The 64350-nt window shown below is 31.2% G+C and overlaps 4 protein-coding genes across 5 annotated transcripts; 3 read left to right on the forward strand and 1 right to left on the reverse strand.

The window, feature by feature from the left end:
* Positions 1 to 8242: 8242 nt before the first annotated feature.
* On the forward strand, positions 8243 to 14820 carry LOC107624759 (pectinesterase). Its single transcript, XM_016327216.3, has 3 exons — positions 8243 to 8912; positions 9481 to 10021; positions 13833 to 14820. Exons 1-3 carry the CDS (start codon positions 8343 to 8345, stop codon positions 14522 to 14524), a joined length of 1803 nt encoding a protein of 600 aa, XP_016182702.1. The 5' UTR covers positions 8243 to 8342; the 3' UTR covers positions 14525 to 14820.
* A 2873-nt stretch (positions 14821 to 17693) lies between these two features.
* Positions 17694 to 21918, forward strand: LOC107624760 (pectinesterase 3). The gene is made up of 2 exons (XM_016327217.3): positions 17694 to 18886; positions 21017 to 21918. Exons 1-2 carry the CDS (start codon positions 17812 to 17814, stop codon positions 21706 to 21708), a joined length of 1767 nt encoding a protein of 588 aa, XP_016182703.2. The 5' UTR covers positions 17694 to 17811; the 3' UTR covers positions 21709 to 21918.
* Positions 21919 to 42853: 20935 nt separating this feature from the next.
* On the forward strand, positions 42854 to 48035 carry LOC107624761 (alanine aminotransferase 2). The gene is made up of 15 exons (XM_016327218.2): positions 42854 to 43329; positions 43706 to 43756; positions 44160 to 44210; positions 44304 to 44369; positions 44461 to 44522; positions 44730 to 44808; positions 44892 to 44996; positions 45080 to 45190; positions 45626 to 45763; positions 45861 to 45935; positions 46058 to 46178; positions 46281 to 46435; positions 47035 to 47109; positions 47202 to 47405; positions 47609 to 48035. Exons 1-15 carry the CDS (start codon positions 43078 to 43080, stop codon positions 47723 to 47725), a joined length of 1662 nt encoding a protein of 553 aa, XP_016182704.1. The 5' UTR covers positions 42854 to 43077; the 3' UTR covers positions 47726 to 48035.
* A 2154-nt stretch (positions 48036 to 50189) lies between these two features.
* On the reverse strand, positions 50190 to 54391 carry LOC107624762 (Remorin family protein). 2 transcript variants are annotated; one of them, XR_002356989.2, is made up of 6 exons: positions 54170 to 54391; positions 53441 to 54026; positions 52391 to 52910; positions 52186 to 52267; positions 51349 to 51480; positions 50190 to 50582 (listed from the first exon to the last, which is right to left on the reverse strand). XR_002356989.2 is itself a non-coding variant. In XM_016327219.3 (5 exons), the coding sequence occupies exons 1-5, from the start codon at positions 54224 to 54226 to the stop codon at positions 50343 to 50345; spliced, it is 1485 nt and encodes a 494-aa protein (XP_016182705.1). In that variant the 5' UTR covers positions 54227 to 54391; the 3' UTR covers positions 50190 to 50342. The 2 variants fall into 2 exon arrangements, 1 of the variants encoding a protein (XP_016182705.1); XM_016327219.3 differs by lacking the exon at positions 51349 to 51480.
* Positions 54392 to 64350: the final 9959 nt, after the last annotated feature.

Genomic DNA, 64350 nt, shown 5'->3' on the forward strand with positions numbered 1-64350 from the left:
TGAAATTATGACAATTATGAGGTGAGAATCATACAAATATGGGACTAAGTGTATGAAAACAGAGAAACAATTGTGTGCATGAATAAAATTAGAAGTACCTACTCATCCATCAACACCATTTCAATAGAGCTAATGGATTTGGGGTCTTTGAATCTCGGTAAAGACCAAAGTCTGATTATTCTAACATGAATCTTTCAACATTTATTTGGCGGTGCAATCATCTCCAACAAATCATATCGCCTAATAATTTTTTATTTAGTGAAAAAATAAGAGAAAACGTAAATTCTAGCAAGTACGCATGGTAAGATTGTAGGATCACGCCTCTTAGGTTTTTATAGCAACTAAGAATAGGTATATTTTCGAGTAAACCATTTTAAAATCGGAGTGCATCCAAAATCACATATCCTCCATAATCCAAAAGAAGAAAAAATATGTCTTGATGATTTAAAAAACGAAAAAAGATTTGAATTAAAAATAAAACACTTATTCTACATCATAAATACTGGCAAATCAAAATGTACTGAGTGAAAAAGGGGTATGAAAATAAGATATGAATCCATGCCTTCCTTGCAATAGCTCACCTCCATCAGTTACAGATAGGGAGCATCCCGGTGCGACGGCAATCTAAACGACAACAATATCAGTGAAAGTCTCTTGCCGGTCCACTATCTAACCTCTCTGGTCATATTAGCATCTCTGATCGTCGTCGACCTCCTCGCCGGCACAACCCCGTCATCATTCCGTCGCTGTATGAGCAACCAGTCTTCTCATCTTTGCCGTTCTGAAGTTGTCAGTGCCAAGACGTCATTCTCCATTGCTGGCGTATATGCTTGCTCGCTGAGAGAGAGAAGACCCAAAAAGACTAAAAGAGGACTTTGGGTGCAGGTTGAAATAAATTGTATGAGATCCGAATAGGTTTTTTATCTGCCCAGATTGGAATCGGGATTAGTCTCCATAAGCCCATGTTTTGTTAAGATGCAATGGAGGCAAGCAAGCCAACATGGTGTGGGCCCTACTTTTTTATTCCCTTTTTATTACAATTCACAAGTTCTACTATTTGTTTGATTGTTGAATAAATCATGAATCTACATTGGGCCGCCTAGGAAATTAATTTATTTTGCTTACGTTTTAGAACGAGTTTAATTAATAATTTGTTATATAAAATTATTTTATATTTTTAATAAATCAAATCTAATGATATTAGTTAATAATATATAGAATAATTCCGTTTAGAATGAAGAAAGTTTTGCCTTATATTACTTTTATTTACGGAAATATAAAACTTAAAACTTAACAATCCACGGAATATAAAAGGCTAAGGAAATAAGGTGATTTATAAATTATCTTTAATTTATATATAGTATAATTAAATTTAATGAATTCAATTAGAATAAACAACAAATTATTTATTTTATTTCAGACTTTATAAATGAATAAACCAATTAACTAATATAATGAATTACAATTAATGTAGTAAAATTAATCAAGTATTATATACTATAATAAATTATATTGATATTTAAACATCTAATCAAATTAATTAGTTGATATAATTAAGTCATATCAAACACTTAAAAATGTACCATACTTAATTAAATACTATCTATACTATATAAACCACATTTAAATCCATTTTTCCGTGCGTATATAATTTAAAGTAATTTACAATTTATTTTATTGAATATTATAATATAAAATAATTTATAAATTAACATTAATTCATATATAATATATAATTAAATTTAATAAATTTAATTAGAATAAACAATAAATTATTTATTTTATTTTAGACTTCATAAATAAAAAAATCAATTTACTAATATAACGAATTACAATTAATGTAGTATAATTAATTAAGTAATATAAATTATATTAAATTATATTGATATTTAAATATTTAATCAAATCAAGTAGTTGAAATCATTAAGTCGTTGCAATAAATTGTATTGAATGAGTTAAAATAATTAAATCGAATAATACTTTTTGGAGCATGCACTACAGCAAATGCGGAGCCTAGCGGCGGAGAAACAACGGCCCTAGCTAAAAACGCCGCTAGTTTACAAGATCCTGGCAGAGATCCGCGGCGGTCTGGCAGGTACCGCTAAACCTCCCTGGATATCGGCCGTGCAATCTGAACCGCTTCGAATTTGTTGTATATATCTTCCAACAGCAATGTGGGGAGCTGCCTCCAGACATCGCTGCACGGATGAATTCTTTGGACAAACATGGAGGAACATAGATATTAGGATTTAGGTGATACTTAGATTTTCAGTACATGTTTTGATTATGTTAAATATGGGGCATTAAGTATTAGCCAAGTACTTTACCTTTTTGGATGACTATTGAAATACGTTATTGACATTATTAAAATAGACATTTTAGATTGCTTTGCAGTTAAATATAATTAGACTTTTTTTTCCATAGTGCATACTTTTATAAAAAAAAAAAGTTTAATATTCTTTAATTAAGAAAGATGGAAAAAAACATATAAAATATAAAAAATAACAAAATTTAAGTAACGTTAAGAATCTTTAAATTAAAATTAGTTTAAGAAAAAAGGACCAGGTATGTAAAATTACGGGAAAAAAAAAAGTTCAGAATAGCGGCGGTTTCAACCCGCCGGGAATAAAATATTAAAAAAACGAAGCCTCAAATAGCGTCGGTTCTAAAACTGCCGCAAATCAATTTTTATTAAATTCCAACTGTTAAAACTGCGGCGGTTATAAACCGCTACTAATGTGTTTGACGCGAAACCGCAGATTCGCGGCGGTTATGCCAGCGGTTGCTGGTAACCGCCGCAAAATGTAACTCCCGTGCCCTTATGCACTGCGGATGATGCTCCGCTGGCAATCTGTTTGGCGGCGGTTCAGAACCGCCGCAATTCGGCAGAAAAACCGCCGCCATTCAATGCTTGTCCTGTAGTGATGCCACATCAGCTTCATCATTAAGTACAGAAATTCGATTTTTATATAATAGAATAGATACGTATTTAAAACAATATATGACTTGGCCTAAATACGTACTCTTGGTCGTTCAAGGGAGAAGGGAAGTTTCTTTGAAATATGATAACCTAATCATCAATTAAATTATGGAGTTAATGGTGGCATGTATAGTTATTACCATAATAACTTAATAAGTGGATCAATATTTTTATAGATACCCCATTTTAAAAAAATTGTATGATACTTTTATTTATGAATAGTTGACTATAGAAGCAGAGGTTGGGTTGTCATGATCAATCAGATTTAATTTTCTTCCAACTGTTTTTGGGCACGATTATGAATGGGAGAAATAAAAAACAATAATTATTTTGTCTTGACAAAAACAGATATTGTGTTCCCATAAATGTATTATATCGGATATGTACTATATATAATTATTGATTTGGTATTAAAATTTTTTAAAAAATTTGAATTTGAATTTTTTAATTTTAAACTTGTTAACCATAAAATCACTTATTTCAAAGCCTTGAACTGTATATTAGACAAAAAAATTTATAAATAAATGTATGTATTATTATCTAAGAACACTTTAAATTTAAAAAAATTAACCAACATACATTAAAATCAGTTACTAATATAGAATACACATAAAAATATTAAATATATATTAAAAATGAATTAAACTATATATATATATATATATATATATATATATATATATATATATATATATATATATATGGTAATTGATTTTGGTATGCAAATAATATTTTTAAAAAAGTTATCATATACAATCAATTAGAAGATCTATTAAATATAACAATTACGATGACTATGCTAGACGTATACCAAAATCAGTCAGTATATAAAATATATATTAAAATACAAATACACATTAAAAATAAATTAAACAATATATATTTATACATAAATATATAATAACTAATTTTAATATTCATATGACATTTTTTAACAATTATTCACATGTTTTCTGTGACTAAGAACTTGATATTATGGAAGAGATGATCCTTGACACTATATATATATATATATATTAACCATTAAATATCCAAATGATTATTCAGAAAATTCCAAAAGCTAGAATACAAAACTTGAAGATCGGAGCTGTTTGGTGCGCATACATGTGCTCTATCTCGTGTGTGCCTTTCATGAGGGGCCGTAAGCAAAGATATTGTTGATTTTTATAGGCATACCTTTGTGTCTTGTTTTTCTGTTGGGATTGTTGACACAAACAAACACGTCATAAATGAGAAAGAAAGCTTCACCTTGAATCCCTTATTAAATGGGTTTAGCTAACATCTTTTTCAAAAATATATATTAAAAATACCACTTAAAAATTAATTTTAATTGACTAAATAATTAATTTACTCGTCTACTTAAATAAATATTATAATTTAATAGCTAATAATAATATAATTTTTTAAATAAAATTTAGATTTACGAAAAATTAATTTTTAACTTATTAGAATAAAAAATACTGTAATTAAAAATAATTATCAATTACTTTTTTTTATAAAAAGCATGAAAAAATTTAAGTTTCTGTAATGTAGTTATCGTACATTTATTTAAAATAAAATTTCAATTACTAATAATAACAACTAAACCCTAATTATATTGATATGTACTATATTTTATTGTACTATATAAATTATTAAATGAGTAAGCAGAAAGCTTTATTTTCCATAAATATTGTAATAACAAGACTAATAATTAAGGTCATGACTACTGATGGCACACGGTAAAATTCGTACTATCTTGATGAATTCACATGTTTTTCTTCTTGCCTCTTTTGGCACATAACTTTTTTTTTTTTTTTTTCCAAAGAAATTTTGACATGTTTGGTTATATATCCATCACTCTATGTCTCTATTTTTCGTAATTTCATATTCCTTAAAAACTTATTATTAAAATATTTACAAACTATTCACTAAAGCGATAATTCTATGTCAAGATATCGCATCCACGTATTATTTTTTTGAGATGCTTTTTTGGCAATGTATTTTTATTTTTTCAGAGATAACAAGCATCCCAAAATGTTTGGTAATAAAAAAAATTAGCCAAAAACAGCCATAATTTATCTTATTTAGTATTTATTAATTGTTGCGATAATTAATGAATGTTAAATAAGGCAAGTTTTGACTGTATTTTTTGTCTACCTAGTATTATCCATTTGATATCATATTATAAAATCAGATATTCAAAAATTTAAATTGTTAGATAAAGACACACAAATAATTATATATCTAATGTTCGTTTTAATTAATAGTTTCAGTTAATTATGGTTTTAAATAGTAAACAAACATATTACTTTAGCCATCAATTTCTAATATAAATAACTAGTTAAAATTTGTGCAATTTGATATTACTAAAACACGACATTCTATATATTCCATGCAACAATTTTTTTTTAAAAGCTATATCTTATCCAATTTTTTAAGGGAAAGTACAAATTAAAGGAGTTTTGGAATAATTGGGTTTACACCATCCATGAAGAAAGTAATTCGATTCCAACATGTGTTTTAATAGACGAATTTAATATAGATGTCTATGCAATTTGTAATATCAAAAGCTAGAAAAGCTGCAATCATATGTTAAAAAAAATAGAGAAAAGGACAAATAGGTACTTGACCTTTTAAGGACATTTAAGTTTTTGAAGATTTGAAAATATATTTAAGTTTCTGACCTTTTTAAAATTTGGACATATCGATTCCTCATGTTCACTTAGGTCTGTCAAACCCAACAAAAAAATTTAAACGTAACTCCTGTTGTATTGACCTGGTTAATATAAATGTACATGTAAGAGAGTTTTTAAAATTGGACAAATTAAACTCATAGATCGATGTGTCCAAATTTTAAAAAAGTTAGAGACTTAAATATATTTCTAAATTTTTAGAGACCTAAATGTCTGTAGGCCAAAAATTCAAGGATCGATTTGTTATTTTCTCAAAAAAATAATACATGCTATCAAACTAAATATTGCAAGTTTGCAACTTGTGTTGCTTTAAGACTTTACAGATCAATTTTGAGAAGTTTAAATATAAACCCATACAGTCATATGAAATTTCCAAAATATATTAGTAATATCTAACGTCAAATACACTTTTAAGGTTTTAATATCAAATATGCAATGTCCCTATTAAATATAAACACACGAAATTAAATAAGTGCATAAAGAATTCCATAAGATCTTAAAATTAAAAATCTCTCTAATAGGAGGAAATAATATGTCCTGTGGGCCAATGGTTCTTTGTAACATGGCATATAGATTTATCTAAGGAAAAAAAATTTAATAAATAGAAAGCTAGAGAGTGAGAGAGAAAAGTTGTGTTTAGTTTTTCTTTTGTTTAATATATAAAGAATTCAAAAGAAAAGGAAGAAAGCATGAAGTCAAATAACCACTCATGGTTACACACGAATAATAATACAAAGTGCAAACTCAAACACATTATTTATCCATCTATATGAATATTTACACAATAGAGTAAAAGCTTTTGGCGTGTGAGCTATATATGTATTTCTAAAAATTCTCAAAGAGCTAATTAAGAGCTTGATGGGGGTAATCCATAATCAATTCACTTGGACCAAAAATTAAATATAATGTTTTCATATTATTATGATGAAATCTGGATATTCTAAATTTTGAATTTTATTTTAAAGAGTAAAATATAATTTATTATTATTTATTTTATAGATAGAAAAAAAATATGAGAGAGAAAACATTAAATAATGAAAGATCTCATTTTATCTTCTAAAGTAAAAATCTAAAATTTAGAGGATTCAAATTTATTATGATGATACAAAATAAAAGTTGAATTAAATTCAATTATATTTTGTTTAGCGAAAATGTTTAGTAACAAAAATATTAGCAAAAAACAGTCCAAACTTATTTTATGTAAAATTTATTAATTGTTGTAACAATTAATAAATATTAAATATAGTAAGTTTTGACTTTTTTTTTTGTCTATTTGACATTATGCTTATTTAGATAATATACATAATATTTTAAGTTCAATTCAATAAAAGTTAAGTTGATTTAATTTTATTATTTTACTCATTTAATCTTCTTTTTTAACAACAATATTATTAACTAGGAGCACGCAAGAATCAGCTCTATTTTAAACTAGATTTGGACCAAATAATTCTGACTGTTTTTTTTATCTACCTAGCATTATTCGTATGATTTTTGTATCCGATTCATATTTAAGACAAATTCGACCTGATTAATGTCACATTTCATAACTAAAATATATATACTTTTAGTGAAATTAGGGTTTATATCCACAACATAATTAAACACGGCAAATAATTTTCCACTAGTACTAGCGTGTATGTATGTAATAAGCACATAGAATATATTAGAAGAAATCTGTGAGTTAAATTTTTTCACGGAATAACCATCCACGAGAAACTCTTACAAAATAAAGATAGTAAGATACACGTTCCCGTATCAAATAAAACAAAATAACAAAGAGACAAGTCTCTGCAACTTTTTTATAAAAAATAGAGTTATATATATATATATATATATATTATAATACTATGTGAATATCAAAATTAACTATCAAACTCAATTATTAATATATAAAATATATATATTAAAATATAATATATATTAAAAATAAATTAAACTATATATATATTTATAATTTTATATACAAATATATCAATAACTAATTATAATAATTAATTTTAGAATACAAATAATATATTTTAATATACATAGTAGGTTTTTCTTAAATCCCTTTAAATGAAACGAATAAGGAAATGGATAAAAGGGAAAACGAGTTTGGAAAACAATATTTTAAAATATAATAAATACTCTAAAATATAATTTATTTCTTTCTCAATTTATTTATAATTAAAAATGTGCTGTAAATACACCAGTTTCAAAACTTTCAACAACTAACAAACACCAAAAGCATTTAAAAAAATTTATTATTACATGTCATATTTTTTATGTATATTTTTACAAAAAATCTTTAAGATGAACAAATTTTATTAATTTATATGTGTAAATTATAATCAATATGAATGTAAAGTATATTAATTTATGTGTATAAAATTTATTAAATATATGTATAAATGATATATTTTATATGTGTAAATTTTTATAAATATGAGTGTAAAATTGCAAACTATTATTGGCTAATTTATGATAATATTTATTGAGTATGTGATGTTATTGTATTTTTTACTTTTATATTAAAATAATTATAAAAATAAAAAATAATATATATATATATATATATATATATATATATATATTAAAAAAGATGGCCATTGTCCACTATGCTACTACTATATATGACCATTCTTATCAGCCTCCTTCTTACACTCCTCTCTTAGCTTTGTTTAACCACTACACAACATCCACACCCAATGTCTAAGTTAAAACAAGCATTCACCCAACTCACTCATTCTTCCACTAACAACAAGAAGAAAAAGAAGCTCTTCTTGTCTCTCTTCGCCACCCTCCTCCTCGTCGCCTCCGTGGTTGCCATAGTCGCCGGCGTAAACTCCCACAAAAACAACAACTCCTCTTCCTCCTCTTCTCTCGCACTCTCTCACCACTCCCACACCATCATCAAAAACGCTTGCAGCTCCACATTCTACCAAGACCTCTGTTTCTCGGCCGTCTCCTCCGAGCCTGGCGTGACAAACAAGGTCACTTCTCACAAAGATGTCATTGAATTGTCCCTCAACGTTACTTGCAGGACCGTCGAGCACAACTTCTTTGTTATCAAGAAGATTCTCGAGGAGCGGGAGAAGATCCTCACCCACAGGGAGAGGATCGCCCTCCACGACTGCCTTGAGACCATTGACGAGTCCCTTGACGAGCTCCATCAGGCCTACGAGGACATCAAGCTCTATCCTAACTCTAACAAGAAGACTCTCTACCAGCACGCCGATGATCTCAACACTCTTATTAGTGCCGCCATAACCAACCAGGTCAGCGAATTAATGTCTTTATGAGATGACGATAGTATATGACTATATGTTAAGTAATTTAATCTAAGTGAAAATTTATATAGTTAAAAATCGTCACATAACATTTTAAATATAATTTTTCAAGTTGAAATTGAAATGTGAGGTAGTTGTTGGAATTTTAAGTTTGACTAAATCTTTTATTATTACAACAAAATTAACAAAATTGCTGCCCTAGACTTTTCCATTCCTTCAGAAAATGAAAGAAACAAAATGACGCCATTGACTAAATTTTTTTTACTGCATTTATCAATTTAAAACGCCTTAATATTTTGAGGTTTATTTTAATAAGTATCAATTTAAATTGAAATTTCGGTAGCTTTTGGGCTTATCCAAATTCCAAACCACCTCTTGAGCGCAGCTTAATGGTGGACGGTGGTTGAAGGAGCTTTAATTTTCAAGTTCTAACAGATTTAATTGAGTGAACAAACTAACTAACTGACTGTAACAAACTCTAACGGAATAATAATAAGCTAATTGAGTGAGTGAGTTAGTTATAACTAACCGTAATGCGACGATGAACCTGTATCAGGTGACTTGCTTGGACGGTTTCTCGCACGACGCGGCGGACAAGAATGTAAGGAAGGCTCTAGAAGAAGGTCAGGTACACGTGGAGCACATGTGCAGCAACGCATTGGCTATGACGAAGAACATGACCGACACCGACATCGCAAACTACGAACAGAAAATGATGACGACGGCGACGGCGAACGGAGGAAGGAAGTTGATGATGATGGAGGAAGAAGAAGACGAGAAGGGAGTAAAGTGGCCGCAGTGGATGTCGGTTGGTGACAGGAGGCTGTTGCAGGCGGCGACGGTGAAGGCGGACGTTGTGGTGGCGGCGGACGGGAGCGGGAACTTCAAGACAGTGTCGGAGGCGGTGAAGGCGGCGCCGGAGAAGAGTAGCAAGAGGTATGTGATTAAGATCAAAGCTGGTGTATACAGAGAGAATGTTGAAGTGCCGAAGAAGAAGACGAATATAATGTTCTTGGGAGATGGAAGAACCAACACCATTATCACCGGAAGTAGAAACGTTAAAGATGGCGACACCACCTTCAACTCCGCCACCGTCGGTAAGATCTTGTTCATTTTCTACTTTAGTTAGATTCCATTCATGACCCTAATTTATTAATTACTTGATTAATTAGTTTAATTTGCACTAGATAAGAAATAAAATTAATTAATTACGTAATTTTTTTTAATTTAAAAGAAAAGGATAAATAAATGGTTTGGCTAACGGTTATATACTTGTGAGTCGTGACTCACCAATTATTTGATGTCTTGTATTGGAATTGGATGCAAGTATAGGGTTGTCAGTTTTTTATTTTTGTTTGTTTTTTTTTTTAATGAGGGATGTTAGTTGTTAGGAGATTAATAAATAAACAATCATGGTAACTTTACATTAATAATCCGTCAGTATACTAAAATATAAAATATATATTACATGATAACTAATTTAATAATTAATTTTTAGTGTGTATATATTATTTTTTAAAAAATAAATAAAATTCTCTATAAATTCATTCTAAATATTTATCAAGTTGGAATCAAAATGCTAGATATTTTGTATATATTAAAGTTAAATATTCATTTGGACACCAATTAAGTTTAAATGAAGAGAAAAATAAATAAATGAATGAAGTTCATAATATAAATAATAGTAATGTAATGGCTAAATAATTATACAAACTTCTTTAAACATAAATAATTTTTTGTTTAGCACATTTATAACGTAATTAATTAATAATTAATAGATAAAGTGATAGTTGCACCATAAAGTGTATGTCATATGCAACTTGTTCTTTAATTTGCACCAATACATTATGTAGATCCTTCTACTCTTCTAGTATTGGATGTCTTAGGAATTTCCAACAAAATACCAAAAAGGACTCTAGATAAACAATAGCTTTAATTTGCAAAGAGTTCCTAATTCTTTTATATTTACCAATATTGGTATGTGTCTATCTTCCTCAAAGAGTGGAAAAGATTGAAAAGCTGACATGTTTTCCTTCACTCTAACTCCACCCAATAATTGAAAAAGGTTCAAGTGTATATAATCAATAGCTTAATTTAAGGGATCAGATACTTAACATGGATGGCCTATAAATATATGCATGGTTAGAGCAACACTCACCATCATATCATTGGTTAGTGCTTGCTATCATGTGTTATAAATAAATATATATCTATATATATACACATTAATGCCTTTAATTTCGGGGATGGAGGCTTAGCTGTAACACAACAAAAAAATTTTTGGGCCACAGCATATAATATGTTAAGTGTTAGTACAGTGTTATATGTCATAACCCTATTTTTCATCATAATTAGTATAATTATCCTTTTTTTTCAATAAAAGCTATCATTTTCAATAAAATAAGGGGGCGGGTTAGCATGCACATGGGTTCTTCAATTTTGACTTTTGATCATAGTTATATCTTTTTGTCAAATATATTAACTTTTCACACACTAGCTTTTCTGCTATGGATAAATTAAAGTTTAATAGTGTCCTTTTAGAAAGATAAAATTAATGTTGCATGTTCAGGACTTTTCTTCGAAATATTTCATACACGTTTTTATGTTTGAAATACAATAAAGAAGATCAAACATATATCTTATCATGCTAAAAAAAAGAAATATTATGTAAATTCAAAAATATTATTATTTATACATCACTATTTACTAGTCTTTTTTCTTCATCTCTTAATGAATTCATGCACATAAAGAAGAAATATATAAATAGTACTTTTGTTCTCTTTCTTAATTACGAAGTAAATAACTTTTAACCTAAAAGAATGTGCTATATATTAAAAATTTTTTTATTAATATTAACCAATATTTTTAAATTAATATTTTATTTTTTATATTATTAAGAATTAGAGTTAAAAAATTAAGATTTAAAAGTTAATACTTAGAATATAAAATATTAGTTAAGTATTATCCTATATTAAAATCATGCTGACGTCATAATTAAGAATAGCTAACTTGTGGTTGTGGAGTTATACTGTTATAGTCTTATGGGCAAAAGGACCCGGTCCCTCTTTTAATGGCCCAATGCATGTGGCACACAAGAAAAAAAATTTAGAATAATAAATTCACTTAGATTTTTTCTTACAGAATTAAAATATTTAAAAAAATTTCTTTTGTACTATTTAATATGCTTTAATATATTTTCACGTGAACTCTTTTTTAAAAAAATTCCTAACAATTTAATTTATCTTTCTTAGGAAAACGTTTTTTTTTAGTATATAGATATTCTTTCAAATGGAAAAAGGAATTGGGTTACAGCTAAAAGTGGTTGCTTTTTCCATTTAACATGACTTTATATATATACATATATTGTTCCATTAGGTTCCCTTGTCTTTTTCGGAATATTTCAGCTCCAAGTTTGAGTTTTTGAATTTCGCAGGCCTTAACTTTATTTTATTCAAGCCCGAACATTCCTTGATGCTTCCTTCCAACCTATTCCCTTCAATCATGCATGCCAATTTGTCATGGCTCTCTATCTGTATTTATTTATTTATTTTATAATAATAATAATAATAGTCTTATAACATAAACGACCCATCACCCATAGACTTGCATGCTACACACACTTTATATCTTTTGGCTGAACTGTCACTATCTTACGCCATATAAACATCTTAGAAATTAATCTCCCTAGATCTATAATCTATTAGTCATAATTAAAGATTACCCAACTTATGAGTTATGACATTGTCTTATATCATGTCCTATACTTCATACCACATATATATAGCTTATGACCTTTCCTCTAGTATTTATGTCTTTCCAACTTTTTCTCTGAATTAATTGTTGTTACCCCATTTGAAATCTAATATATTAAAATTATGAACTTCGAAGCATGCTTGTATTTGTATAGTTGTATGTATATATGTCCCATTATATATATATATGTTTTTTTTTAATTTTATTTTCACCCCACTTGCTGCTCGCTAGAGACTAGAGAAGCCTATTGATGACCCCATTTAGATGCATGAACATGTGCAAATGTTCAATTGTACAATCTAATTTGTCACCAAAATTTGTCCTTATGTATGAACAAAAGAAATAAGTAGTAGTAATAAGGACCACTCATCAAATGTATTCAAACCATTTAACCATGCCTAGATCGCTAGATAGTTTTATTTGTTTATGGTATCTGTAGTTCAAATTTATTTAATTTCTATGCTGAGAAGAACATGTGCATCTCGTGCTAGAGGAAAGGAAAATATGTACTATTGTGTATCACCTTTTTTTCCTAGCTATAGTAGTTGAAAAGTTTGCATCTTCCAATTTAAGGAACTTAGTTAAATTATTTGAAACTTAACCCACGTCACACACAACCTACTTATTACTCACAAAGTCCCAACCACTCTCAGAGTACGTATAAGTTCAGGAATGTTTCATTTTGGATAAAAAGACAAAGAGCCATAAATAATCTCATCCAAAATAAGGTGAAAAACATGCATGATTATTGATGTTAACTTTTACATAGAAGTCGATAAATCTATTAATTTTATATCATCCATTGATTTATTTACATATGAATTACCATTAGATTTACTATAATAATAATAATAATAATCTTGATTTGAAGAGAGACAAAATATACTCATGTATACGCTATTTTTAAGATTTGAGATATGTATTCATTTAAGAACAATGGGCTTAAAAAATGAACATCACTCATACAAGGGATAATAAATATCTCATGTCATGAAATCACTCTTGACCTTTCGAATCTAGAGTTATGATATTATGTCATGAAACTATTCATCTCAAAAACATTGTACAAATATTCCATTGGTTTCCTATATTTCCTCTTCATTTAATTATTTTGAATACATTTCATAAATAACAAATTTATGTATATGGTTGCAGCCGTTGTGGGACCAAACTTTCTTGCAAGAGACATAACCTTCCAAAACACAGCCGGAGCAGCAAAGCACCAAGCGGTGGCACTTCGAGTCGGTGGCGACCTCTCAGCTTTCTACAACTGCGATATCCTCGCCTACCAAGACACCCTCTATGTCCACAACAACCGTCAATTCTTTGTCAATTGCCTCGTCGTGGGCACCGTCGACTTTATCTTTGGTAATTCAGCCGCAGTTTTTCAAAACTGCGACATCCATGCCCGGCGCCCTGACCCTGGTCAGAAGAACATGGTCACGGCGCAGGGCAGGGTTGACCCTAACCAAAACACCGGAATTGTGATCCAAAAATGTAGGATTGGTGCCACCACGGATTTGGAGCCTGTGAAGAAGAGTTTCCCTACCTACCTTGGTAGGCCATGGAAGGAGTACTCTAGAACCGTGATCATGCAAAGCACCATAAGCGATGTAATTCAACCTGTTGGATGGCATGAGTGGAATGGAGACTTTGCACTAAATACTTTGGTTTATAGAGAGTACCAAAATACTGGGCCTGGTGCTGGTACTTCTGCTAGGGTTACCTGGAAGGGCTATAAGGTAATTACAAATGCTGCTGAGGCCCAGGCTTTTACAGCTGGGGCCTTCATTGGGGGTTCTAATTGGTTGGGCTCAACAGGCTTCCCTTTCTCTCTTGGGTTATAATTAGTTATATTTGGAACTTAACATTGAGTCTATTCATGGTCCAAAAAATTTATTAAAAAAAAGACACTTTGAGTCTATTCTTTTTCCCCCTTACACCTACTAGAATAGTAGAGGGAAATTGGGTTAAAAAGAGAAAGAGAAAATGAGGGAGGGTGTGATTATTATCATTATTGAGATTAAGATGTATTATTTGGATATCATGAAAAAAAAAGAAAAGAGGTATTATTTGGAGTGCCATATGTTACTCTGCAGATGAGGCTGATGTTACTTTAATTTATTTGTTGTAATGTTGCTCATATGGTTGGAATTAATAAATTTATTATATTCATATTATATGACAAGGCTTTGGCCGCCTTCATTGATTAAAAGTTATATTATGTTTTTAAATGATGATGAGAATTAAGAAGACGCAATTGCAAGTTTTTTTTTTCCCGATTTCAGAGCTTCGTTCCAACTAATTTAAACTCGATTTGGGTCACGTACATGACTTTGATGAGTGAGTCTCTCAATAGAAATAGTTGTATATACTAAGCTTCGAATTCAAGTCAATAAAAGTTAATTAATGGCATATCACAAGTTCTAGTGAGCAAAATATAACCTAATGCATTATCTAAGATTGCTACTCAATAAAAGTTCCCTTATTTGATAAGAGTTAAGACAATCACCTATCATCTATCAAAGAAAGATTATTGCTAATGAATGCAAGAACCTATCATAAGATTTTCTATTAAAGAGAGTTTAAAAACAACATAAAATAAATGAATCATCAATTAAAAAATAACAAAATATATTCTTGTCTATATACATATATCAAGTTATCAACCACCCTTTTCAGTTTTCATTTTGGTCTGAAAAGATACCAACAACGTTGGGTGGTTTGGATATTGCTTAAGGTAGCATAGTTCTCTGTATTAGCCCAGCCCACTTAGACAAAAGGAGGGAGGGGGAAGGAACATTTTGTGTAACTAGCTTACGTTACTAAAAAAATTGTTCTTTCTATCCATAAAGAATAAAATAAAATAAAATAATAATGGAATTGGCCTTTGAATGAAAAGAAAACGGATATGCAATATTCTTGTCCTACTTTGAAACCATATGTATGTGTAAAAACATAGGAATTGGTTTCAGTGTATTAACTATTATGTCAAGAATGTTACACATTCAACAAATATATTATTTTTAATTAGTAATAATTTATATTTATATTTATTAAAATTTTATACATATAAATCAATATAATTCATATTCATATTTTTAAATTTATATATATAAATTAAAAAAATTTATTTATTAAAAATAATTTAATATTTATACTAACTAAACAATTATAAAAAAATATTAAAAATCATTGCACCAAAAATTTTTCTCATATCTTTATATTCGTGAAGTAGAAAAGAAAGAACAGGGCCTGCATGTGTGTTGGCGCGATTACCGGATACTTTGCCATATGGCCCTCAATTCTCATCTCCAACATTAAAGTTCCTTTGATTTTTTCTTTCTTTTCTTTAAAGAAAAAAATATTTTCAAACTGGTAGAGAATATTATGATATCATCTCACGATCATTCCCATCACCATCGGTTGAGAAATTAATAAAGACAAAATTGTTTATAAAAAAATTAGTAATAGAAATAAAAAAAAATTATAATATATGTATATACTAAAAATTACACATCATTCAATCATTACATTTAACAATATGTATTAATATTTTTTAAAAACCATTATACTACTATATACAAAATTAATTATTTGTCTATTACAAATCTAATTATTTTATTATAATATGTTGATTATTCTGATAATTGGTTATTTAATTAAAAAAATTAAAATTAATAGATATATAAATATATAATAACTAGTTGATTTTTAAGGTACATAGAATATTTTTATATTTAAAATTAAATTAGTTGAAATTTTTAAAATAAAATATGGATATTAATAGTCCAAAAAAAAGAAGAAAAAAAATATCTAAAATATCGAATACACAAATATAAAATTTTGATGAGTTGACTAAAATTTATGTGGAATATTTTTTTAAAATAGAAGAAATCATGATCTCTTCATGACTCAATACATTGCGGTATTCATGGATGCATGATATTATTGTTAGAATATAAAACAGCTCAGCTTCAGAATGAAATGAATCATTATCTTAACGAAACCGCGGATCCTTATTCCATAAGCCATTCCCAAATTAAACCGTGTAAAATGAGAAAATCAGAAGCTTCATACATAACTTCAACACACACTTGACTAATTAGAGTGGCTAATTATATTTATTCAAAAAATTAAAGAATTCACTTGTACAACTAAAAACATTGAGATACATTATATAAAACTAATTAATAGGCCATTAATATAATGTAATTGGTTTAATTATACAAATCGAAATCAAATTATCCTAAACGCGTCTATGCCTGTAAAAGCTTTCTATTGGGAGATACATAATTATGCAGTCAATTCAAGAAACACCATGATGTTACTGTTTTACAAATTAAATAAAGATATTCATTACTCTTTTAATCTTCACAAAGAAGCATCACGGACATAAAGGAGAAACACGTCATATTCTTAATCCAAAAAGAATAATGCTAAATACAACAATTCCGATCCATACACATAGGACTTTGTATGTAATTACGTATTAATATTATTTTACTACTTTACATTAATTAGTTTAATTTATCATGTTTAATTGCTAATTTGCTATACACTCATTTCCTTATTATTTCACAATAATACAATATATAACAATATAATGCGATTAAATGTAAATTCAAGGAAGCCAATGATGAATTAGAAGATTAAAATTTGACAAGTGTAACAGTTTTAAATTTTATTTGTATTAGTGACTAATTTATTTAAAATTAAAAGCCACTTGAAAAGAAAAATTTGGTGCCGCAAAACCCTTTCCTAAATAGCAGAGATCAAAGTTTAAAATGAAATATATCTAATTAGTAAGTGATTACTCAAATAATGACGTAAAACTCAAATGACATATATTCTTTATATTCACTTAGAAGTTGGGGTTCGAGGCTCTCTATTTTCGATAACACAAAAAAAAGTGATTCAAGACTCAAGTCAACTGTTTTTAATAATGAAATATTAATAGATAATTAAATATTTAAATGAATCTTTATATTTATGTAATATTCTTTTAAATTCAGTAGCATTGTCTCCATTATATAAAGCACTGAGAGTTTCAAAGTCTCAAAACCCAAACCAAAACCTCACGCAGTCACAACTCTCACACACTTCTAAAATATAGAAAGCACACAGAAAAACAATGGACACAATCAAGTCCTTCAAGGGATACGGCAAAGTCGATGAGGCCGAGCAACAAGCCTATCAGAAGAAGACACGTAAGCGAATCATAATCCTAATCGTCTCATCACTAATCCTCTCAGCGGCGATTATTGCCGCAGTAGCAGGAATCGTCATACACAAGCGCAACACCAAATCATCATCATCATCTTCTAACTCGGTCCCAACACCCGAGTTAACTCCGGCCGCGTCACTCAAAGCGGTTTGCGATGTGACTCAGTACCCTAACTCGTGCTTCTCCGCCATCTCCGCCGTCGCAAACACCAACACTACTGATCCCAAGCTCCTCTTCCGCCTCTCCCTCGGCGTCGCCATTGACGAGCTCTCCAAGCTCGCGAAGCAGCTTCCCTCCAAGCTTCGCGAATCTACGAAGAACGATTCACGGCTCCAAAAGGCGATCGATGTGTGCGAAACCGTGCTCGACGACGCTCTAGATCGCCTAAACGAGTCGATCGGAGTCGCCGACGAAGGACGGAAGGTGCTGGCGGCGGGGAAGATAACCGATCTGGAAACATGGCTGAGCGCGGCGATAACGAACCAGGAAACGTGCATTGACGCGATCTCCGATGTGGATTCTACCGCTGAGCACGGCGTTGTCGGAGAAGTTCAAACGGCGATGAAGAACTCCACAGAGTACGCGAGCAACAGCTTGGCGATTGTGACGAGGATCTTAGGGCTGATTTCAAAGTTCGATTCGCCGGTGCACCGGCGGCGGTTACTCGGGTTTCCGGAGTGGGTGACGGCGGCGGATAGGAGGCTGCTGGCAGGGAATGTGAACGAAACGGAGACTCGTGTGGTGGTGGCGCAGGACGGAAGCGGTGACTACACCACCATCACGGCGGCGGTGAATGCCGTGAAGAAGAAGAGCTTGAAGAGGCACGTGATTTACGTGAAGACAGGAATTTACAGAGAGAACATCGATTTGGATAAGAACACTTGGAATGTGATGATCTACGGTGATGATAAGACGAAAACCATCGTCACAGGTAACCGGAACTTCATCGACGGCGTTCCTACATTTGAGACTGCCACTTTCGGTAAGTATTTTTTTTTCTTAAATTTAATTAATTTCCACAATTTTTATATGAATTATTTTTTAAAATATGTTTTTGGACATTTGATACTTGACTATTCTACTCAGTAGATTTTGTGCTGATTTAGAAAAGAGTAATACCCAGATAAGTAATTTTTTAGTGGTAGGATATTTTAGTTTTTGGTGACTGGTAGGATATTTTAGTTTAAACAAATTTTATTATAAATTAGTTTTTAGTCATTTATTTTATTAGACAAATTAATCTTTTATGTGAAACTTTAAAAAATAAAAGTTAAATAAATTAGTTCTCATAATTAATTAATAAAATTATATTAGTTTATAAAAAGTTGAGTGAATATCCCATCCGGTCTCCGACAATTATCTCGAAAGGACAACGAAGTCCCAAGAAAAAAAAAAAAAACACCCAATCCGGTACCTGATAATTTTTTTTTGGCACAGGGACCTCGTTGTCCTTTCAAAGTAATTGTCAGGAGTCAGGTTGGGTTTTTTTTTTAGGGACCGAGTTGGGATTTTTTTTTTGTCAGAGACCTCGTTGTCTTTTGAGGTAATTATCAGGGACTGATTTGGGTTTTTCTCTAAAAAAAATTTTAAAATTTTTAGTTCAATTTTTTATATAGATAAACAAGACTGATTTATTTAACGAAAATAAAAATCATTTGATGCTAAAATTTATTAATGGTCATGTTTGAGAATTGTTAAATTCTCTGAGAAATCTAATGATGAATCTATTGCAATTTGCAAGCTTTAGATTTGAATTTGATTATTAATATTCTTGTTAAACCTCCGCTGTGAATTTAGCCTCTTGGGCCATGTAAAAACAAAAAAATAAAAGTTTAATTATTCAGTTGGTCTGTTTAGTTTTATCAAATTTTTATTAGATTTATATATATATATTTTAATTGGGTTCTTATATTATTTTAATTTTTTAATTAAATCTTTTTTAATATAAAAAAAATATTAGAATTAATTAAATATTTTTTTTACAAATTAAAGATATTTATAATTAAAAATTTAATTAAATTTTTGACTGTATGTATTTTGGTAAAAATATTATATTAATTTTAATATTTTTAACATGTAAAGAACATAATTACAAAATTAAAATAATATAAAAATTTAATTAAAAAAATATATAAAATCTAATTAAAAATTTGATAAAACTACAGGAACAATAGAGTAATTTAATCAAAAGTAAATGAATATAAAAAGTTGCGCATTATGAATTGACGGAAATTATGTAATTCATGGAGAAAGAAAACATATTAAAGTTTTTATTTTTCCTTGAACACAAAATGTGGGTTTTTTTTTTCCCTAGTAAAATAGTTAAGAAAGAACAGATATTAAAAATTTTGGTTACATTGTGAAAGTGGGAGGCATTGGACGGACAAATTTGCTAACTTTCAACTTGCTTGGCTATTCTTGTAGAAGAGAAGGAAGAGATATGATATTTGTATACCAAAAAAATTATTACTATGTTAATTACGAGAGATTAGATTTTAATTCTTAAAAGGGGACAAAATTTTATGATAAGCATATTGCATATTTGCATCATTGCATGTGCTTTCGTGAGCATTACCGGATTATCCGATTATGTTGTGTATCCGGCATGTAACGTGGTTTTAGTTTCTCTTTTCACTTTTGTGTTTTGGTCGAACCACATGGTTTTAGTTTTAATATATTTCATAATTGAAATTTGCATGTGAACCTGAGTTGGCCCATTTCAGTTTCACTTTGGGGATTATTACTTTTACTTTTACTTTTTTACCCTCCAAAAACTAATTAAGGGTAGTTAGTAAACAAGGGTTTAAAACACATTGCAAATATTATAAACAACAATGCTTTATCTTACAAAGTGAGATCAGTTACATGAATTAAGCAATTCTATTATTAAGCAATTCTATTATGTTTTGTGGTGTATTGTGTCTATCTTCAGCCCATTTATAAAGAGTGATTGTAAATAATTAGATTGTAAGCTGATATTGATATAGACATAAATTAATTAGTGAACACAAAGCTACAACATTTTAAATTTTTACAAGATATTTGAATGCACATTGAATTGAATTCTGTGAAGTTGAAGCACTTACCATAAAAACATGTTTAAACTTTGCAGCCGTTAAAGGAAAGGGATTCATAGCTAAAGATATAGGTTTCATAAACACCGCAGGCGCATCGAAGCACCAAGCCGTGGCGCTCCGGTCCGGCTCAGACCGCTCCGTGTTCTACCGGTGCTCATTCATTGGCTACCAAGACACCCTATATGCCCACTCCAACCGCCAATTCTACCGTGAATGTGACATCACAGGCACCATAGACTTCATATTTGGCAATGCAGCAGTTGTGTTCCAAAGCTGCAAGATCATGCCAAGGCAGCCACTCCCAAACCAGTTCAATACCATTACAGCCCAAGGAAAGAAGGACCCTAACCAGAACACTGGCATTGTGATCCAGAAATCCACAATCACTACCCTTGATAAGGACAATCTTACTCTCACTGCCCCAACATACCTTGGTAGGCCATGGAAAGATTACTCCACCACTGTGATCATGCAATCTGAGATTGGCTCATTTTTGAAGCCAATTGGGTGGATAAGTTGGATACCCAATGTAGAACCTCCTAATACCATTTTCTATGCTGAGTACCAGAACAGTGGGCCTGGGTCAGATCTGACCCAGAGGGTTAAATGGGCTGGGTACAAGCCCACTCTCACTGATCTTGATGCAGGAAAGTACACGGTCCAGTCATTCATTCAAGGCCAAGAGTGGCTCAAAGATGCTTCTGTTCAGTTTGAGTCTACTTTATGATTCTAATACTGTATCATACAACATTATAGAGAGCATAGCATCAACTACTAATCTTATTTTTCTCATCCCCTTTTCTTTCACACAATTGTGATGTATAATAACTTGTATTGTAGTCCCAAGAAAGAATGTGACTTGTCTTGCGCGCATTGTTAATTGACTTAATTTTGAATGATTTTGTAAAATTGTTGGAATTAATTATTGAAGCATAAACAGCAATCGGTCCAAAATGGTAGTACAAACAAGACTGATCAGCCCAAGAAACTTGATTTTTTGTTTTTACTGTTTTTTTTTTTTTTTTGAGTACATTTCTAAACACAAAAGTTTTAAACGCTGACAACTCACAAAAAAAGAAAATTACCATTTGTACTTATAAAACATGAGTTTCATATAACAAAATTATCCAAATACTAAAAAATCATTTTAAAACCCCAAATTACCCTTCTCCTAATTCTAATCTCAACTCCCTTCTTCCAAATCTCATCCCTTCCTTTATTCTTTTCAGAAATTTCACCACCTCTTTTACCAACACTACCATCATCTCCACCTCCACCAACCTCAAACTCACGTTTCTCTTTATCCACAGCCATAAACAACAACGATAGTGATGATCTTTTACTTCTTGCAACCTTTACTTCCTGCAACTACTCATCTGCTCTACGCCTTGTGTTCTTCTCCTCTTCTATCACAAACACGCTGCCACTCATTCCTCTTCTCAACCACCTCCATTTCGATAACCACCACTCTTTCACTATCTCTTATCTCATCACTAAGTGCGGTTTCTTCCATGAAAACGCTCTCAGAGCACACAAGTGCGTTCTCTTTGACACTCCCATCAAGCCTGATTTCGTCATCTCTTCTTCAAAGTCTACGGTTTCTCACTCTCCCAAATTATCACTATCATGTGCAAGATTTCTGTGTTACTCATATGCGACCCTACCAAAGCGATCTTGTCAAAGTTTCAATTTTTAGCATCCAAAGGTGCTTTTCCTTCTGACATTGTATTGAAAGTGATGGAGGAAGTGTGATGATGGTAATGTCGGTAATAGAGTGTTTATAGGATTTGGGATTGGAGAAGTGATGATGAGAAGTAAAATTAAAAGTTAGAGTGAAGTTGTTGTAGTTTATGGCTGTGACAGTGGAGAAGGAGAAAGATGAGGCTGACGGTTGGTGACGGTGGCGGTGATGATGGTGTTGATGAAAGAGGTGGTAAAATTGATGAAAAGAATAAAGAGAGGGTTGAAATTTGTGAGGGGTATTGAGATTAGGGTTAGAAAAAAGGTAATTTGGGGTTTTTAGCTTATTTTCAACGTTTGGATAATTTTGTCATATAAAATTCATCTTTTATGGATACAAATAATAATTTCTTTTTTTTGCTAGATTTGTCAGCATTTAAAACTTTCGTGGGTAAAAATGATAGTTTACTTTTTTTTTTTTTATATTCTTATCTACACATTCTAAAAGTTGTTAGTTATGGACTTCTGGTGAATCATCATTCAGTTAGCATCAAATTTACAATAGATTCTTCATCAATTTTGGGGGGTTGTACATTTTACAGGAAACTTCTGTATATATATTTATTAATGTACAGACAATACAATAAGAAAATTTACCACAATTTCTCATCAATACTATCCATATTTCGTTTCTTGTTATTAATTAATCGTGATTGGAAAAGTAATCCAAACTTTAAATCCACACAATTAACATCGACCTATTCACCTTGAAGGGAAAGCACTTGTTTGAAATTTGAATATATGCGTTAATGATTAAATGACATTAATGAAAACTTTAATTAAATATATTGAATAACTTTTTGTTGAAGTAATTTATATCTTTACAAAATTGTTGAATTAAAACTTACACATTGTTAATCATGTTTACAAAATTTATTAATCTGAGACCGTTAACATATTTTTTTACATAGATTGATTGGTTGATGTAATATGAATGTTTATAACATACGTGAATAAAATAGAGTTGCGACCTTCTATTTTCCAAACCAATAAAGTTTTACATCTAAGTCATAACTTTAACCAAGTTCAACCCAATATTTTAAATTCATGCACGCATGTTCACTGTCGTCGCTTCATCTTCTTCTTTCGTTATCGTCATTGCCAACAATACTAACATTTTGCTAACATCTTTATTAGTTCTGATTTTCTTTGGTATCATTATTAAATAATTTTGGTTCATTTCTTAATTTATTTGAGGTTCATTTGGATCTAGAAATGAATTCAATGTGTTTTTGTTGATGATTGAGTTTTTTTACTGCTTGTTCAAATTTGAACTAATTTCGATTTATTTGTGAATTAATTGAGGTTTACTTGTTGCTGCTGTTAAATATTGACAAATTTTTTTATTTCTTAAGAAATTTTGGTTCATTTTTTTAGTTTATTTTAGGTTCATTTGGTTTCTTCTCGTTTGAATTTGCTGAACTTATTTATGTGTGATTATTTAGTTAGTTTTTGTTCAAATATGAACTCATTTCGGTTCATTTGTGAATTAACCGATGTTCACTTGATGTTGCTGTTAAGTATTGACCAAACTTTTTATTTCTTGAGAAATTTCGGTTCATTTTTTAGTTTAATTTAGGTTCATTTGGTTTCGTCTCGCTTGAATTTGTTGAACTTGTTCATGTGTAGTTGTTTAGTTGGTTTTTGTTCAAATCTGAACTAATTTCGGTTTATTTGTGAATTAACTGAGATTCACTTGATACTGCTATTCAGTATTGACTAAATTTTTATTCTTTAAAAAATTTTGGTTCATTTCTTAGTTTAATTTAAGTTCATTTGATTTTGTTTCACTTGAATTTCTCTTTCTCATCTTCCGCTTTGTCATTTTTTTCTTTTTCTTTTTCATCCTTTTTTTCTTTATCTTCTTATTCTTATTTCATTTTCTCAAAATTCTTCTTGATTTACTCTCTTGAGAGGAATAAAATAAAAAAGAAGGAACGCAAAGAAAAAGGAGGAGAAACACGAAAAAGAAGGAAAAGAAATGCGAAGAAGGAAAAGGAGAAATACAAAGAAGTAGAAGAGGAAGGAGGAGAAAGAGAAAAATGTAGGAACATTTACATAATTGGAGTGTATATTCACGTTCCACTAATAAAACTATTTTTTTTTTTAGTTTGGACTAATTTAGTTAGATTTAATTGCCAACAAAATTTGAATATATAGCAACTCTCTTTTTAAACAGAAATATTTTTTAAAATCGAGGTAGAGGAAGTTCCAAGTAGTATCGGCCACACTTTATGTGTCACATAGAGATTGTAGAGAAAGTAATTGCACTTTGGTGGAATCTTTGAGCTCCATAATGTGCTCAAAGGCTTGTGAAGCACTTCGTTTGGTAACATTTTATTCGGTTTTTTGTTGATCAAAATTTTTTGTAACTATTTTTCAATGAAAAAAAATTTTTTTTTATGTAGAATTCGTTTTTAGATATTGATTTTTCAAAATTAATAACAGATCGATTTTACCTTCTACAGTTCTATCGTTCTTTTTTTTTATTTTTAGGTGAATTGTTCGACTACAAACAGAGAGTAAAGTACAAGAATTCGATGAAACAGATAAATTGAACTAACTATCAAAACAACAAATCCCATCCTAATAAACGGCACGCTGAAAACACTCGACATATACGAAAACTAAATAAAAAAACATCTTCTACTCGATTAAAACCAAAGACTGAAGCCCAACAACCAAAATACCTTATCAAAATACCATAGTACTGCTCAGTTTGGGTAAACAGCTTAATTAAGTTTCTTTTGGAAAAATAGTTTAAACAATAAATAGCTATATTAAAAGTAGCTTATAAATAAGTTATTTTGTATTTGGATTTTTAATTCTAAAAATACTTATTTTAAAAGAAATGTGATAAAAAGTAGTAGTATTATGAGAGAAGTCATTTTTTTAACTTCTCTATAAGTTCCTAAATAGCTTCTTAGAAAGCTGTAATTTGGTTTTGAAAATTGCATCAGGCATTAATACTACTACTTTTCATTAGTCAAAAGCTCAAAAAAATTACTTTTAAAAGGTTTCCAAATGGACCCTAATACTAACTCTTCAAAAGATACTCTATACACACTACTCCTTATAAAAGAAATTAGCCATAGTTTTGCGTCGCTCTCTACATTCTTCTGGTTATTTTTTTATTGTATTGTGAACTGTGTTGATATTTTCTTTTGATATCTCGTTGCATAAATGTTCTGCAAGACCACTACAGTTTTTTCATCACTATATTGTAAACCTAGTTGAAAATCTATTTTATAGATTCTACTTCTTCTTCTAAGTCTTCTATATCACTGTCATCACTTATTTTAGAGTTATTTTTTCTCTCCTCTCTCTGAATCTTACACGCTTCTCTTGTGACTACCAATTATAAGCCGTTCATTTGTTGCAAATCAATTTTTAGAGTTTTGGTTGTTTGTGATAATGCATCGAGGCATCATGTATTCGATAATATATAAAATTTAAATTGATTTTGTTGCTTGAATAATTTAGGGTTAACTACTTTTTTCGTTCCTAAGGTCTTGGGTCAAGATCAAAACCGTCCCCGATCTTTTTTCGTTATTAATATCATCCACAACGTTACAAAACATTATAAAATTGTCATTTCTCTAATTTTTGGACAAAAATGCCCTTCATCCATCATTTACCCTCATTTGTTATTTTCCTTCGACAACACAAACATAGAGGAGGGAAGGGTGGAGAACGAAGAGGAAGAAGAAGGCGCCGCCGGCGAGAAAGGGCATCGTTGCTGACGTTTTCCTTCGGTGCTGACTCAATTCCGTTCTCTCCTCTGGCGCCGACTCCTTTTCTGTTGCGCTCTTCCTCCCATTCACCGACACCGGTTGGCTCTTCCAGAAGATCTACATCAACTTCGCCGCCTAGAGATACGCCGTCTTCATCGCCGATCTCCTAGACCATGGCCGCTTCGATAGTGGACGGGCTTGATCTTCTCTGTACCGCATGGAAGTGAAGATGAAGAAGACGAAGAAGATGATGAAGAAGATGAAGGGTAGCTTGATCTTTTGTTCTTTTCAATCTTGGTCCCCAATTTTTTAACCTTCAACCAGCACATAAAGTTTTGACATTATTTAGATTGATGGGTAGCTCAAATGGGTGTGGATTGGGTTGAAACCGATGTGGGTGAGAAAAAGTTGGATCCTTTTTTAGGTTCTGTTGCAGTAGCGGGGTTTTGATCCAATTCAATTGAAAGGTTAGAAGGATAACGGATGAATGATCACCAGTCTTGTAATTAAGCTCATTACTGTATTTGTTGCTGTTGCTAGTGACTACATATGTTTCGGAGACTGAGATGGTTTGTGGGTCTAAATAAGAAGAATTTGTCAACAAAGAGGTTGGGAAATCTTGAGCACCAACCTGGACCTGAAAGGCCAAGCCAGCTCCCTGTTTTAGATAATGTTCATGAAGTTGCTGTTTACATTCATAGGTTTCATAATCTTGACCTTTTTGAACAAGGGTAAGCTCCAATTTCTTGCAGCCTCATTATTTATTTATTCATGTTTATGATGAATATGACCATTGATTCTTATTTCTATCATGCTGATGGTACAAAATCAAGGTTACCGTGAGATGGGAGGTGGGTGAAGATTCTTTTCCTGGGATTCCAGCACGAGTTGTTCAATATAAAGGTGACATATGTTCCTAAGCTGTTTATTATTGTTGTGAGTGAGAAGAAGAAGAAGAAGAAGAAGAAGAAAGAAGATATGAGAAGAAGAAGATGAAGGGTTGTTGTTGTGAATGAGAAAGGAAGAGAAGAGGGATCTGCGTTTGGTTACATGTTTTTATTTTTATTTTTATTTAAGGATAAAATTGTCCAAAAAATATTGTTCATGAACAAAAGGATGATTTTATAACGTTTTGTAACGTTGAGAATGATTTTAATAATAAAAAAAAACCGAAGACGAATTTAATTTTGAGCCAATATCTTAGGGACGAAAAATGTACTTAACCTATGAATTTTGATACTAAAAATAAGATCACATTTTTTTAAACCAAAATTGTATAGTCATCGTAACCATAATGTAATAATCATTGTTTAAAAAGTGTATGTTGGTAAAAATAAGATAATATTTCTTTTACATTTTTATAACAGTTTTTATTTTTATTTTTTAAATTAAAAGATTTTTTTAAATATTAAAAAAATGTTACTTTAATTAAATTCTTAATTAATTGTCACAGTTAATTATTCATCAATTTTTTAGGATATGACTTGATAATTAGTTAAGAATGAGTGAATATTAATATAAAAAACATGATTGTTACACATTCAAGTATTTTTTCATTCAAGTTTATTCAAGTAGGTCCAATATCAACAAAAATCGCTCTCGTTAAAAGAGCGTCATTATACGCGCTTCTTCTTCTTTCAAATTCACGCATACCTTCTCTTCCTCCTCCTCCTCCTCCTCCTCCTCCTCCTCCTCCTCCTCCTCCTTTTTCGCGCACGCAGATTCTTCTTCTGTTTCTCCTCCTCTTCCTCCTTTTCTTCTTCTTCTTCTCCTCATTCATTATCGTCATTACCAACAACACCAACATTTTGCTAATAGATTATTTTTTCAATCGAATTGAATAGACACAGGTATTCTGAATTGAATTAAATTGATAATCTCTAAATTGTAGATAATATTCCGTTCATATAGTACTATACAATTGTTTCACCTTAATAACGTGTTCGGTTCATTATGCAGAAACCTGCTTTGAATTTGATTTTATATAATGGATAATGTTCCGTTCATTTAGTACTATACAATTGTTTCACCTTAATAACATGTTCGGTTCATTATGAATTGAATTGAATTGAATAGATCCAGGTGTTCTGAATTGAATTGAATTGATTATCTCTAAATTGTAGACACAGGTGTTTTGAATTTGATTTTATATAATGGATAATGTTCCATTTATTTAGTATTATACAATTATTTCACCTTAATAATGTGTTCAGTTCATTATGCAAAAACCTGTTTTGAATTTGATTTTATACAATGGATAATGTTCCGTTTATTTAGTACTATACAATTGTTACGTGTTCGGTTCATTATTCATAAAGTTGTTTTCAATTTGATTTTATATAATGAATAATGTTCCGTTCATTTAGTACTATACAATTGTTTCACCTTTATAACATATTCAGTTCATTATGAATTAAATTGAATTATTTTGAATTGAATGGACGCAGCTGTCTGAATTGAATTGATAATCTCTAAGAGGAGGAGAAGAAGGAAAGAAAATCCCTGTGTACAAATTTGGAAGAAATAGGAGGAGAACAAAAACCTGCGCGAATTTGGAAAAAGAAAAAGAAATACGAGAAGAAGGAGAAAGAAATAGAGAATGAGAAGGAGAAGGAGCGCGTGATTTGAAAAGTTGTTACAACAATTTGGATAAGAATTTTGTTTAGATGTAGAATTTTATCTTATGAAAAAATATGTATAAAATGATAATTAAAATGCGAACACATATTATATTTAATAATTTAGTTAAATTATCTAATAGTTTAAATATTTTAATATGAATAGTCATCTTAAAAATAATAGAAACAATGATTTTATATTAATTAAAATATGAATCAACTATGGTATATATAAAGTTGTAATATTTTATAAAAAATCAATTCATTTCAATTTTGGTTGTAATATTTCAAAATAATGATATAACTCATTCCAACTCGAAATATGCAAACCGTCAAGTTTATGACTCAAATATGTATGACAAAATAAGTTTTTGAGCATAGACTTAAACACCCCTTAACCCGAGATCCTTTCATTTAGGGGTGCACATGGAGTCGAGTGAAGCCGGGTTCGCCGTGACCCGAATTCGACCCTAAATAATGACCGGGTCTATTTATGAGATCCTTACCCGATCCTAGACCCGATGAAATCGTGTTACTTTCGGGCCACACTTAAGCCGGGTCTAGACCGGGTGAAGTCCGGGTCTTGATCAACTTTATCATGATATCACCAAAAATTAGATTCTATATCTTTTGAACCTCTAAATTTTGCAAAATAATTATTCCATAACATTGCAACATTCACATAATAATAATTTAGAATATAATAATAATCATTTAAAGTTTCATAATAATAATTATATCAATTACACATTAAACATTCAAAATTCAAAAGACAATTAAAACAAAGTTAACAAGTAACAACCAACACAAGATTAATATAATAATAATAATTTATAGTGTCATACCAACTAATAACAACAAAATATTAAGTAGCAAACAACTACACGGGTCCAACGGACCGGAACCGGGTGACCCGAGACTTGGCCCGAATCCAATTTAATAAATAACCGGGACCATTTATTGAAATCTCAGGTCTGACCGGATCATAACGAAACCAGACCAAATTAGTCCCGAAGTCATCGGATCCGGTCCGAACCGGACCGAATCTTGTGCACCCCTACTTTCATTTTTTTAACCTTGATCTTTTGATTTCACCTGTGTGCAATTTTATTGTTCATTTTTATTATATCATTGCTATGTCATGCTCATGCAGCAAGTAAAGCAGAAAATTACGTTGAATTGTTGAAAATGGAAATTGACATGTAAATTCTTTTACGATTTTACTTTTTAGTCTTTTATTTTGTTGTATGTCCAGTAATTCAACAGCTCTGTTTTGAATAGCAATATATAATTGAGTATATAAAATCAAATCACACTTCCCTATGTTTAGATGGAAATTATTACTTTTATCCAACAATAATGCATGGCCGATCAAATAAATGAATATAATAGGCAAGAAAGTAAATAATATGGTATGATTATAAAGATAAATAACAAATTCTGATTATCCGCCTCCTACTAATTTAATACGAATATATAATATAATAATTAAAAAATAATTGATTATTTAAATATTAGTAAGTATTAACAGATATTAGTAGCTAGTGAGAGAAACTATTTTATAAATTAATTTAAAATTTTCAAAAACTATCTAGATATTAGTGATCATCCGCTTCCTACTAATTTAATACGAACATATAATATAATACAAAAATATTATTTATATATTAAAATTAACTACTAAAATCAATTATCAATATATTTATGTATAAATATATATAGTTTAATTTATTTTTAATGTATATACTATTTATAGTTCAAAATATATTTTATACCGGTAACTGATTTTAATAGCTAATTTTAGCATACACGTAGCATAGTCGAATATAATATAATAAATACTAGTGAGTATAGAAACATTTTTTCAATTTTTTTCTTTTGAAAAATATTTTTATGTTTTAATGCCTTTTTTTTAATATTCGGCTAATTTTTGTGTATTTGCTGGAAATGACTTATTTGATGTGTAATCCAATTTTAAGGAAAACAATATTGGGAGAGTCGAAATCGCCGGATTCAATCATCAAACTCAAATAAAGAGTGCGAATTATGGCTGTGCCAGAAAAAACGAGGGAAACGTTGGAGATGGAGGTCTAATTTGATTTGGGGGGCGGGGGGAGGGGATTTTCGAGATTTCATGAGAAGGCGATGGAAGCCTTGCAATATCCTAAGGGGCGAATTGGTGGAGAGATGCCAAGTGTCCACCATGTAGTTGGCTTGAGGGGATGCATGACTCATCGCTTCTCTCTGTTTTCTTGACCCGAAAGAAACTGAACCTCATTTGGCTTTACCAAAACAAAGGAAAGTGAGATCAAGTCATTTTTATCTTCACTCACTAAATTAATAGAGAATGAGAAAGAGCTAGATGGTATTCTAAGCTTCACTAGGCTTTATTGGGAGTAAAATTTCAAATTTAAAAGAGTGAAGTAACACTACAAGAAAAACGTTGAATACCGTCGGATTTACCGTCGTCTTGGAGTTGACGATATAAATGTTGTCGAAAACTGCTTACCGACGGATTTTTTCATCCGACGCTAATTATCGGCGAATTTTCTGTCGTTATTTTCAATGAATTTGTCAAGACTGAGTTGATAATTATCGTCAGAAACTTTGGCGCCATTTCACGTGTTTATGCACCAAGTTACCGTCGGATAATTTTTATTTTTTTTTATTTTTTTGGTACAGTTAAGCCACAATTAGTAGTCAAATTAAAACTCTTGTTAACAAAATTGTTAGCAAAAATCTAAAATTAGCGAAAATCAACAAATTATTTTATTAAAAATAAATTGTCTCAATACAATAAAATGTCACAGAAGTAGAATACAATGAAGTAGACACACAAAAAAATAAAACCCTAAGCCCTACAGTTCCCAGTAATCGTCGTTGTCGTCGTCGTCGTGGTCTCCCTGTTGAGGCAGCAAAGTAGGTGCTGACGTCGGTGCTCCACCAGCGGCATTGCCACTAGAACCAACAATGTCGTTGCCTCCAGCATCGTTGGTTCCAGCGCGCATCTGCTTGTTGTACGCCTCCATCTGCTCTCGCAACTGATCTAGCTACTCCAGCTTTTTCGTTAGGTCCGAGCTGTTGGCAACGGCTCCTCCCACGCATGCAAGAAGGTCGTTGTATCTCTGCTCAAATTGTTACGCTTGCTGGTGAAGCTCCTGTGTCAGCTTCTGCATCTCCTCCCTCAAGTCGACAACTTCCTAGAGATCGGCAAGCCTGGTGGCAGAGGCAGAGGCAGAGGAAGCTGCCAACACGGAGGAGCGGAAGCCATTGGCGAAGAACGACATCGATCCAAAGTGGCGATTCTTGTGGGGTTTAGAGGCGGTCTCGCGCCAAACCCTCTAAGGATCTACCACTAAGGTCTCGGAGCCAGCTTCGTCATTTCCATTAGGCAGCTAAGATTGTTGGGTCGCGACCTCCAACCTATGCGTGTAATCTTCCTATGCCACACACGTCGTGATTATGATAAACAGTTAATTGACTATAAACCAAATAAATTTGAAACTTAGGATTAATTTAAACTCACATAATGAGCCGCAAACCGCTTGTCAACAAATCTCTCCTTGTTGGCCTTCAAAGTTTGGGTATACTTGAAAGTCTTCGTCAGGGTCGCCTTACGGTCCAACGACTTAGACTACAGATTAATATATCAACCAATAAAATAAATGAACAAATTAACCAACTAATTCAAGTAAATACTAAAACATTAAACAATGACAAAATTTGTACCAGTATGCTCTTCGTCTTCATGAAGGTCACTGATCCACCTGTATACTTCGACGACCCGGGCGAAACCCTGTTAGCGGCGTTCGTCAGACAGCGACGCTTGAACCCCTCATCATTCCCAAAATAGGCCTCCAGTTCCTTCTTGATGGCTGAACAGATCTATGATGTTAGGTGGCCGCACCCCTTACAACGTCGCTCATCATCTGCCGAAGTAGTTTAGCTGCCCGGTGGTCGTAGATCTTCTTGATCATGAGATTATGCTCCGCATTCCATATGAATTTCAACTGCACAAAATGATTCAATAACATTAGTTAGTCGAAATAAAATACAGTTCAAATACAGTTAATTAATTCAATATTACTGGGTTCTTACCGCCCACTTCTGAAACCATCGATCTCTGGTCTCAACCGGGACTGCGTGTAGGTCTGCCACGGATGATCGTACATCAACTTAATGACCTCGGAGTTCTCCTGTGTGCAAGCATTATTTGTTTGTGCAAACCTATCAGAGAAAAAAATATAACATTAACAAACACATAGAAACGCATAAACTTAAGATTAAAAAATTATATGTACTCATGCCTGCATGCCATCGGGCCAAATCCTCAGACGGATAACGGACGGTGGTGGAGGGGCATCCTGCTCGGGAGCACTGGAGGAATCACCCACCGCATGCTCCATCGCTGGATCTGTAGGGAGCGTAGCAGAAGGAGGCACGTAGTTTGGGTTTGAGGCCATGATGAATTACTGGTCCGTTGGACCCGCCTGTGACGTCGCAGGGGTCGACGGGGTAGTCAGGGTAGAGGACGAGGACTGAATAGTCGCAGGAGATTTGGTGGAAACTCTCCCTCTACCATAACCATGAGATCCACTCGATTTACCTCTGCTACCTGTTGTCATGTCTGCAAAAAGAATGTATTATTAATATTAATCAGCACATATTAACTACATGAATCATTCAACAAAACTTCCCAAAAAAACTGGACATAACTTCTCCTAAAATTGGACATATAACCACCTTTACGGTTTCTACAAATCCAACTAATCTCAACCCACTGCATAAGTCAACATACAATAAATTTCGTAAGAATTAAACTCAATTAAATAAAGAGACTTCATAATTCAAATTCAAAGCAATAAAATGTGAGATGCATAAATCCAATGCAAAAGCAATATGCAAAATTTGAAATAGATTCACAAAAAGCAAAACTGATTATTGAATGATTAATCAAACTATCAAACTAATTATTAAATATTAACAGATCTTATGTCATAAATAATTAGAAAATTGAATAAAAGCTTATGAATTAGAATTATAATATGACAAAATTTGACAAGGCTACGATGATGCAAAATGTGATGAATATTGAGCTCATTGTTTTTATTTTTTTATCCATCACCTTCTCTAACTATTTTTATTAATTTTGAGGAGTGGAACCTACAAGCTTAGCTTGTATTAAACCATTTATTTAGAACCAACTAACGAAGCTCGCTAATTTATTCATTTTCTATGCCCATTTTCTTTGATCAGAGGTCCAATACTCAAAGTAAACAAATCATATATGCATTAACATATACAAATGTTTTCATCACAAGATTCTCTATTCTAAAGCTTGCAACCTGATGTATATATGCTTTATTATTCAAAAACCATTAAAAATGAGAGAAACTTGTCTATACAGTAGCACATGAGCAATCGAAATTTAATAGCGATTCAATTCCAATTTATGAACTTCTAACACAATTTCATGTGACATACACTTGGAGTTATCCTATTTGATAATGTCATATTTTTTTGGGTCATGCTTTAATAATTTTATTTAACTTAGCTAAATGATTAACAAAGACTATATGAAATTAAAAATTTTTATATATTGACCAAAAAGTATGTGTGACTTACAAGCTGTCATTTGTCAAAGCATATTGTATCTCCAACACTCCCAAATGATAAGTTAACCAAATCACATTTTTTTAAAAATAAAAACAGGTTAAAAATAGAAAAAAAATTAAGCAAGAAAAAATTAACTAACATGGATCTAGCGGACAATGACGAAACTAGACCTAATAGCGGATGACGAAGCTGGCGACGCAAAGAACAACGCTCGTTGGCAGTGAAAAGAGTGGCAGCTGCAACGGAGGCTAGAGTTCCCAACGGCGACTACAATGGACACGTGGTGGCGAACGGGAAGTGTAAGGAGAGGAGGGAGGCGTCGGCGGCGGCGGCGGGGTTCAAATGCGGCTAGAGAGAAAAAGGGAGAAGAGAGGTTAGAGAGAGAGTAGTTTCGAAATGAAGGGGGAGAGAGGTTCGCACTTTAAATTTTAGGGATCATTACCGTCCGATTTATCGGCGAATAAATTCGACGGTAATTCGTTGCGGATGACCAAAATGCAACGTTTCACTAAAATAGGTTTACCAGTAGATTGCTCCGACAGTAAATCCCATGCAGCGTTTCGCGCATATTTCCCCCATTTTCCTTCAAGTATTACGGTGAATTTACTGTTGGAATTCAAAATCCACCAATAACGATTTGACCTGACGAATTTCACGTCAAAATCGTCAGTAAATATAATACTAAATTCGACGATACTCAGCGTTTTCTTTGTAGTGTAACAATGGTGGTTCGTGATCTTACTAAACATGAAGAACACATTATTCAATTTTTAGATCATCTTATATATGTAATTATATAAGTTAATTTATTTAATATTAACTTTAATTAGTATAAGTATTGATTAGTATTTGTTAGTGTTGTTTAGAGACGGAATTTGTTAGTGTAGTTTAAAAATTTAGTTTAGTTAAGATATTAGTAAAGTAATTAGTGCTCTAATTTTTATAAATATGTGTTGAAATAACTAAAAAGTGTTTGTAATTAGTTAAAATGTTAGAAGAGGTAGAGTATTTTTTTTTAAATAGTTAGAGTTAATATAAAATTGATGTGATTAGTTAAAATTTTAGATTTTATGTTATAATTTTTTTGTAATATATTTAGTTATAATAGAAATAATACATGATTAATAAGAGTGGAGTATTGAAAGTTGTAATTAATATTTTTTTTTAAAATATTGTTACTAACGATAATAATATGTTTAGAATAAAAATATTAAAAGTTATTATTAATATTATTTTTTATAATGTGTTTTCTAACGTTAATAGTATGTTTACTAATATTTGTTAAAATATGTTTATTAAAAGTTAGAGTAATTATTTAAATTAGTCTCTAAAGATTTTAAAAATTGGTATTTTAGTCTCTAAAAAATTAATATACAAAAATATCCTTAAAGTTTTACTTCAACAGACAAATTAATCCCTAATTTATTTTTCGGCAGAATAATTATCCAAATCAATTCTCAAAAATTTTAAAAGCGGACATTTTAGTCCCAAAAAAATTAATACACATATCAATCCCCAATAATTTTTTTCATCAGACATAATAGTTTTTCGTCTATTTTTTGGCATGACTCACTAAATTCTTCAAGTATTTATTAAAAAAAATATTAGTAGATATTATACTCGAATTAACTTTTAAGGTTAAGTTCAACTTATTTGATTTTTAATATGATATTTTTTAAGAAAAAATATTATTGAATCATCCTCACTACATACACAATTCTAAATCCAACAAAAAAAGATGTACTAAGTCTCGTATTCTCTTAAATTAAAAGCATATTATTGTGGTTTGATTAGTTTTATGTCTTGTGCATTGTTTGTACATTTTATTTTGTTATGTTGAGTATTTTCTAACTCCAATAAGCAGATATGTCTTTTATTAAGAAATGGTCAAAACATTGGTGCACTATGTAAGATTGTAATTTGTAAGTAGATATGCTCATACAATCATTATCATCAAATGCACATTCAGTGATATTTATTAGTATTAATTACACCACATAAAAATAAAATAAAATAAGATTATTATTATTATTATTATTATTATTATTATTATTATTATTATTATTATTATTATTAATTGCACAATAATATTATACCATAATTTTTTATATGTTTTTGGACAAAAATAATAAAAAATTTATTCATTATTAGATTATTATGTATGTAATATAGAAATAATTTTTGCATAAATATATATATATATATATATATATATATATATATATATATATATATTGTCGCTCAATAATAATAATAATAATAATAATGTTCAATAAAGTTATTAGAGATTATTCTACAAAAAATTTAATGCTGAAACTATTTGATATTTTTGTATTTAATATAATTTAGTTTGGAGTGATAGCAAGGAATTAAGTATAATTAAAGTTATTATTTTATTTTCACTTAAATCTCAATTTAATCATCAAGTTATCAATTAAATCAAAAAGCTTTTTTACTTCATAACAAATACCATATTAGAAATCAAATAGATTTAACTTAACTTTAAAAGTTAATTTAATTATAATATTTATAAATATTTTTTTCTAATAAATACTTGAAGAATTTAATGAGTCATCATGTCAAAAAATGGATGAAAAACTGTTATGTTTGATAGAAAAAAATGTTGGGGATTAATTTGTGTATTAATTTTTTTTAGGACTAAAATGTCCCATTTTAAAATTTTTGGAGACTGATTTGAGTAATTATTCTGCCGAAAAATAAACTGGAGATTGATTTGTCTGCCGGAGTAAAAATTTAGAGATATTTTTGTGTATTAATTTTTCTTGAAAAATAAAATATCTGCTTTTAAAATCTTTGAAGATTGATTTAGATAATTGCTCTAAAAATTATAATTTTGTTACATATGATAATAAATTAATAATACTAGAAAATAATTAGTATGATTTTTATTTTTATGTTGGCATGTTAAATTGTAATAATAAGTATAAATAATTTTTTAATATATTTTATTATTTTACCAAAATAACATAATAAGAACAAAATAACAACGAAAAATATATTTTATTATGTTATTCATATGTTAATATATTTTATTATGTTAATATATTTTTAAAATATTTTATTAAATTTGTGTATGAACACTGCTTTACCAAAAATTAAACAAATTGTTGTTTTACAAAAGTTAATAATTAAAATAGAATGTTTTTTACTTTTTTTTTCCCGCAAATTGTGTTTGAGTCCTGTTTGCCGTGGTCTTGAAAAATAGTAGATTTGATGTAAGTGTAGTTATTGTTATAACATCTTATTTATCAACAATATTTTTTTTTGAATTAAATTAGTCCTGATAAATTAATCACAATTATTTTTATATTGTACACATTTGACCTAAAATACCATTAGTTCAAGCTTGTATATCTGATAATCAACTCTCTTATAAATTGTTTAGTCTTTAATGGCCGCAATCACAATCTCACTAGAACTGAATTTTATTCTAATAACAAATTTTTCATCTGCAACAATAGATGGATATGCAACAATACTACAAAAAGCAATTATACATTACAATTTACAACTACAATAAAATCATCATCTCATAATACAGAAAATATAGATATACTCTATTAATATCATATTCACATACTAGCATTCGCATACTCAAAAAACTCCAGTACATTGAAAGCCACAAGGTCTAAAGCGTGCATAAAAGACGGCTCCTCAAACAGATATTGGCTTGTTAGGACATTTGCCATTTTTTCTACATCTGACTCATTAGTGCAATCAACATCGTTTCCATCTACATTTGGATAATTTTTTCGCAGTTGTCTTTAAATTCATCTTCAATTTCACTATTGTAGTCTTCCCAATTTATGTCTCCATCGAATTCTTCAACCCCATAAATTAAGTGTTCGAACTCAACGTGTAGCTCGATGACGAAGTCTTGTGATCGACTTTCATGATATATTGAAAATATTTTTTGCATCGTTGCTTTATCACTGACATATTTTGTCTTGAATTGTATGAATCCTCCAAATACTGTTACAGGATATCTGTATACAACATTAATCATTTTTTTTCAATATATGAGGATTTATCCTTTCACAAATTATACCTTTTAACTCTTCAAATAATATGGTGAAAGGAACAACAATATCATATGGATTCTCACACATAAATCTTACACTTTCTGATGTTTGAAATACAATTTGACCATTATAATATACTCTCAAACTAATTCTATCACTCATTTTTTCAATAATTTTTTTAAATTAAAAACAACAATAACAAACAAACCAAAAAAACAAAAACAAAGAAGAAGAGGAGGAGAAACAATAAGATAAACGTGAAGCCTCTGTTAAGTCCGTATTTATAGTCGTTGCGATTCAATTTTTTTTTGGGACAAGTTACTTCACCATACATCAAGTCTCCCTCACCATATATCAAGTTGTTTGTTCCCACCATCCGTCAAGTCACCCCACCATTTATTTCTTTTCAAATATTTTTTACGTCCATGTAGTAATCGCTCCTTTTTTGCTGGCCTTTTTTTTGTCCTGTTCCTGTTCTCTATAAATCGCCTGCAGCGATTTCTGCTTCTTTCCAATATTCCAGTTAAATATGAATCTGCATCATAATGACGCATAACACCAATTGCAGTCCAATATTAAAAAATTTAGCCTGGTATTTTTTTTTAAATATTGACCGTTAGTTGGTGTAATGCGTGATTATGATACAGTTGTGTGTTTTACTATGATATTGGAGGCTAGCAGTAATCGTTCTTCACAATTTGTAGACAGCAACAAAAAGACAAAGAAATAGTAGAAAAGAAGAAAATTGAGGGGATGACTAGAAATATGGTGGGGGCGATTTGATGCATGGTGGGGGCGATTTGTGAGGGAGATAAAAAGAAATTGAGCCTTGGCGGCTATAAATCTCAAATTTTGTTATCTCCTTCACAAATTGTCCCCACCATTAATCAAATTGCCCCACTATACTTCTAGTCGTTCCATCCATTTTCTTCTTTTCTACTATTTTTTGTGTCTTCTTGCTACTGTCTATAAATCGTGGGGAATGAATTATGCTAGCTTTTAATATCACAATAAAATACACAGCTGTATCATAATCATGCATTATACTAAATATCATCCAATATTGAAAAAATTTAACCGTTTTAGTGATTGCATATTTATTTTTTTAATTCAAAAATTATTTTATAAAATATAAATAAATATAAATAAATAATTCTTAACCAGTCAACTTTAAACAACTGTAATTAATATTTATTAATTTTATATTTTTAAAAAATAAATTTTAAATAATTATTAATTAATAACAATTTAAAATATCAGAATTACTAATTAATAATAAATTGACTAGTAATTAACTGGTTAAATATTAATTACCTAACAGAATTCAAGTTAATACTCAAAATGACCCCTGAAATTTGACCCCAGACTCAATTTAGCCCTCAAGGTTTCAATTGACTCTAATTATACCCTGAAATCTTGGCTCGTGCCTCAATTTGGTCCATCCGTCGTTTTCCGTCACCGGAAAGCTGATCAGGCAATTTTGGTTGACACATGGCACCATAACAGTTAGATGACGTGGCGAAATGTTTGAAGGTATCAATTTAACCCCTAAAAATTTTAAATAAAACCTAGCAGCCCCAATTTCTCCAAATCGCAAGAGTCTCTCCAAGAGTTGAGAAGGGTGTTGGGCAGCAGCAGCTAAGACACAGGTAGCTCTAGTAGAGCTAGTTCGCATGGTGGCTGGGTTAAGAACGCATATCGTGATAGAGGTGGGAAGGTTCCCCATTGGTACGGTTGTGGGTTGCATCCTATTCTTCGATAGTCTGGAAGCTCTTTGATTCCTTTTCCTCTGAATCTTCTGTCGCTGAAGGCCACCGCACCTTAGTGAGGGTATAACAATCCAATTCGTTACCGGTTCCAAGAACTCTACATCGCCTCCTACCCCAAGACCACACCTTATATCCATCCGCGCAACAATAATAGTATGTGCAGCTCCACATGCAATTTGAACCGGATATAAAAACTTAGGTTGGTATGGAGCACACGGTTTACGCAAGGGTGAGACCTAAACGTACCCGTCATCTGTCAACACACAGAAGGAAATTATTGCGGTAAAAAATAAATTCCAATAAGATAAACCTGCGTAAGATTACACCAGATACCTAGTACTCATGGTGCTACATATCTATATCAGCACAAAATTCTAAAGACATCCACGTGATATTCACTCTTGCAAAAGCAGGGTATAGTAATTGATCCGTTTTTGAAGGGAGAGAGACTAAATTCTTCTTCCCTTATTAGCGCTTATCAATGTTTACTTCGAGACCCAAATGACATAAAAAGGGCAAAAATTTGACATATTTATTCACACCATTACACTTGCAATGCAATTAAGAAGATGCATAAAATTTGTTATATAGTCTCAAATATTTTTCTCCATATTAATTTCATATAGTTGATGTTAGCAATTATTACTGCTCAAAAAGTAGCCTTACATGTAGTTTTAAAATGCAGCCAATAATACAGCAAGAGTCTGGCAACATCATTAAAAATCATTCTAATGTCTTAGCTAACATAACAATTTATCATATATTTCTTATTCCCTTATATAAGCTTATAAAGAAAAAGGGTTCAATTGTTCCTCTTTTGATCAAATTAATTAAACATATACTTAAAAAAGCCAGTTACTACATTGTATTGAATCTTTTATTTATTTGTTTATATCGGTTAAGCTAAAAATTCTGCAATAGTGAAATATGTTAGAATGCATACAAAGCTTTAAATATCATATGACCAAACAAGTATTCAGCATAAGCAGACTGAAGGACTTCATAAAACATTTCAACTGAATCAGTCAAATATTACAAATGTTTTACTCTTGCTTGATGCAATCAAAGCCATACACGGTTGAAAAGGCTATATACCCTTTATCTTTAAGTTCCACCCACACATACCAAGTAGTGAAAATCAAAATCTTCTCACTTTCACTCCACTCTCAACTTACTTCCCATGTTGTCACTCAACACCTTTGTCACTTATATTCAAGTACACAAAACTATAGCTTTTTATTTATTTATTTCTTCAAAAAAAATTCTTTTTGAAACATAAACCGAAAAGTTAAAAGATGCAATCTGCATATACTATCAGCAGAAAGTTTTACCCAGAACTTAATCTAACAGCAAAAGTTTCAAACTTTAATACATCCACTTTAATTGGTCATATAAGACAACAAATTTGATTAGATGACGCTGCAAACAAGTTTACACTACTCTTAATGTATCAAAATTAATTAACTTCAAAAAAAGAAAAATAATAAATAAAGAAAAATTGAGTAGGTGTGAAGAGTTACACTGTTATAGAACCTGCAAGAGCAAGATTATAATATGCACCAAAAGCAATAGCAACAATTTTGGGTGTGTCTGCTTCTCCTCCATTAGGGTAATAGAGTGAAAAAAAATGAAAAACAAACCTCATGAAATAAAGCGAAAAAAAAAAATGAAAAACAAACCCCATGCAACATTTTGCAATAAACAGAGTATCGTATGTTGAAAGTAACGATTTTATTACTAACTAGTTTTTGAAGAGATGATGATTCTCAGGCAATTAGTCTTCACAATTTGGTGGGAGGGGGGAGGGGGCGGGGCGAAACAAGTAAGAAAAGTTTCAAGCTTTAGTTACAGCGACACCCATGGTTCTTCTCTGAGGATACGTATACGAAGGGAGGAGGAGGAAGAAGAAGAGTCAATTGGAGGGTTTTATTTTAAGGTGGTTAACCCTTTTCTCATGTCACACTATGTCGTTTCTAAACAATTTGGGCGCCAAGAGTTAAACGACGTCGTTGAGATGCCAACTAAAATTGCCAGGTCAGTTTTTCGGTGACGGAAAGCGACAAAAATACCAAATTGAGACACGGGTCAAAATTTCAAGGTATAATTAAAGGCAATTAAAACCTTGAAAACTAAATTGAGTCGATGGTCAAATTTTAGGAACCATTTTAAGTATTAACTCAACAGAATTCATAAAATAATTTAACATTTTCAACCATCAATCTTATGCGAAAATAATTATATAATATACAAGTTTTGGCCCGTTTAAAATGCCAAAGATATGTTTGTTTGTACCATGATGAGTTACCCAATTACCCTAATGCATCATAAAAAATAAAAATTGTGTCGTAAGACATAGAAAGCAGAAATTTCACAACACTGTGGGCGGCAACGTGACAGAGACACATTGCACTATTGCAGTGTTCCATACGTTGTTTCGATACCGTTGATTGTTTGTTTCGGTCTTCTAGATTTACTCCTCTTTCTCTCTCTTCCGTGTGCCCCATTCTTTCTTCTTTCTTTCTCTCTCATCACAAGGCACAAAGGCACAAAATCTATCGCTATAAATCCCCTAACACATGGCAGTATCATTCGTAATGCGGAAATCCGCCGCTGTCAGATTCAGGCACCTTTTCAACCGCTCAATCGCTGTTCTGCAGAATCATCATCAGCATAAGCATCAAATTCACCACCACCCCATTTCTTCTTCTACTTATTCTTCTCTCTCTTCACCTCTATTTAGCTCCCGTTTCTTGTCCTCGTCATCGTCCACTTCAATGGCTTCCTCTGATTCGTCCTTCCCTGTCACCGTTCACAACATCAACCCCAAGGTTTGATTTTTCTGCTGCCCCACGAGTTTAATACGATTTTTCTCTTTTCATGTGATGCCCCGGATTGGTGATTTTTGTTTGATTTTTTTTTTCTGTGTGGTAAAGTTTCAAACTTGGAAATTTGTGATTGGTCTTCTTATCTTTTTTGCTTTATGGGTCTGAATTTTAGATTTGTGCCTTATTGGTTGAACTGAAGATAAGAGTATTATTAATTGTTATTTCCCTTTTGCTTGAAAATGGTTCCGTGATCTGTTTATTGGTCAGTTGAGTCTTGAAATTCAGTAGAATTTATTGTAACAAAGATGTTTCAAGTTCATTATGCTGTCACCAATTACTATACTTCTGCTGAATATTTGATTTTATGGTGTTTTTACAGGTTCTGAAGTGTGAGTATGCTGTTCGAGGAGAGGTTGTAACACTTGCTCAGGTACTTTGATGATTTTTGGCTTTACTTCTTAGAAATTAAGTTATTCATTGGCTAATGTTCCAATATATGTTAAGAAATTTACACCATAATTTGGCTTAGTAATGGTCATATAAGTTGAAGCATAATGATATATCTTCCTAAATTATCATTCTAAACATTCTTCTAAGTTTTGAACATGGAAAACTTTGATTACATTTTTATGGTTTTAAGATTGACATGATACATGCATTTCATTACCCTGCTTAGGAATTAAGAGTTAATTAAGAGGATGATTAGGGAAGTATATCTGATATTTACACAATAGTAACGTTTGATGTGGAATACATCTTGAGGAATGAATTTTCATTTGCTGTTAATGGTTTGAGTAATAATTATTTCTCTTGACAATGTTTTAATGCTGCAGCAATTGCAAGAAGATTTGAAGGCTAAGCCTGGTACTCACCCATTTGATGAGGTATTTTTCTTTTCAACTTCTTATCTTATGGTATGGTACTCTTTCAAATTTCATTCTTAGGGTGATTTCTCTTTTGTCTTTTATCTGAAACAGATAATTTACTGTAACATTGGAAATCCTCAGTCTCTTGGTCAGCTCCCAATAACCTTTTTCCGCGAGGTTTGCTTCTTATTATTATTCTCTGCAGTTGAATGCAACAAGCTTTGTGCAAATCAACCAGTGTTTATTGAGACTATCTCATCTTTAACAGGTTCTTGCATTATGTGACATTCCATCTGTTTTGGAGAAGCCTGAAACACCGGCTTTATTCAGGTACCACGGATGAAACTAAATTAGTAGCACTGAGATAGCTTGGTTATATTGTAACAGCTAACCGTCTTAATGTTAAATATATGGGAACAAATATATTAGAGCTCGGATAATCTATACACAATACTTAACGGTTTCCTTGCCATAACTATTAAAGCTCGACCAGCGTTGTATATGTGACTTTCCTCAAGCCCTGTTGACATATTGCAGTTCTGACGCAATAGAGCGAGCTTGGAATATTATTGATATGATTCCTGGGCAAGCAACTGGCGCCTATAGTCACAGTCAGGTACTACCCGATTTATCAAAGTTGTATTGACTGTTTCATTATTATAGTGTGGGAGATGAAGTTTTTGTTATTTTCCATATCAGGGTATTAAGGGCCTGCGAGATACAATAGCCAAAGGAATTGAAGAACGTGATGGTTTTCCTGCCAATCCCAATGACATTTTCTTGACAGATGGGGCAAGCCCAGCGGTAACAATTTTTGAATGCTGAGAGTGTAGTTTTTGTTTCACTTCAAATTCTAGCTTTAAAGATTGACATTTCACTCTTTTCAGGTCCATATGATGATGCAATTGCTGTTGAGGTCAGAAAAAGATGGAATTCTGTGTCCCATCCCTCAGTACCCATTATACTCTGCCTCAATTGCCCTTCATGGTGGCTCCCTGGTACTGTTTTTCCCTATCAAAACATTTGATGCTTAATTCAATTTAAGTTACTATTTATTTAGGCCACTATTTATTAGTACTCTGTTGTAATGATGGGTATCCCATGGACCAACTTTGAGTAGAAAATTTAGACAAAATGGCTGTTGAAAGAAAGAAAAGAAAATTGACATATGAAATATGTGCGTGTCAACCACTCAGCGAAGTTTGGATTATAGATAGACTATATGAAATAAATGAACATAAATAGAAGCATATGATTACCCTAGTTACATATTCTAACCGAATCTAATTGCAATAATTGCATGATTTAGCACTGTTGAACATATCTGAGGTATGTAATTGCAAGGAATCACATGAAACGTTAAATTTAGCCTATCTTGTTATATTACTTGATATTGGTTAGAATTTTAGTTTAACATGATTTTGTTTCTGAAGGTACCTTATTATCTAGATGAAGCAACTGGTTGGGGTTTGGAAATCAGTGAACTGAAGAAGCAATTGGAGGCTGCCAAGAAAGACGGCATCAGTGTTAGGGCTTTAGTTGTTATTAATCCAGGCAATCCAACAGGGCAGGTGAGTAGCAAATAACTGTGTAGTGATAATATTATAGAGTGGTTGCTGCATAGAGTGTGATTAATTTTCTTACATGCATCTTCTATCATGTGTTCAGGTTCTTTCTGAGGAAAACCAGCGGGATATAGTAAAATTTTGCAAGCAAGAAGGTCTAGTTCTTTTGGCCGACGAGGTAACCTGTTTGTCTTTGGAAATCTTGTATTAACTCACTATATTTGCATCTTAAACTGCTGATTTTATTGAAGCTTTCATGGAATTATAGTATTACTGATACATGAAAATTCTTTTTGGTAGGTATACCAAGAAAATGTTTATGTTCCTGAGAAGAAATTTCACTCCTTTAAGAAGGTAGCCCGGTCCCTGGGATACGGGGATAATGATATCACCCTAGTATCCTTTCAGTCTGTCTCGAAAGGTAGGTTGATACTAACTATCTTATAATCAGAGGATGGATAGACAGTTGTGCTAGTTGATGATCCGTGCTTATGGATGATGTCTTCTGTTTTTTCGGCTGCAGGCTACTACGGGGAGTGTGGGAAACGTGGTGGTTACATGGAGGTCACCGGGTTTTCTGCAGAAGTCAGGGAACAGATATATAAAATGGCTTCTGTGAATCTTTGCTCTAACATCTCTGGTCAGATTCTTGCAAGCTTGGTCATGAGTCCACCAAAGGTTAGTTCTTTTCCGCTCATCTATATTTTGGGAATAATTCTTTAGTTCTTTTCCTCAAAAGGTTGTCATTCAATATGGAGATTTGATCACAAAGTGTTAAACTAAAGTGGAACTGGTTGAAAAACAATTGTTTAGTATAGGAACCCAGAAATGTTTAAACTATATGGATGTGATTGATAATATTTATATAACATGGACTTTACAAACATTTAAAACTAGAGGTACACTGCTGTAAAGATTTATTTTGTACAGATTATGTTTTTGTGATTGAAAACAGCTTCGCGTGTGGTGTCAACAGTGTCACTAGTACTGTTAAATAATGATTTTTATGGTTTAAAATGAATCTCTGTATTCTCTGTATGAATTTACATCTTCACACTATAATTGACCTTTAAACTATATGGATCTTATTGAAAATTTAATGAATCTATAAGGACTTCCAACATAAATAAACCTAAGGATAAGCCGGATGTAATATACTGACACAAGCTGCTTAAAATTATTCTCATAATTAATAGAAGGCAATGAGGTATGGAAATAAACAAACCAAGTAACCAACATTGCAGTAATTCCATTCTTGATTTCAATGAATGTTGCAGGTTGGAGATGAGTCTTATGAGTTATACTGTTCCGAGAGGGATGGCATTTTATCCTCCCTTGCTAGGCGTGCAAAGGTTAGATACGACGAATTCATTTTTGAAGGGATTCATTTACACGTTTTGTTTACAATTTTTAACTTTCCTGATTCATTATTCTCTTGACATAGACACTGGAAGAAGCACTTAACACATTAGAGGGTGTAACATGTAACAAAGCAGAAGGTGCAATGTATTTGTTTCCCCAAATTAAGCTGCCCCAAAAGGCTATTGAAGCGGCAAAGGCGGCAAAAACAGCTCCTGACAACTTCTATTGTCGGAACCTCCTCAACGCTACTGGAGTAGTTGTTGTCCCTGGTTCTGGTTTTGGACAGGTTCGTATACATTATGCGCCGATTCAGTAACTATCAAACATTTCCCAAACTGTTTTAATGTAAATGGCTTCCCTTCATTACATGTGATTTATTATCTTATTAGCTTCAACAAAAATTGTTGTTGGTTCCAACTATGTTGCATCATCCATCCTTAGTGGTGATTGTAAACTGATTATATGTTAATGTTTTTCTTGTGATGCAAGGTTCCTGGAACTTGGCATTTTAGATGCACCATATTGCCTCAAGAAGACAAGATTCCGGCCATTGTTACTCGCATAACCGAGTTCCATAAGAAGTTCATGGACAAGTACCGCGGCTGAGGAATATTATAGTTGAGAGGCATGTTTTAGGATGAATAATTTTGTTGTTAATTCAACTTTATAGAGTTGCATTTTGAATATGCAAAAAGTTGAAAGATATGTTTCTTCTTAGCCCCTTGTTTTCAGGGTGAGAAATGATTTTGTTGTTAATTAAAACTTTCAATTATAGGTGCATATTGAATAATAAGCAAAGTGAAAGAGATTGGTTTTAACTCCTTTCTTTTTCTTCTTGCTTGCCTGTACTAAGGTCTTTGCATGCAAAGAAAAAGTGCATGAATTAATAGTAATATGGGAAATGAATTGAGAAAAATCATGAGTTGCTCCACCAATATGTTTGTATTAGCTTATTTTTTGAGAAATTATTTCCTTTTCTCCCTTCCCAGTGCAGCTTTAGAAGGTTATCTTGGACCAAAAAAATATATCAAAGGATAAGAAAACCAATTTTAACCTAAATAAAGGAATTTTTTATATTGAATGATTATAGCTCTCAGAATCTATTGATTTTAGTTACCTAATCAAACCATGCACACATGGTACAAAATACTTGTATAGTTGTTTTCTTTGACTTAGTGCCTCTCACACTCTATTATGAGCATATTTTTTTCCTTCTTTAAGAGAAACATGATACTGAGCATATAATAGGACTTGTAAATATGCACCAAAGGGAATGGAATGGAGTATCCCCCAATAGTATGCAATTATTTTTAGGGATAAAAGGATGCTAAACACTAAAAATCAATCACCGAATCAATTATCATAAATTTGTGTATAAATAAATATATTATTTTGTATATTTTTTTAATTAAATAATCAACTATCAGAATAATTAAATGTTATAGTAAAATAATCAAACCTGCAATAGACAAATAATCAAATTTGTTTATAATAGTATAATAAAAAAATATTAGATACTAAATACATATTTTTATACGAAGTGACTAGTTGATAGCTAACTTTTTTATACATGTAAAATAATTGTTTTGGATCAATAGACCTAAATTTTTAGGATAGTTACTTCTTGAAGTCGTCTAGTACGGTGAACCATTAAGGCTTTGTTTTGATATAGGAAAGAAAATAGAAGGAAAGAAAATAAGAGGAAGAAAAATGGAAGGAAAGAAAATAAAAGGAAAAGTAGAGTTATTTATGTGTTGTTTGGATGAAGAGAAAATGAATAGAAAGAAAATAAGAAAAATTTTTTTTGTTTGGATAAGAAAAAAAGTGAGAAGAAAGAAAATCATAATGGTATAAAATTACATTAATGCCCTTATAATAAAATAAAGTATAAATATTTTTATTTATTTATGTTTTATTGTATTTTATGAATATTATAAAATATTATAATTTTATAAATTATTTATCTAATACATATATAATGTTTAAATGTAAATCTTTATTATAATAATGTATTAAAACTATTAAAACTAAATTTATATTAATAATTATTATTAATAATAGAATTAGGAGTAATATTGTAAATACATCAAAAATAACATTTTTCTTTTTGTTTTCATGTTTCTAATGGATAGAAAATTTTTTTGTGGGACCCACACCAAAATTTTCTTTTCTTCCCATTTTCTTTGGTATCCAAACAAAGAATTTTTCACTTATTTTCCTTCCACCACTTTTCTTTTCTCTTATTTTTCCTAAAACCAAACATAGTGTAAATGTTTAATATATTTGATTAAATTATCTAACGATTTATAATACCATCTTCACACGAATACATTTTGATAGAAGTAGCCACCAGTTTTCTGATATTCATTAGCTACAAGACTAAAATTTGAACTAGACCTTATGAATATAGAATCACAAAAAGACCCAGAAAAACAGTTGGATTTGTTGACTATAAGCATAGTATTCCAATTTTCACACAAGTTGTCACGTGACTTGAACTATTGATGTATAATTAGCCCCATCAGGATTGGTTAATTAGTGGTCTAAAGTGGACCAGTGTTTTTGGGATTCTGTGCATGTATTAGTTGAATAATGTGAACTGTTTAAAAATTAAGGAACATTTTCCTATATCTAAGTAACACTAAATTAAACAAGAAGCACTAAAGAGAAGTAATAATGTGTTACCTTGAATAATTTAAGGTAAATTGGAACTTGGAAGTACATTAAGCTAATACCATAGACAAAATATAGTAATTAAGGTTATTTAAAGTTTCTAAAAGATTATGGATGATTATATATTTGCCATGTTGATGTACCATCAATGACATGTAGAAATCTGAAAAGTGAGTACCCTTTACTATGTATTTGCCAATTTAGTTTTGCTTTTCTTTTCTTGGTTCCTACTCCAAGAACTAAACGACAACATTAGCATGCAAACAAGGGAAGAAAACAACAAAAGAAAACATCACTTTCCCGTTGTAAACTTAATCTTTTCAGGTTTCAGAACTGTTTTGTGCAGTCCATGACTTAGATAATAGATATATTGTACCTTGCTTTGGATCTTCTGAAATGGACAAAGAAGAAAACTATTCCCTTTTCATTTAAAAAAAAAAATGTGCAAAAAAATAAAAATAAAATAATAACAGTTACAGATAAAATAGAATTTATTTGGAGGCAGAAAACATCAAAGATCAACATTGCATATTTGCATTGTTAAATGTTATTAGTGATGGATGTTATGACAAGGGAAGCAACCACAAGAAATGGTGGTGTGGCTTGAAAATTGAGTGCTATGATGATGATGTTTGTGTATCATCTTTTGAGCTTGTTCAGTGGCTTTCTGAATTTGCTCCAAGTGTTGTTGCCTAGCTGATTCCCTCCATTCCTCAGCTTTTCTGTGAACCACTGACATCCTCTTCATCAATTTTTCTTCAAGGTTTGACCTCATCTTTTGTATTTTCACCTACACAAAAAAAAAAAAAAGAAAAAAAAAAAAAAAAACAGTGGGAGTGAGTTTTCAAGTTTCAATTTATAAGGCATCTAAGTTCAATTGCATGCTTCTTGAACTTTGTGTCTTAAAATTATATGCCATGGCATTTTCTAATAGATTTTATGTCTTCAATGGTTTAGAGAACTTAGTCTTAGAATTGAATGGGGCTAACTCACTCCAAAAACTATAACCATTTATGTATTTTTGTTTATATATTATCAGAATTTATATACAAAAAGATCTAAAATTCGATCTTAATAACCCCACAAAAAAAATCAGCACACGACGGACTTAAAAAAAAATGGTTTGTACCCAATAAGTCAAAAAATGCTCTTGCCTTAAAGTGAGAGTGACATAAAGTTAAGGAGAGGGTAGAATCAACAAATAAATTCACTATCTACAATCCCCAGTACAATTCTTTGACCAGCTATGGCAAACTAGTTGCTATTTTTTAAACATAGGATACCATAAACATTCTGCCTCAACAAAGGTAATTGAACCAATATTGTACATATAGTATATCTTATAGGAAGGTTTTTAAGTGTTTCCATGAATATTGGTGTATATATATATGTAAATAAAATCAATGGTTAAAATCGCTAAAACACTAATGTTCTTGGAACACTTGAAAACTTTCCTATCTTATATTGTGCATAATCATATTTATATATTGAAGCTGAACATGAATACATAAAATCAGCAAGGACAAGAAGCATATAACTGTAGCCAATTGATATACCATGATTATGTTATTATTTAATTGAGGAGGAATCCTACGTGGACCATAGACCAGTCAACAAGATAAGAATAATAATAATGAGAATGGTATCCATGACCATGAGTTGGTTGGTGGCTCGAGGAAGAAACATGCCTGCCAATGCAAAGCATTCCATTGTAATCAAAAGTTCAAACCAGCTCATGCACTTTCAAACTTATATCATATTCACATGCTTAGTTAACATCTTCTTGGATTTCTATATTTTCAGGACAAGACCATGTGGATTAGAACAAAGTACAAAGTAATCTACACTTACATACAGTTCAAAAATTGGTTGCAAACAGATAAGGATCTAGGAATGGTAACTTGTACTACTTACAAATTGGCCAATTCTCTCGTGTCTTTTAAAATCATGCCAAACTTGCAGAATTTGGTCTTTGATATATATGATTTTGGAAAAGTTCGATTTTCAATGCTAATAGCAATGACCAAGGAAAAAGACCACCAAGAAAATGGAGGGGAAGGAAGACTAACCAACAAGAACATTGCTTCTTAATGTTCAGCTAAAAATCTAACAATGTTAAGCAGATTTTATATCCAGAATCTTACAACAGCACATAACTTGTACTAATATTCCAATATTCGTTTTAACTTTCTATTTCTCTGTTCCCTTTTATCTATCTTTCTCACCTGTTACTGTTTATTTGGTAGTGACATATAAACTGGAATAGATGAAATATATCATAATTTTGATGCTTTCAACTAGAATTCCAGAATTCTTGGTGGTTGGTGAACTACAAAGAATTGCAAGCTATAACCATAATTCATAATAAAAAAGGATTATTGACAATGAAATACCTCAAGCTTTTTGGATTGTGCTTCTGCTTTAGCACTTTGTAGGTTTACCCAAGCTTGAATTTTTGCTTCTTCTCTCTGATACCTGCAAATCAATTCACAACTTAGCTCAAGCCATACATATCAGATGAAAGTCTATGCTATATAGAGAAATATACAAGAATCATGAAAGAGCTATATATGGTGAAGCTTTGAAGTATAGTTTTACCTGAGACAGCACTTAGTCTTCTCCTCTTCTTCCCATGTAGCAGCCCTGTATTCAGGATCACCTTTCTTGCTACCATTATGCCTCAAACTCTTTGATATTTCCTCCTCTTCTTCTCCACTTGAGCTCCAATTTGAAGTAACCAAGTCATATTGTGTCCCCAGTTGCAATTTGGAAAAATGGCACTCTTCAAGCTGAATAAGATCATTGCAGGTAGTGCTATTGGTGTTTGCCATAGCCAATGGTCCTGACCTACTTTCAGGAGTATTGTGCCTCTGAGGGGATGAACTCTTGATTGGTGTATGGCACCTTGAAGTTGTGGAGCTTCCAAGAGGTGTCATCTCAGTCCCAACATCTCTGTGTTGAATCTCATTTTGTTGTTGATGATGATGATGATAAGCCATTTCTGTGCAAGCATCTTTCATTGCATCCCCAGCATTGTTTCTAAACAAGAATCCTTCTTTAGTTGGCTCTGAGTATCTGAAACTTGGCAAAATTGGCTCTATGCTCTCAGTGAACTTATCTGCATTCAAATTCACAATCTCTCAACAACTTATCTTGTTTTAAATTCAACTCCATTATACCACCTAGCTTCAAATTCACCTCTTACATCACACAGGAGAGCATGTAAGTTACAACTTAGTAAAAATATCAGTAAAACTTATCATGATCATGCTTAACCAAACTTAGAACAAAGGCAATAAAAATGTGTCAAAATTTTGAATCTTCAACCAATCTACAATTTTGGGTCCAAGTAATTGAGCTTATAATAAAGCTGGAAAAACTTGAGCCAAATGAGACTAGCACATAAATAGTTTTATTAATTTGCATCTTGAAAAGCCAAATGAGGTTTAAAGCTAATTAAACTATAACATGATGAAGGAACTTTAATGGCAATTAAACAAGGTTTGGAACTTAATAAAGACAAAAAAGAAGAGAAAAGGAAGCAGAATGATGATGTTGCCGAAAAGGGTAGATTGAAAAATAATAAAAGGAGGAGGAGAAAAGGGGTTTCAGCTTTGAGAGTAATTGAGAGATGGTGTGATCCCCCACCTTTTAGTACTATGTCTGTTGGGCATGAGACCCCATTGAAAGCACCAAACATGTTTTGGTGGTCCAAAGATGAAGACCTTCTGAAGTTTGGGGCAGCTTTTGAGTCCCTTTCCTCAGTGACTGTGACCCTTGACTTGTCCGAGAAACACTCCATTTTTGAGGACTCAGATTCAGATTCAGATACCTTCTTCACATTCACATTCACAGCATTCACATGTGCTGGTGAGTCATGGCATGAACTGCTCATGAGCCATTTCTCAGCATCATCCCATTTGGAAGGAATGCTCTTTCTTGAAAGGTTCCTTCCAATGGTTGTGAAGCTGAAAAATGGCCTACCAGGTGTTGCAGGAGCCTCTAATGCTACTCTCCTTTGTTGTTGTTCTCTTCTCTGAGCTGGAACATCAACAATGGTGCTTCTGGTTTCATCATTATTAGCATTTGGCACTGGAAATGACTTGACAAATTCAGAAGTCTCCTTGAGATTGAGCTTGCAAAGTGGGTCAGGGAAGTCATCATCTACAAAAGGGTTACTGTTCTTGTTCTTCCCATACAAGCTACTCATGTTGGATTCAATAGGTACTGGCTCCTGAACCCAAACAACAAAAGTGAGTCAGTGAAGAAAAACAAAACACATTCTTGTAATGTAATGTAATGTATTGTAGAACAAAGGGATAAACATGAAGGCAAAAGACATCACAGTCATAGTATCAAACATGTGGGGATCATTACCCCAAGTGGTGCCAATACAGATGTAGATTGGAAGAATTTGTGAGTAGAGACATCCATGAAGGTGGGTTTGAGCTTGAACTTTGTGAGGGAAATGGATTGACTCACTCACTCACTAACTCACCAACTCACCCTATTGATGAAAGGCTACTAGTCTTTGGTGCCTATGCTATGTGCATTGGTGTCATGTGTTATGTAACAGTGAGTTTTAAGAGAAAATGACACAAGAGGCAGTGGGAGAAACAGCCAGCATGCTTAAGTAGGACACTTTTTTTTTTCTTTTTACCATCTTAGCAAAATTGCTACTTTCATGAATAGGTTTTCATCTTGAAAAATTATATTATAAATTGTTAAATAATTTAATATGTTTAACTGAAATTCACATAAAAATATCTTAATAAAAATAATCACATTCTACCAATATATATATGAACTTTGGTTGTACAAGAGGTCCAAAGTCTTATATCAAATAGCCTATAATGTTTTATTTAAAAAAAATGATTCAACTTTTTTTTTAATAACTAATTTTGAAAGTGTGATTTTTCAGTTTCTTTAAGTACTTAACAATCATCAAAGTCTTAGTTGTCGGAACCATAGAAAAACTAACTATAAATTAGATTAAGGTGAATACTAAATACTAATAATCAATAGTGAAGTGATTCTGTTCTTTAATAGTTAGTTTTTAATGTGTGATTTTCTAATTTTTTTTGTGAATAATATATTCAAACTCTATTATCAGAAATTTTATTAATGTAATTAACTGAACTTTTAATCCTAATCACTTTAACTCAAGACTTCTAAGTTCTAATCAAGTGACCAAAATATTTAGGATTCTGACTTATCTCACCTGGGGTATGGACTAGTTGAAATTGGAAGCAAGGTATGAAAAAGGTAGGCCAAGTTAAATGTGTCACATAGTCACATGTCATAACTCATTAGGGACCAAAAAAAACTGAGCAGCCTCTTTATTAGCCTCTGTGTCAAACACACAAACACATAGAGTGCATAGTCCTTAGTCTTAGTCATTGGATGGATGAAGATGAAGACGAAATAGTACATCAAAAGAAGAGGTAGCTTTGGGACCTGCATACAAGTTACTAAATACTATTTTATAACATGAAACTTTGGTGGTTGTCATTCACTAAATAACTCGCTCAAAGTGCTTGGGGACACACTCATATAAGAGGGATAATAATGAACGTAATTCTTGAAAGATTACTAAATCGTGAAGTTGTGTAACGATTACTAAAATCAGTCACTAATACAAAAAAAAAAATATTAAAATATAAAATACATATTAAAAATAAATTAAACAATACATGTATTTATATAAAAATATATGATAATTGATTTTGGTAATTAATTTTAGTGTACAAATAATATTTTTGATATTGTAAATTGTGTTATCTTGCAACTATTTTTTCATGAAAAAAAGGAGACAAAAAATATAACCAAATTAGAACTAAGTCATTCATATAATATTTTTCTCCAAACAATTTTTTCATGTAATTTGCTCTGATCTATATACCATATAAAATGAATAATCTGACTTAATTCTATTTTTTTTAGTGACTAATTTAAGACATCTAATACTTCAAGAACACACATTTAATATTATTAACCAGTGCTTTAAATGTTCTAACTATTTGTATGTTTTTTTTTTTTTCTTTTTTTACTGCTTCTCATCCTTCATCAATAAAAAGCTGTTCTCTGCAACTACTTATGGTACGTAAGATTATGTTGGACAAATCTATTTGCACCAAACCTTTCTAATTCAAGAATGACTTAAACACACTAAATTGAACTTGGTGTTCAATACATTAAATTGGTCAAATAGTATAAACCTAATAAAATTTATTTTCAGTGTAAATTTATTATGTTGGACAAATCAATATGCAGCTAACATTTCTAATTTTGGAACGACTTAAATACACTAAATTGTACTTGGTCTTTAATGCTTTAAATTGGTCAAATATAGTATAAATCTAGTAGAATTTATTCTCAACAAAAGTTGTGTTAATATCTTCCAAATTAATTTGAATATGAAAGTTGGGATGGTGTAATACGTCTATATTATAATATAGTATAATAGAGTGTTATGATGTTGGAATTGACCTTAATTAGGAAATGTGACTAATGATTACTGAAGTTTGAACCCGTTAAAGAAGGGTGGAAATTCAAGTGCAGTCGATTTCATGTAAAGTTGATAACTGAGAGTCGTTAGATGATTTAATTGATTTGACTAAATTTTTATCTAACGATTCTCAACTATCAACTTCACGTGAAGTCGACTGTACCTGAGTTTTCACCTTAAAAAAATTATTACTAAGAATTCCTATCAAATTAAATATGCGGCTAACAATTTATTTTCAGAGATTTTTTCCTATGATAATCTATAATTTTTATTTATTTTTTGTTTTTTTTTTCAAATTGATACTCATGATTTCTGTGTATACTAACTATTCCTCTTATTGGCGTTTACACAAAAATATGATAATATTAACGTAAATCACACCTCATTTTCTAATATAAAAAAATTAGCCTTAAGATCTCTACTATTTAATTATCTTAACTCATGATATATAAAATTGATCTGGTTGTTTTGTATAGCATTATCCTTTTAATGCAGATTGTTCTACTAATTGTTGTTAGTACTAGTATTTTATTTTATTTTTTATTTTGGGTAGGTTGTGGAGGAGTTGCATTGGTATTTGGTTTAGAATTTAGATTTGTGTGTCTTATGTAGTATGTATATATGTTAGGTTAATGTTGTCTTGGGTTAGCAACTACTGAAACAATGTAGCACAAGCAGTTACTGTCTCCTAGGCATAAGGCATGCATGCCAAATCATTATGTCATTTCACTTCAAATCTGTTATATGTTATAGACTTGTAGCCTCGTAGCCTTATAGATTCCCCTTTAGTTTCATGCATTCACCTTATAGCCTTAAATTGCACTTTGCAATTAAGAATGCATGTTCACACCTGCTAATACCAAATACAATTCGCAAATTATAAAAAATATTTATTAATCTAAGAATTTTTTACAAGTTGCAAAAAGCATTTTTTTTTTTTTACCAATTTGTAGGATTCCAAAAAGTCTCTTATTTTTCGCAAGTTGTAAAAAAATGTTTATTATTTAAGGTGTTGTTTGGCAAACACGTTCGAAAGGATAAAAGTGCATTTGAACGTTACTTTTTGATGTTTGACAACTTTTTTTTTCTTTAAATGCAGAAGTAATTTTACAATCTAAAAGCCGTTTATTGGAAGCAAAAAATGGTTGCTTCTGCGTTCACTTTAACGTCAACCTTTGATGATCATTATTGATTTTTTTTAAAAGGATTTTTAGATTTGGTTCAAGTATTTCAAATATTTTAATTTTTTTTTCAATTTTTAGTAGTTTCTTTTATATTTTGATTTTTTTTATTAAATTTGTTATTGTAATTCTGTTATAATATGAATTATTGATCTTATTAAAAATGATAAAGTAAATAAAAAACTGACCATATATAACAATGGAATTATAAGTAATAAAATTTTACAGTCCAAAATAATACTAAATAAAAGAATAATGAGGGTACTAAAAAATTTATAAAATATTTTTTTTTGACATTGTAAAATTTATTATTGTAATTCTTGTTTACTGTTTATTATTCTAATTTGTTATAATATGTATTATTGTTCTTATTGAAAATGATAAATTAAATAAAAAATTAATCATAAATAATAATAAAAATATAATTAGTAAAAAGTTAGAATCTAAAACAGTAAACAAAATAAGATTATTGAGAGTACTCATAAAGAGTATTAAAATATGTTATTTTATATGTTATTTTTAATTTAATAAATAAATATTAATTTTTATTATAATAGTAAAAAATTATAACAAATTAAAATAAAATTTTATAAAAAATACTATATAAAAAATATACTAAAAGAAGTATAAAAAATATTAAATATACTAAAAAATAACATTATAATTTAATATTTATTGTGATAAGATCAAATGAGGTGGATGACCATCATTTAATATGGGCGGCTCACTCAAAAGAGATGAATTTAATGAGAGTTGAAAATGTTACCTCTTGTGTGCATATAAATAGGAATGTGAAATTGAGTTGAAAATATTACCTCTTGTGTACATATAAATAGGAGTGTGATATGAAGCAAACGAAACTCAGCCATAAAATCTTCTCTCTCTTTTATATTACTAATACAATTCTCTCTTTTTCTTTATTTTACAAGTATTTTTGAATATTCTTCTCTCTCACTCTTTATATATGATATTAGTAAATATATTAATCATCTCTATTATATTGAGATAGTAATTGTGGTACTAGAGTCTTCTACTTATACTTTTATTTTATATTTATTTTACAACACGTTATCAGCACGAGACTCTAATAAAATTTTAGGAAGATTTCAGGTAACAAATTTTCATTATGTCGAAGCTCTCTCATTTTGAATTTAATGCTCTTAATATATCTGGAAACAATTATTTATCATGAATACTAATGCTAAAATCCATCTTGATTCAATTGATCTTTGAGATACCATTAAGACTGAAAATAATGCATCCTAGAAGGATAAAGCCAAAGTCATGATTTTTTTTCATCGTCATCTTGACGAAGGATTGAAAAATGAATATCTCACATTAAAAGATCCTGCAGATCTCTGGAAACACCTTGAAAAAAGTTACAATCATCAATAGACGGTGATATTTCCTCAAACCCGATATGTTAGAGAAAACGTTCTCAACCTTCCATGCCTCGAATGTGCTCCTGCAGCAGCAGTATCGAGAAAAATAATTTAAAAAATATTCTGAGCTAATTTCTTGCCTTCTTGTTGCTGAACGCAACAATGAGTTGCTCTTAAGAAATCATGAAGCGCGCCCAACTGGCGCCACCCCATTTCCTGAAGTAAATGCGGCAAATCATTACCTCAAAAGAGGTAAATGGCAATATTTTAGTAGCAAGAAAAATTTTATGGAAGGAAAAGAAGAATTATATTCACAATAAAGGATCTCATCAGAAGTGGGATAAAGAAAGAAACAATAGGCAAAGTAAATCAATTGAAGATAATTACTTCCGTTGTGGTGGAAAGGGCCATTGGTTACGTACCTGTCGCACCCCAAAGCACCTAGTTTATCTTTATCAAGCATCCTTGAAAAAGGATGACAAAGGAAAGGAAACAAATTTAGTTTCAAATGATGAAAATTTCACCACTCATTATGAGGTATCTAATTTCTTTGAAGATTCTGAAAGAAATATTAGCTATTTGATCAATGATGGAATAGTTTAATATGTGTGTTTGTTAAGTATTCATGTGAATAATTTTATTGTGCATGTACTTTTCCTCATTTTATTATTATTATTATTTGTCTTGGAAGAGAATTGCAAGGACATATAATGAAGATGTTTGCCTTGTGGATAGTGCAAGTTTGCACACCATTCTCAAAAGTAATATATATTTTATCCATCTTGTGCCAAAATAAGAATATGTTAATACTATTATTGGCTCGGGCAATGTGATAGAAGGCTTCAGAAGAGCTATAATTTTGTTTCCTGAAGGAACAAAATTTATAATAAATAATGCACTATTGTCTACCAAGTCTCTAAGAAACTTGTTGAGTTTCAAAGATATTCACCGAAATGGATATCATATTGAGACTATGAATGAGGGAAGTCGTGAGTACTTATGCATAATAACTCATGATTCAAATAAAAATGTTATATTAGAAAAGTTACCCTCACTTTTGTCTGGGTTACATTATACCAAGATTAGTGTGATTGAATCACATGCCATTGTAAACCCGAAATTTACTAGCTCAAATGAATTCATAACTTAGCACGACCGATTGGGTCATCCGGGAACAACCATGATGCGAAAAATTATTAAAAACTCCCATGGACATTCACTAAAGAACCAGAAGATTCTTAAATCTAGTGAATTTTGTTGTGCTGCATATTCTCAAGGGAAGTTAATTTTAAGGTCATCACCAGTAAAGATTGGATTTTAGTCCCCTGAATTCTTAGAAATGATTCAAGGCGATATATGTGGACCTATTCATCCACCATGTGGATCTTTTAGATATTTTATGGTCCTAATAGACGCATATTCGATATGGTCACATGTGTGCTTATTGTCTTCTCACAACCCGGCGTTTGCGAGATTAATGGCTCAAATTATTCGATTAAAAGCACAATTTTCAGAAAATCCAATCAAAGCAATTCGTCTTGATAATGCTAGTGAATTTACTTCTCAAGCCTTTGATGCTTATTGTATGACTAATAGAATAAGTGTTGAATATCCAGTAGCTCATGTTCACACACAAAATGGGTGAGCAGAATCACTTATTAAATGCCTCCAAGTGATTGCTAGATCCTTACTTATGAGAACAAATCTCCCAACCTCAGCTTGGGGCATGCTATTTTACATGCCGCAACACTCATTCGTTTGAGGCCAACAAGTTACCATCAGTTCTCTCCTATGCAATTAGCTTTTGGCCATCAACCAAATGTTTCTCATTTAAGAATATTCGGGTGTGCGATATATGTTTCCATTGCACCACCTAATCGCACCAAAATGAGACCCCAAAGAAAATTGGAGATATATGTTGGATATGATTCTCCCTCTATAGTAAGGTATCTTGAGATACAAACTAGAGATGTATTTAAAGCCCGATTTGCGAATTGTCATTTTGATGAATCAAAATTTTTAACATTAGGGGGAGAGAATAAGCTTCCTGAAAAGGAACTTAATTGGAATGCATTATCGTTAATGCATTTAAATCCTCGATCAGGGCAATGTGAACTAGAAGTTCAAAAGATTATACATTTGCAAAGAATAGCAAATGAATTGGCTGATGCATTTTCTGATACAAAGAGAATAACCAAATCTTATATACCAGCGAAAAATGCCCCAATTTGAATTAATGTCACAGTCGAACAAATAGCCACTGAAGCGAATTCACGCCAGAAGCGTGACAGGCCTATCGGTTCCAAAGACAAAAATCTTCGAAAAAGAAAAGAGGTAAATACTATTCCTGTTGAAAAAGACATAGTAAAGACACCTACAGTTGTCTAAAATTCTGATATAGTTTTAACTCCAAAAGATGTTCAGGTACCTGAAAATTGTGAAAATGATGAGATCTTGATTAATTATGTCTTTACAAGAGAGAAATGGGACAGAAATAAGACAATTGTCAATGAAATATTTGCATATAATATGGCATGAAATATCATGCATGAAAATAAGGATTTTGAGCCAAGATCAGTCGAAGAATGTCGACAAAGAAATGATTGGCTAAAATGGAAAAGAAGCCATGAAGGCTGAATTAGACTCACTTGCAAAACGTGAAGTCTTTGGACCTATAGTCCGTACACCAGAAGATGTAAAACCTGTTGGATACATGTGTGTATTTGTGAGAAAACGAAATGAGAAAAATGAAGTTATGCGCTACAAAGCCCGACTTGTGGCACAAGGTTTTTCACAAAGGCCCGATATAGATTATGAAGAAACGTATTTCCCTGTAGTGGATGCGATAATATTGCGTTATTTGGTTAGTTTATTTGCATATCATAAATTACATATGTATTTAATGGATGTGATAACAGCCTACTTATACGGCTCATTAGATCGTGATATCTATATGAAAGTCCCTGAAGGATTAAAAATATCTAAACCATCCAATGAATATTCACAAGAATTATACTAAGTCAAATTGCAAAGATCTTTATATGGTCTAAAGCAATCTGGACGAATGTGGTATAATCGTCTTACTGAGTATCTGGCTAAAGATGGATTCAAGAATGATGATATCTGCCCATGTGTTTTCATAAAGAAATCTGCATCTGGATTCATTATAATTGCTGTGTACATTGATGATTTAAATATCATTGGAACTCCTGAAGAGATTCCAACAATTATAAAAACTCTAAAAGAAGAGTTTGAGATAAAAGATCTTGGAAAGACTAAATTTTGTCTCGACCTGCAGATCGAGCATACAAAAAATGGGATATTCATTCATCAAACAACATACACAGAAAAGATCTTAAAGAGATTTTATATGGATAAGTCACATCCCTTGAGTACCCCAATTATCGTAAGGTCTTTGGATGTGGAAAATGATCAATTCCATCCTAAAGAAGAAAATGAATATATTCTTGGTTCTGAAGTACCATATCTTAGTGCCATTGGAGCGCTAATGTATCTTGCTAATAATACACGACCCGATATATCATTTTCTGTGAATTTACTAGCAAGATATAGTTCCTCTCCAACCAGAAGACATTGGAGTAGAATCAAACAAATCTTTCGATATCTTCATGAAACGGTTGACATGGGATTGTTTTATCCATATGGATCCAAGTCACAACTAGTTGGCTATGCAAATGCTGGATACTTGCCTGATCCACACAAAGGGAGATCTCAAACAGGATACATGTTCATATATTGTAGTACAACTATATCATGGAGGTCCACAAAACAGACGATTACGGCAACATCCTCTAATCATGCTGAAATACTAGCGATATATGAAGCTAGTCGCGAGTGTTTTTGGCTGAGGAGTTTAATCCAATATATTCTGTCATCATGTGGACTGATTGATCAGAAAATAGCTCCAACTGTTCTGTTTGAAGATAATACAGCATGTATTGCTCAACTTAAAGGTGGATATATCAAAGGTGACAGAACAAAGCATATTTCTCCCAAATTCTTCTTCACTCATGATCTTCAAAATCAAGGGACAATTGTTGTCCAACAGATCCGCTCAAGTGACAATCTGGTAGATTTATTTACAAAGTCACTCCTAAAATCCTCCTTTGAAAGATTGGTACATGAGATTGGGATGTGCTGATTTCGAGACATTAAATGATGTCGACAAAAAGGAGAGACTGTACTCTTTTTTCCTTGGTCAGGTTTTTTCCAATTGGATTTTCTTGACAAGGTTTTTAATGAGGCAGTCCCCGTCACAAGGGATATTGTACTCTTTTTCCTTCACTAAAGTTTTCTTTTCCATTGGGTTTTTCTTTAGTAAGGTTTTAACGAGGCATATTTTTAAATGGTCATCCAAAGGGGAGTATTGTGATAAAATCAAATGAGATGGATGACCATCATTTAATATGGGCGGCTCACACTCTCAAGAGAGATGAATTTAATGAGAGTTGAAAATGTTACCTTTTGTGTGCATATAAATAGGAGTGTGATATGAAGCAAACGAAACAGCAATAAAATCTTCTTTCTCTTTTATATTACTAATACAATTCTCTCTCTTTCTTTATTTTACAAGTATTTTTGAATACTCTTCTCTCTCATTTTTTATATATGATATTAGTAAATATATTAATCATCTCTATTATATTGAGATAGTAATTGTGGTATTAGAGTCTTCTGCTTATCTTTTATTTTATATTTATTTTACAACAATATTATGTTTTTTTAGTAATTAACTAATTATCTATTTACAAGTGATTTTAACTAATATTATCCAAACAATTTTATTTTATCAAAATCAATTTTAGTATAAAATTGCTAAACATAAATCATGTTGGCACAAACTCACTTCTATCTAAAATCAATTTTATAAAATTACTTTCATTCAAACTCCAGTTTGACCAACTCTAATCCAAACACGTGCTTAGACTCTGAAAAAGTGACTGAGGGTCCTGAGAGGATGAGGCAGTAATTTTTGTCACAAGAATGAATTCGTTAATTATTGATAGCCAAAATTTAAATTAATTTATTTGCTTTTCTTGGAAGCCCACATTCCACAGCGTTAATAGTTTCATCATGATATATATTCCCCAAAATAATCGCCCACTAATTTTGTTCAACCTATTTTAACATTTGAGAATTAATGAAAGGAATCATATGCATCGCCCTTGGAAAAAAATATAGTTTTTTTTCAACAACTAAACTTTGGGGGCTAAAAGGAGAACCTAATAAACTTTTTCTTAATGTTTTTTTTTCGGTATTCCTTAATCTAATCGACTAAGAATTAATTTAAATTTTATTTAAGAGTTTGTTGTTGGTATGAATTGCTGCATATATAAAATAAAATTTAAACGTTTGATACTTATTTAAATACACTAGTAAATTAACTACTAAACTAACTCAAACTAAATAATATAATTTTTAACAATGCAACAGCTAGGTTTTTGGGTGAGATATGGGGCCTAAGCC

This window comes from Arachis ipaensis, chromosome B2, assembly GCF_059453495.1.
Source record: "Arachis ipaensis isolate K30076 ecotype BB chromosome B2, ASM5945349v1, whole genome shotgun sequence".
Classification (NCBI taxonomy): Eukaryota; Viridiplantae; Streptophyta; class Magnoliopsida; order Fabales; family Fabaceae; genus Arachis; species Arachis ipaensis.

What these genes read in the sequence shown, in the direction of transcription:
- LOC107624762 (XM_016327219.3), bottom strand. Translation starts at nt 54,226, where the DNA reads ATGGATGTCTCTACTCACAAATTCTTCCAATCTACATCTGTATTGGCA. An exon ending in AACAGACATAGTACTAAAAG is followed by an intron (nt 52,911 to 53,440) that starts GTGGGGGATCAC and finishes ATTTGAATGCAG; the next exon opens with ATAAGTTCACTGAGAGCATA. An exon ending in CACAATCCAAAAAGCTTGAG is followed by an intron (nt 50,583 to 52,185) that starts GTATTTCATTGT and finishes TTTTTTGTGTAG; the next exon opens with GTGAAAATACAAAAGATGAG.
- LOC107624759 (XM_016327216.3), top strand. Translation starts at nt 8,343, where the DNA reads ATGTCTAAGTTAAAACAAGCATTCACCCAACTCACTCATTCTTCCACT. An exon ending in GTGCCGCCATAACCAACCAG is followed by an intron (nt 8,913 to 9,480) that starts GTCAGCGAATTA and finishes AACCTGTATCAG; the next exon opens with GTGACTTGCTTGGACGGTTT. An exon ending in CTTCAACTCCGCCACCGTCG is followed by an intron (nt 10,022 to 13,832) that starts GTAAGATCTTGT and finishes ATATGGTTGCAG; the next exon opens with CCGTTGTGGGACCAAACTTT.
- LOC107624761 (XM_016327218.2), top strand. Translation starts at nt 43,078, where the DNA reads ATGGCAGTATCATTCGTAATGCGGAAATCCGCCGCTGTCAGATTCAGG. An exon ending in GAAACACCGGCTTTATTCAG is followed by an intron (nt 44,523 to 44,729) that starts GTACCACGGATG and finishes GACATATTGCAG; the next exon opens with TTCTGACGCAATAGAGCGAG. An exon ending in CTGGTTCTGGTTTTGGACAG is followed by an intron (nt 47,406 to 47,608) that starts GTTCGTATACAT and finishes TTGTGATGCAAG; the next exon opens with GTTCCTGGAACTTGGCATTT.
- LOC107624760 (XM_016327217.3), top strand. Translation starts at nt 17,812, where the DNA reads ATGGACACAATCAAGTCCTTCAAGGGATACGGCAAAGTCGATGAGGCC. An exon ending in ATTTGAGACTGCCACTTTCG is followed by an intron (nt 18,887 to 21,016) that starts GTAAGTATTTTT and finishes TAAACTTTGCAG; the next exon opens with CCGTTAAAGGAAAGGGATTC.